This window comes from Mauremys mutica, chromosome 2 (genome assembly GCF_020497125.1).
Source record: "Mauremys mutica isolate MM-2020 ecotype Southern chromosome 2, ASM2049712v1, whole genome shotgun sequence".
NCBI lineage: Eukaryota > Metazoa > Chordata > Testudines > Geoemydidae > Mauremys > Mauremys mutica.
The window spans coordinates 16,721,449-16,793,537 of record NC_059073.1 but is presented as its reverse complement, the minus strand read 5'-3'; the positions used below and the strand labels follow the sequence as shown (position 1 = coordinate 16,793,537).

The window sequence follows — 72,089 nt, the reverse complement described above, 5'->3', positions numbered from 1 at the left end:
GATCAGGCAGCAGATTTTGGATGCCTCCATTTTCAGGTTTCCAATCTGGAACACCGTGAGCCTGATATTCAGAGGTGCTGAGCCCCAGCAGCTTGCACTGATCTAAGGTGACTGGATGTCCTGATTTTATAAGGACAGTCCCGATCTTCAGGGCTTTTTTTTAGATATAGAGGCCTGTTACTGCCTCCGCCTCTCCCAATTTTTCGCACTTGCTATCTGGTCACCCTACACTGACCTCATCTGGAGTGCTGCATGCTTGGGTCCAAAATGTGCCAAGGTGGGCACCGAAAAATTGAGCTACCCCAAATCAGTGGCTACTTTGGAAATGTTTTGCTCTAGTGACTGGGAGAGCCTGGCTATCCTCTAGGTACAAACCTGGTGGGCCAGGTTCTGATACCCTTACTCAGACTGAGTAGCACCTTCAAGTGGTCTCACTGACTTCACAGAGTGACCTACTATTCACCCTGAGTAAGGATAGCAGAATCTAGCCCTAACAGCATAAGCATTCCAGAAAAAAAAAAAGTGTCGGACATGCACTACTCTGCTACTTTCAATGAAGGTCTCAGCAAAAACAATCGCAGGAAGGCTCCTGATGAAAAGGTTTCCCCCTCTTTAAAATTCCAGGCATTGTTCATTAGTTAGCATGTTCACAGAGTCATCTGCACAAACTAATAGATATGTTGTGTTCCAGTCACGGAGAACAGCGCGGCAGAGAGCGAGCGAACAGAATCGCTCGCTTTTCCTTTCAGTGGGACTGAAAGCTGTACTTAGCAAAGCCAATTCTTTGGGTCCTTTTAATAAAATGACAGTAATTTGACAGTAATAAACATTACGCTGTCACTATAATGCAGCAGTTTGCAAATAACATTGACATTATCTTATGCTTGGTGTCAGACTGTGGGGCCCCTTTATCAGCTGATTAATGGGAAAATTGGATAAAATCCTTTCAATCTGACAAAAGCAGCTAAGATTGCATTAGGATGAGGCGTCTTTTTTCCCTCTGTTCCTTTTAAACAGTGGCACTTGTTTTGGTTGTTTGGCTGTCATCTTTATTTATTTATTTTAATTTAATTTGGGCTTTTATGCAAGGCTGCCACATGTTAAACATAAATGGTTACATCACTCAACATCCTGAAAGCCTCCAGAAGTGTCATTTTGAGTCAAAAGCAGAAGTTTTTCTTTGTTCCCTAGAAAGATAATTTCTGAAACAAATAAGGGGTTAAGGGACTCTCCAGCTTTAACTCCTGGCTTCTTCCCTTCCATAGACCCCCAGCCATTTCTACATGCTATAGAGATAGCTTTCCACCAATGAGCCATCTTCCCTGACTTATTCCAGGGAATTATTAAAGCAGAAATTCACTAGTGTTCATTTGCCGTATCAAGGACTTTCCCACAGCTGCTCATTACCATGAGCCAGTCAGTCTGTCATTAAAAAGTTCGAATCCCCATGTCCTCCTCAATTATCCATTTTCCCTCTCCTTCATTCACAATTTCCTTGGCCAGAGTGGGTTGGTTTTTTTTTTAAAGGTAAAAGCCCGGCTCCCCTAAAATTTTGCTTAGCAACATTTTGTAACAGTGCATTATGCGAAATCTTTTCATGCCATTTATTATGTTGATCATATGCTGCATAATGCATGTATCTGCAAATGGGAGATGGATTTGTAAAGTGGCTTGATTTCAAAAAGGAACCGGGATACAGAAGGCTAGATGGAGAGCAGGGGCGGCAGGTTTGTATAATTTGTAGTGGTGCCCAGAATGGATCCAAGTCCCTCCCCCGCCCCCACACCCGCCTAAGGCTCTGGGAGGGGGTTGGGGTGCAGGCTCTGGGAGGAGCTCTAGGCTCTGGGAGGGAGTTTGGGTGCAGGAGGGGTGAGGGGTCGGGTTCTGGGAGGGAATTTGGGTGCAGGGTGCAGGCTCTGGGCTGGGGCAGGGGGGCCGGCATGCAGGAGGGGGTGGGGGGTCATGCGCTGGGAGGGAGTTTGGGTGTGGGGTGCAGGCTCTAGGCTGTGGCAGGGCTTTGGGGTGCAGGAGGGGGTGAGGCGCTCACCTTGGGCGGCTCCCGAAAGCGACCCGCACACCCCTCTGGCAGCGGCTCCTAGGCAGGGGGGCTAGGGGTCTCTGTGCACCACTGCCCACAGGAACCGCCCCTGCAGCTCCCATTGGTCACAGTTCCAATGGCAGAGTCGGCGCTAGGGGCGGGGGCAGCATGTGGAGAAACCCCCTCCCCCAAGGGGCCACAGGGACATGCTGGCCACTTCCAGGAGTGACACGTCATGCAGAACAAGGGCCGGCAGGAAGACATTTTAGCCACACTTCGGTGCCAGTGGTGGTGGTGGGGGGTCTGCAGGCCCTTTTAAATCACCTGGGGGCGGCAGGCGGGGCCGGGAGATGCTCCAGGGGAGGCACGTGGGGGCGGCAGGCAGGGCTGAGGGGAAGAGACCTGGCCCCAAACATTGGTGGAGCTGGGGCCCTGTGCTCTGAATATTCCTGGAGCGTGGGCACCACGGGCCCATACTACTCGCCGCCCCTGATATAGAGTTTGCTCTCAGCCCGGGGAAGGGGCAGTGCATGTAGCTACATCACCCCAACAGGTGCTCCAGGAAGGACTTGTGACTCAGAGGCACCCCTGAGTCATCAATCCTCCCACTCGCCTGTGGAGATGGGGAATGAGGGCGTTCATTGTGTTGGCCCATTACCCCACGCACCATCCTCCTGCCATCTCAAGTCCTCCGCTCCCACTTACTTGCAGGAGAGGAATATCAGGCACCCACAACCTCTGCTCTCCCCTTCCCCCACCTTCATGCTCGGAATCAGCTTAAGGCTTCGTTATTCCTGCAGGAGAGCAGCATGGTGCCTCATGTCCGCTTCCTCTCAAGTGCGGCCAGCTAGGGCCCTAATTTAGCACCTCACACAGACTACAGCTGTGGCTACACTTAGCACTTCAAAGCGCTGCCGCGGTAGCGCTGCCACGGCAGCGCTTTGAAGCGCTAAGTGTAGTCAAAGCGCCAGCGCTGGGAGAGAGCTCTCCCAGCGCTGTCCGTACTCCACCTCCCTGTGGGGAATAACGTACAGCGCTGGGAGCCGCGCTCCCAGCGCTGGGGCTTTGACCACACTGGCACTTTGCAGCGCCGCAATTTGCAGCGCTGGAGAGGGTGTGTTTTCACGAGGCACCCAGCACCTCCTAAGATTGGGCCAGCAATGACTGTTGGAGTCAATGTTTTCATGGGGCTGGTTTTGCTGCAGCACTGCATATTTGTAAGTGTAGCCAAGCCCTTTGTGAGCTAACATTGAGCTACCTGCTTTCAAGGGGGCCATTCGGAATCCGTCCCATTCTGCCTATTTTGCTTGTGCTGTAATACGATTGGAATATTACTAGGACCCCTCCCCTCCCAATTCCCATATGAGTGAATCACGGATATTGTGCATCCACTGACTGACTAATTCAGGGCTCCATCTTGCGAGGACCAACTACCCCCAACACCACTGGCTTAGTCCTGCCTCCAGTCAGGCCCGCCGACTGGGGGGAGGGGCAAAGGGGGTAATTGCCATGGGGCTACTGCCATTGCAGTAGCAGAGGTGGCAGCCGGGCGCCCCGGGCCCTTTTAAATCACCCGGGTGGGCCACAGGGCTCCTAGGTGTGCGCGGGGTGGTACCGGTGGCGGCGGTGAAGGCAGGCGGGCAGGCATGTGGAAGCCCTGTCCGTGCTGGAAGAGTGCACCCAACAGCACAGCACCGCCCAAAGGTCAGGCGGACCGCGTCCGCATGGGCCCGGCTTGGGTGTGCGTGCACCAGCCGTTGCACGTGGTCCAGCTCTGTGCCCATGTGGTGACGCCATGCCGGGCCAGCAGCAGCGTGGGGCCCGGCTCCAGCCCGCCCTGCGTGATGCACGGTGGCAACGCATTGACTGTTCTGCCCTGGGGCCCAGAATTGCTGTCGGTGGGCCTGTCTCCAGTGATGGATAATGACACTTACAGAGCCTTTTCCAGGTATGCATCTCACAGCGCCTTGCAAAGGGAAACAAGTTTTACCCTGATTTTACAGCTGAGAGATCCAGAGATATTAAGTAACTTGGGCTCAGGCCATGCAGGAACTCAGTGGCAGAGCCAAAAATAGAACTCAGGTCTGTCGACTCCAGTCCACTGACATCAGCAGTGCAGGACAGAGACCACGATTTAATTGGGAGTTGATGGTGTTCAGTCTTCCAACGAGGCACCCAGCACCTCCTAAGATTGGGCCAGCAATGACTGTTGGAAGTCAATGTTTTCATGGGGCTGGTTTTGCCACGCAGTCTGTGATGAACTTCCCAAGCTAGAGTTAATTTAATGTACTACTTAATGCCACATCATAATGTCTTTCCTTATTTAGGTGGCTTGTGTAATTTAGTCTGTTTTCTCAGCCTACTACTGACCTTTATTCAGCTACAATTTAATGTGTCGAACTTGGTAATAGCTAACGGGGGATATATATCACCTCACTGCAGCTTCTCCCTCAAACAAGAGGTATGGGTGAGCCTGGAGCGCTAAGCGAGGGGCCATTTCAAGTATATTTTGTCCTTTCCCCAAGTAGAAAATAACATTAAATGTGCAACCAAGTTTTCTTTCATCTCCCCCAAAATGCTATGGTGGAGAAATGTGTTACACCTGGGGAGCAAGGGTGTACAATGGGCATCTCTCCAGAACTGGGCTGCATTTGAGGAGAACATTAGGGGATCAGAAGGATAGGGAACCAGCAGGATGTGTGTCGTGGGGTGGATAGCCACTCTAAGGGGAGTGAGGGCCCGGTGAGGGCTTCTTTAAGGAGAACAAGCTGGTCTTGTCCCACCCATAAGTAATTAATTGCCTAGGTAGCTGGTGGACAGCTAAGTGGCTACCAAAGCTATTAAAAGCTTACCAGAGCTCAGTTAGGGGAGAGTGCTCCTGGGGAGAGGAGGCTCCCAAGGGAAAGGGACTTCCCAGATAGCTACAGGAGGAGCTGCGTGCTACTGGGAGAAGAGCTGCAGTGATCTGGAAGGTCCTGCAGATACCCTGGCTCCAGGGAAGGACTCAAGGGCGAGAGTGCATTGTGGGTAAAGGGCTGGTTTGTGGAACAGACAACCACGGAGTCTGTTCCTCTGCTAAGAAGCCTGGGTGTCCATCCATCTGTGAATTTTCCGTTACTAACCAGAGCCTTGGAAGTGGGGGCTCAAGTTATCACAACACAACTCATGGTCCACACCCTGAGCACAGAGCCAGGAACAGAAGCATCTTCACATAAACATTTTGCCCAGTTTCTGGTGGGATGGGTCCTCCTATGATCCAGGTGCCCCTTGTGTATGAAGGTTTGGCAGCCACGGGAAGGAGGTTGAGCTGGTTGAAATTTTCTCATCCAAACAGTGGTTGGTTGGTTGGCTTTTTTGGCGGGGGGGGGGAATGGAATCGCTTTTTAACAGAATGAACATTTTTGTTTCTGTTCAGCTATTCTGATTTTTTGAAAACCCCCCAAAAAAACTGGAGGGGGGGACAACTACTTTTTGAAATCCAAAGGGTTCCTTTTTCCTTCCATTTCTTTTCCACTGGAAAAAAAAAAGCGGAGAATGGAAAAAAAAACTTTTAAACGAATTAATATTCAGCTTTTGTTCCATCATAAAACCAGACTTTTTTGAAACAAAATAAATGTCTGATTGCACTCAACTTTTGGGGGGAAAAATATATATCATTTTCCAATGGATGTAACTGGGACGGTATTCACCTGGGGCTTTTGTGCTTGTATACTTCAGAATCATCCTGTTTAGCCTGGTGAGTCAGATCAGCTTGGGAATAGCTTCCCTCAACTGCTTGCCTTCAAAATGTTATGCTTTTATTGCCTATGAATAAATCTCACAATGAATCAAAACAGCAATAACTGGTTCAAGGGCCCACAGCCAGGGTGCTGGTCCCTGTAACCTGCCTCACATCTGTGTCTGCATCTGCAACTAGAATAGTCAGACGATGGTTTGTTCTCCTGGGCAATACCATGTAGGAAGGACATTTCTGAGAGGCTTCCTAGCACATCTATATACTAGCACATTCCTTTATGATTTATATTTCACTCTGGCCCTGCTTGCATCTTTCCTTTCTTACCTTAGCCCCCTTCTTTGCAGGGGCGGCTCTATGTTTTTTGCCACCCCAAGCACGGCAGGCAAGCGGCTTTCGGTGGCATGCCTGCGGGCGGTCCACTGGTCAAGCGGATTCGGCGGCATGCCTGAGGGAGGTCCGCCGGTGCCGCGCCATTGGCGTCCCCGCCGCTGAAGCCGCGGGACCAGTGGACCTCCTGCAGGCGCGCCGCCGAAAGCCGCCTGCCTGCCGCCCTCACAGCGACCGGCAGGCCACCCCCTGCAGCTTGCTGCCCCAGGCACGCGCTTGCTGCTCTGGTGCCTGGAGCCGCCCCTGCGTCTTTGCTAATGAAAGCTGCTTCCCATTTGCTACCCTTATGCCTGATATGATCTTCCTAGGCCAATGTATCTTTCAGCTCTTTCCTTGAGACTCATCTTTTCTGCAAAGCCTGCAAATGCCAACATATGGTAATAAAAACACTGTCACTGAATTGCTAGCTCCGTCTGCCGTATTTAGCAAAGATGTATATTGCATCCAAAAAGAAAACTGCTTTAAAAGAATATCATTAAAGTTGCAAAGTTAAGCACTCAACTATTAGGAAATACCAGAATCAAGGGTGCCCGTGCAACCTTAATTCAACCTTCTGTGTCTTCATTAGGATACAGCCTTTAATTACATAATCACATACTGTTTTTCCTGCAGGGCCCCGTGCCATGTTCAGTGAACAAGATGAACCTGCTGTGTGAACAAATCAGGTTGTGGAGCGAAGGAGGCTGTTATCTGTAGGGGGCATCTTCTTTGTTGCACAAGTTGGAAGGTGTGTATTGAATGAGGCAGGGCCGGGGGGGTCTCCTGGTTTAGGCAGCTAATGCCTCAAGGACAAATGTATACCTTCCCCAGCGCAGCGTTTCTATGTGATGCTGGGCAAGTCACATAGGTGGATAGAGGTTAGAACCATTAGATCCACAGCATAGAGCTCTGCCACTTGAGCTAACAGAGCAAATACTAGCAGTAGTAGGTTGTTATCCTGTATGTGGGCCAGCCACTAGAGGGAAATCAGGCACACACTTTGCCAGAGGATTTATTGGATATTTGCTTACAGCAGAGGAATGCTGTGACTCAGGAACCCTGGGCTCCAGTCCAGGTTCTGAGGGGAGTGTAGTCTAGTGGTTATAAACCCTTCTGCCCCAGTCCCTTTCAGCCTAGCCTTGTTGAACTTCCAGACACAGTCTCACATCACTGACATCTGCTTCAGCTGCTCATCCTTGTCTTAGTCCCCATCGCCTCTCAGCTCTGCATCGCAGTTCCCCATCCCCTCTCCGCATTTCAGGCATGTCTTTTCCTCCACCCTGGACTCCTTGTCCTGTTCCCTCATTCTCCTGCTCTCTTGCCCCCTCATCCCAATTTCCCCCTCGGCTCCTCCCTGCACCCAGCTTTTTGTCTCAGTTATCTCCACCCCTTGTCTAACCCTCCCCCTCATGACATTTCCCAGGTCCAACTCCTCACCCTCTGCACTTCAGTAATGTTGTTTCAACCTTCTCCACCCTTCTCCTCCATGCTGCCAATACACCAGACTGAGGTCACAGGACAGATGGTCTCCCTGATCTCAGTTCTGATGCCACACAGTGGCCCCTGGAAGATGGGAAGAGCAATAGCAAGGAAACTCCTGCTTTATCTTGGAACTTTCGAAAGAAAGAAAGAAAGAAAGAAAGAAAGAAAGAAAGAAAGAAAGTCACTCTGAGGCAGAATCGCAGCATGGAAAATGTCAACCCAATCAGTTAAGTTTGGCCAACCTCAACAAAAGCTTTTGCTTCCTACACAGCCAATAAATAAAGTCATTAAAGGACTTACCCCATTATAACTTCAATAAATCGCACAGCTTTCATTGGCTTCATTGGACAGGGCCTAAGTTAGCATCATCTTCTAGTTCTTCTGGTAGGATGTGTTCTCCATCTGTTTAGATTGGAAGCTCTGCCAGTATGGATCACATCTTGTTTCATAGCTAGCCGAGACAGAGCCAAGCATGCAGTTGGCACTTAAGTAATAACCCTGGTTTCCAAATGGACAAAGTCAGTCCACTAATTGTTTTTGAGGTGACCCCATTTTCATCCCTGGATAGGAGATGCTTACAAAAAAACCCAACAACAACCCCGCTCCCCACACCCATTTGAATGCACCCACAAAACCCTGTATTTGTGGGCAATAATTCAGCAGCCATACACTTTGTGAGACAATTTATGGTCCAAGTAGAAAAGTTGGCTTATATTGGTCTTAGAATCAGAGAATCATAGAATATCATGGTTGGAAGGGACCTCAGGAGGTCATCTAGTCCAACCCTCTGCTCAAAGCAGGACCAATTCCCAACTAAATCATCCCAGCCAGGGCTTTGTCAAGTCTGACCTTAAAAACCTCTAAGGAAGGAGATTCCACCATCTCCCTAGGTAACCCATTCCAGTGCTTCACCACTCTCCTAGTGAAAAAGTTTTTCCTAATATCCAACCTAACCCCCCCCACTGCAACTTCAGATATAAAGAAGCATCGACTCTATTCAGACCTTGTTCTGTCATCTTCTACCACTGAGAACAGTCTCGATCCATCCTCTTTGGAACCCCCTTTCAGGTAGCTGAAAACAGCTATCAAATCCCCCCTCATTCTTCTCTTCTGCAGACTAAACAATCCCAGTTCCCTCAGCCTCTCCTCATAAGTCATGTGCTCCAGCCCCCTAATCATTTTTGTTGCCATCTGCTGGACTCTTTCCAATTTTTTTTTTATCTTGCATAGACATTATTCACCGCACTTGTGCAGATACGTCGAACTTGACTTCAACATTGAGAAAGTGCTGCAAATAACTAAATTTCACAGGCATAAGTAGTTTTTAATTAAAAATTATTTTGAGTAAGTGCTGGGTAGAGATTTCTGATCATATGATTAAAGATCAGCAAAATCTTAATGCCATTAAAAAGATAGCTAAAATCCTAGCTCAGCTAAAATGAGTGATAACTCCCATTGCCTTCAATGGGGTCAGAAATTCTTCTATAGTGACAGGGATGACAATGTATACCTTATTGAAGAGAATTACAAAATTTGCCCCTAGATCACAAGAAACCTATAATATAATGGCTTCATTTCAACTGTCTCTGCAAAGAAATGGCTGAGCATCACTTTTAATTTATTGTAGAGGTCAACTAATAGTATCTCTGATATTAAAATAACTTTCTGAGCCAGCTATATGCAACTAAATATCTCTAAAAATCAATAGCAAGGATAACAGTGTTATTGATTAATTTAATTAAACAGATTACATTCAAATATTCACTATACACATTCACTTGATACTAGTTATCAGATCACATGCAGAGGCCAGGTGAAGGTTCTGAAAGTGCCTAACGAACACATCAAACAAAGTAAACTGAATACCGAGAGTTCTGGGCATGACTTACACATTATAATAAAGTAAATATGTGGCTATTAGAGGCCCTATTGATCTGTAGTACCTAAATATTGCATCAGGATTAACAAGGGTAGTAAATCAAATATGGAAAATAATAGCACATTAATCTAAGCAACAGCAATGGACTGCTAAGCTTAGTGTATATTTCAAAGTCACTTAATAGAGCACTGTTTTATTCTGGCCACGAATTTGCTATAAAGAGGGAGAGAAACCTGCAGCAGTGGGTTTGGGGGATATGTGAAACTGCTGACGCGCTCCTGCTGATGCGTTCAGTATCCTGAGAAGATGTGGGCAAAATAAGGAAAACTAGTTTTGCAAAAAGTTCTGTAATTTCCAAGTTGTTTTCATTTCACAGGGTTACAAAGAAGCCAGTTTTCACATGGAAAAAAAAGTGGAACATTTTAATTGGATTTTGTTTTTCAAATTTATTTACAACATTTAGTGAAATAGATATTGATGAGTTTGGGGTACCAAAAACTGGATTGTGAGGTACAGCCCTGCACTGACTTTGACGAGCTTGCATTAGGAATACATGGTCCAATGGATAGACATCAGAAGTCCTAGATTCTGTTCCTGGCTTCGACGCTGATCTTCTCTGTGACCTTGGGCAACTCACATTACTTCTCTGTGCTTCTGTTCCCCCCACACCCTTTGGGAAAAAGCCGTCACTTACTATGTCTTTGTACACATCCTGGCACTCTGAGGTCCCATTTGTGGTTGTACCCACTAGGCTCCACTGCAGTACAACTAAACAGTAAAAATGACAGACTGTGATGGTTTGGGGGACTGTCTGTACAACTTAGGAATCGTGTTAGCTATTGTGGGTGCATTATATGTAGCTGTGTCAGACTGCAGATTTTGTTTTGGAAGTGGGGTTCTTTATCTTCTCTGTTTCCTCTTTACCTCCATGTTGGACTGAAATGCCTTCAGAGTAGTGGTATGGAGCTGACAATAGAAGGTCATTAAATTTGGATGGTCCTCTATTGAACTACAAACGTCCTGGACAATGGACTGCCGCCTATCTTAGAGAACTGGTTTAGCAGGGAGACGTTGCCTAGCAACAAAGCCCCCTGGAGGAACTCTGTTGTTGAGGCACCTAACTATGAAACTGGAAGGTTATGAAGGGCAGTAGCTGCTCTATTTTTCTCTCTTTTTGGCCATTTTTTTTGCCAGCTTAAGACAAGGGAAGCTGCTGTAGCAGTTGGCTGAGCTTGGGCGGGATGGGGTGGGGGGAAGGGCACTGCCTACCTCAATTGAGATGGTTCCCCAAGGACTCCCAAGGGAAAGGTGTGCTGGACAGGAGGAATATGTGTAGGGTTTGTTGCTTTCATATAGATCTGTGCATTTCTCAGGTGATTAAGTAAAGAGCAACAGTGCTGTGCAGTGTCCGTGTGTCATATGCTGTACCTACCGCATCTTCCTTGAGAGACTTAAATAGTCTGACATGAAAGCAGCTGAATTTTGCTGAGAAGGGATGTGAATGCACCGCACACTCCCTTACAAAAGGGAAGAAGATGGAAACCTGAATCCACCCTGAGCCCTGCAAAATTACTTTTGCTCATAATGTGGCAGCTTTGTCATCTTTTGCAGTGACTACACGGGTGATAACAAACACCTTCTACGCTCAACCCAGTCTAACTCTCCAATTGATTTTTCCCAGCCTTGTGTGCTTTTTTAATAAGAAAAATGGTGCTCAAAACTGAGTCTGATCTTCTTAAAGATGTTATTTACTTTTTGAAAGGTGAGCTGGATTATGATTAATACGGTGAATAGCTAAAATCTAATAGAGTCGATGCTTCTTCATATCTTACTGTGGCCAAGTACTTGTGGGGAGAAGAAAGAAACAATGAACTGAATTAAACACCTTTTGGGTTTCATGTTTGCATAAGGGCTTTTGAGTTAGTTAGTTAGTTAGTTACGCTGCCTTGCAGCTGTTCAACCAGAGTATCGGAAGCTGTGGTGTTGAACTTAGCCAAGTCAGATGGAGCTATCCAGTGCATGCTGCCCCTTTCCCCCTGACAATTCTCGCCTAGTGGGAGTTCTCTTTGATTCTTTGACCCCTGGCATGGGATTGGTCACCTGAGTCAGAGGACACTGTCTTCTTCTCTGACTCCATGAGTGAACCTTTACACAGAGGGAATTAGTGGGGGCTCAGTAGCAACCCCCCCTGCTTTTCCCTGAATCCTCTGAGTGAATCGAGATGGTTCAGGGGGCAGGGAGCTCATTTCAGCTGCAGAGGTTAGGGATGAAGAGATGCTGGCACAGGGACCAGATTGGCAAAGTTCATGACTCTCAAAATCCCCAACCTCCATGCCCCTTATCCCTTTTCACGCACCACTTGAGGCTACCCCAGTACCCTGCACTGCCTTCCCCCTTCCTAAGCATCCCTCTATGCCTCTTTCTGTCCCCACCCCTGGTTCATTGCAGCCAGTTTACAGATTCCTCCTCCTGCCCAGGTCCCTTCCATGCCACCCTAGCCCCCAAATTCCTTTCAAACAAGTTGTGATCATCTTTGGTATTTACCCATTTTCCCTCCTTTTCATATCTTTGAAACAAAGAGATGATTTTATACACCCCCCTTCCCTAGCCACTTGGGGAGAGAGACCAGCCTCTTGTTCTTATGATTAGCTACAGGCTAGGGGTTGATAGCCAAGCTCCGCCTTGCAGCAGCGCACTTGCATAATGCGATAGACCCCTTTTAAATACACCAATTGTCCCGTAGGCCCCTCTTCTCCCATGACCCACCATCCCTATGGGGGCATAAATGGGTGTAGCTCCATCGCAGTCAGCGGGTCAGACCCCCAGCTGGTTTAAATCCATGCAGCTCCATTGGAATCAATGGGGCATGTCACAGAGTGGCTGGGGAAAGGGCCTCCAGGGAGAAAGCCACGCTCAGCTAAAAAAGTGCACAAGAATCCTGCCATAGGTCCTGACGTCGGAGGGACTGAAAGGCAAAGGGGAAAATTCCCCAGCAGCTGTAGCCCAAGGTGGGCTGAAGAACTATCGTGTGTTTTTGCATATGTTAGGGACATAAAACTGCTTGGAAAGAGACTCTGGGAGCGGCCGCGAGTCCTTTGTCGGCTGGGGACAAGCCAGCACATTACAAGCCGGATCCCCAGCTGGAGTAAATCAGCACAGCTCCATTGGAGTTAATGGGCCAGATCCCCATTGACTCTGACGGAGTTAGGCTGATATACCCTAGCTGAGGCTCTGGCCCCAGGCTCTCTCTCTCTTTTTCAGATTGCGTAACATCCTTGTGGCTTCTGCAGCGATTGCTCTGAGGGCTGGATAACAGCAGGGAAGTGTTTAATGTGTTTTTAGTTGTCTTTTAATGCTACTTAGTGGCTGGAAATAAGGAGGGCACACTACGTGACCAACCTGTTCTTCACGTGCTCCAGGGATCTCCAATGGCCTATGAAGCACAGTGTAGGCACTTCTGGCTAGGAGTTAAATCTCTCTCCAGGGCTAGGGGCTTGAGGGAGTCTGTCCCTGGCAAGAGCAGCTGTACAATCAATTTGGTGTGGCTGTTCCTGTCAGATCAAATGAAGTTGTATACAAGGCCCACCTTTACTGGAATTAGTTTCCTTCCCAATTCTGCTGACTCTTAAAGAAACAATGCCCTTAATGAGCTTGTATCCCCCTCTGTGAAAGCACGGGGTGCATTTCTCATGGGGTTCAGAACTGGCACTCGTTAGCAAACCATGTTTTGCTTGGGTCCTTGTAATCATGCTCCGCACAGGTAACCCTCTGGGCTCAATCAGGGAGAGAGATGCTACCTTTGGTGTTCTTGAATGCCACTTAGTTTCAGTGTTATTATGTGGGGACATCTTACATTCCGAATACAACTCAAAGGGACCAAAATGGATAGAAAATTACTTCCAGTGAATAGTCATAATTTCCTGTTCAACCAAAAGAAAATAAAAGAGCTGTAGGTATTAGTGAGTCACAGGAGAACCTACCTACGGATTGGCTTGTTTTGTTGCATGGGTCTAAAATGACACTACTTTTGACAATAATTTTAATGAGAGCGTACACTCCGCACATTCAGAAGGGGAGCAGAATCAAATTCTACCATCCTAAAAGGCTGTTCAGATTTAATTTTTCACATTGACACCCTGAGGACGCCAGGGTCCTCACATCCAGGCTATGTCTAAATCTTGCAGATTCTTTCTACATAGCATCTCTAAGATCTGGCTTTTCCTGTCCATCCACACAGCTACAGCTCCCATCCAGGCTCATCATCTGACGTCTTGATTACTACAACATCCTCCTCTGACCTTGGCAAATGCAATCTCGCCCCACCTGTATCCAGGCAGAGTGCTGCTGGAAAGACCATTTTCCAAGCTTGTCACTTTTGACCATGTCAGCCCTCTCTTTGCATTGCTGCACTGGCTCACTCTTTATCGTATCAAACATAAACTGCAAGTCTTCCTGTTCAAGGCCCTTCCTGGCTTAGCTCATCCTACCTCTCATCCCTCATACACTATCAAGATGTCGACTCCAACAGCCGATCAGTCCAGAATGCCAACTTCCGCTGTTAAAGTTTCATGCTGACCAGTATTGTCTCATTGTTTCCTTGTACTTCCCTACCTTATATTTAGATTGTCAGTGCTTGAGACAGGGACAATCTTTGTTCAGTGTTTACACAGCACCTAGCGCCATGGAATTCAGGTCCAGGACTGGAGTCCTAGGGACTATATTAATACAAATAATAATGATAATAAAATATGATAGATACGAGTGCTAGAAGGATAATGAGTAATGCTATTGAAAGCAAACAAAAATATTCAGAACACAGCTCCTACCTCAAACTGGGCTCAAGGTCTTATTAATATAGTTAGGGCCAGAAGGAGCCATTAGAATCCTCTAGTCTGACCTGCCTAATAAAGACCTTAGACCGTCAACCAGTGATTTCTGCATTAAACTACAAGCCGCTAGGCTGACCTAGAGCATCTCTTTTAGAAGCCTCATCACCTGGATGATCTAAAATTGGTCAGAGATGAGCTAGAGCCACCAATTCTGGATTTGGAGCGGAAGATTCCAATAGTCTTGAGGTGTTTAGATCCATAATTTTAATTCAGGTCCACCTCTGTTTCAAACTGAATTGACTGGACAAAGCAATATACACCAGGGAACAATCCTAGGACATCAATGATGGAGCAAGTGACCTAATCTGCCTGTATGTTCAGCCTTTAAGCACCTTTGTGATTTCTCACACACTGCCTCCCATGTATGGGTAAAACTTCCTGTCAAAATCTGTAAAGGTTTTCTATTCAGCCTGGTTTGTTTTGTTAGCACATTCTTCCACTCACTCCCCTCCTATTTGTCTGACTTGTCCTGTTGGACGTGTAGATTCTGAACTGTCTGGGTAGAGATCGGTCTCTTCAATTTGTCTGTACAATACCTAGTTCTCTGGAGCCCTGATAGGGGTACCTGTTATACCAATAATAACTACTGGTTCTGTCTCATCTTTAACCCCTGTGGTGCTAAGAAAAACAATTCGGAAACTGCCTTAAAAAGCATTAAGCATGTAACAAAGTGACAAAGCCCAGGAGATTGCAAGTTAAGGCCAAAGCTCTGCTTTAAATGTAGGCTGTCTTGCTGAACAGTTCAAGTTAAGGACAAAGTGTCAGCCTATATTTGCCATCTTCGGTTAGCTTGTGTCACAATCTTCATGTTGTTTAGATACTGTTTACTTAGACATGCAATAAAAGTCACTTTTGTCTACCAAGGAGAAGCTTTGTTTATTTTTTTTAAAGTGACCTTATTCCTGGTGAAAAGTCTGACAGATAGCTCTGGAGACTGGGATAGTTTATGCACGTATGCCAGACACAACATGGGCAGCAGCAGACCAAGCTTCCCTCAGGTCTCACTCTTCATCTGGACCTTGATCTGGAATGCCCAGCTATAGAGGGAGAGGATGGTTCATTCTTCTAGCCCATTCAATCTTTGGCCTCTCAGCTGAGGTTTCTAATGAGGCAGGCATTATTGATCTGCTCCAAGTGGGATTTCCTAAGGAAACCATACTGACTTTTGCATTGCAGAGAGGTTCCTAGAAAACTGTCTGATACCAACCTGGTCTGGATGCGAACCAGTGATCAGAAGAGGAAAATTGCATATCATATCTCATCTACAATCCCATGAGACAATCTTAGCACTACCTGCAGGTAGTGCTAAATGTTCCTTAAGTGTAATCTTCAGGCCATTAGAGAACTTCTAGGCCTGGTGTTACACAACTGACTAGGGCACAGCTGTCAGCAAGAACTATTTGTCTTGCCTGGAACAGAGACTCTCGGCCATTCAGAGCAGATGCAGGGTCCCTGGAAACCACCTTTCCAATGCAGTATCTCCTTGAAGACCACATGAGCTGTGGTGCTGTCTGTTGACTTTATGGTGGCTGTCAAATGGGTCCTGCAAGAAAGAGGACATTGTCAGACAGAGCCTTTGGGACCAGCTGCTTTTCTGCTCTTGCTGCCTGGAGTTAACGGCATGCTCGCTGCATCGAGGAAAACAGGGTTGGGGAAATAAGAGTTGTCACTGCAAACAGCAGTGCAGCCTGGCAGAAAAACATTGCCTGCATGTATAGCAGCTCTTACAGGATGTGGGCTTGCAATAGGGGGCTCCAGGCTATAAAATTAGAGCAGGCTGAAAGGTTCTGAAGTTTGACATTGACAAAATTTTGAAATTTGAAGGAAAAAATGGGAAAAAATCATTTTTTTTGTTTTGTTTTTGCAAAAGATGTTCCCTGGTTTTGACCATCCTTAGAGCTGGGTGAAATTTACTGAATTTTTAAAATTTGACATTTTCATTGTTTCATAATAAAAGGGGCAAGAAAATTTCCAGAGGAATTTTGTGAGGTTCCCCCCTTGTTTTTGAAAAACTCTATTTAAAATGGAACCCAACACTGACAAAGCTATCTTCATCCCCCCACCCCAATATTTGTAAGTGTCTGAGCATTTAAAACGTGTATCACAATTCCCAAGCCCGTCTTGAAAACTAACAATAGGGATGGCTTTGATATCACATTGTGGTTGTGTTGGCTTGAGTGAGCATAACCTGTAAGCAGCAGCTCAGCACCTAAGGTGTCTAGTCAAGAAAAGACTCACAGCAAAAAACCATCTCCGACTTTGGTGGTGACAAAAATAACTTCACCGTCACTAAGACCAAGTCTTTCTCCAAGCTCTAGCTGCCTCACTACAGCGATCTTTTCATAGTGTTGTCTGATGACTGCCAGTACTATTATAGCTACATAGTCCCTTTACTGTTAAAGACTGAAAACTATAGCATTACTAAGAAATAGCAAGAGCCAAACCGAGAAATTCAGCCTTCCCACCACTTTTCCCACTTTATGGTGGGATATTGCCAGTGTAGCAGGCAGCGCTGGACTCTATCCCAAAAATGATTAATAAGACAGAGAACCTTTATTTTCCAAAAGGCAAGATTTACTACTGGAGGAAGAGGAAAAAAATCCTTTTGAAAATCCCTATGTTTGAATCAGGTGCATTGAAGGTTGAAAGTCAGCTTTGGAGGAGTTACGGTATGAGCCATACAGAAACGTGACATTCAAACTTCCCCCCACAACAGATAAGTATGCCAAGCTGTACAATGTGCTACAGCACAGAAGGTCTTGCACAGCTTCCTTGTAATATCCATGGCACTGCACCCAGTAGATTGATGAGTTAAACAAGCTATCTCGATTTCTGAGTAGGTGTGTAATCAGAACGGAAATGTGGTGGAAAGGCTTCTATTCATGCTACACTAGATTTCACGCGCCATAAAGACACTTTGCAGTGGCTTTTTTCTCCAGATCAGTGCTGAAACTTCATTCCTGCTAATGCCTGACATTAAAAAAAAAAAGCATATTATATGAAATGTGGGCTTGGTCTTCCTACCAGCTAAATGAACTGACTGAGATAGAGGGGGAAAAAAACACCACAAATAACACCAAAAATATAATTTCCCCTTGGAAATGTCAGTAGCAGCTTATTCCTGGGAGGTGGGAGAAATTGACATTGAAGCACTAAATAAAAAAAATAAAATAAAAAAAAAAAGATTCTTTTGCAACAGCAGTAGCTAAACACGGATATTGTATATATGTATTGCCCGCTCCCCTCTACATCTCTGCCCATAATGCATTTAGAAAATTGCCATCTGATAATGGCTAGCCAGGTGGTGAGTTGTGTTTGCTGCTACCGATTTGCTAAAAATGGCACACACAGCTGGTCAGTGCTAAAAACATCCTGCTCTTTTTGTTCCTTCGTCCTGCTAGTACCTGCCTCCTGCCTTAGGCATGCAGAAGGGACACTGGTTCAAGCTAAGACATGTTTATATATCGAGTTAGTTAAACTGGGGGAGGGCACTCTTATTTCAGTTTAAACCAGGGTTTGTTTCAGGCTAACTTACATCGGTTAGAAACAGGTTCAAGCTAAATCAAAAGAAATCATTCTTACACCAGAGTGTGTGTGTCCTTACAGGGGTTTGCACTCGCTTAACTAAATTGGTTTAAGTTAAACCAATGCAATTTCTCTTAGTACACAGAGGCTACGTTCCATCCACCTGTCATGTCTCACCTTTTAGGTTATAAGGTCTTCAAGGCAGGAGATGTCATTTCTTATGCTTGTGTAGTAGCCAGCTCAGTGGGCTCTGGTTGAAGCATCTAGGTGCTACTGTGATATAAATGTTAAACACCATTACTATTCATAATATACTTATTGAAATCAATGGGAGAAAAAAAACCCTATTGACTTGCATGGGAGCAAATTCAGGTTCATCTATAGTTTTCCCTTTTCTAATAATTTGTTTCACCGACACTAATGATTAAAATGTCTCTCAGAGTTTAGATTAACAGAAGGGAATGTAGACACGGGGGGTAAGAACCCACGTGTGTGGGTAAATTGGATTCACAAGAATACATTAGCAAGCTCCTGTCTGCTTTTGCAGATGAGAGCTAGACCACAAGGATGCTCCACAATCGCTGAGATACTCCCACAACTCCTGATTACTCAGGCCCCTTCCTGGATTTAATTCTTGGAATGAGATATGGAGTTTCATTGACAGCCAAGAAGATATTAACAGGGAAGGCAGAAGGCCATCAGGGATAGTACTGTGTAAGGTGATACATGCCTATTTAACTGGGTCAGTGGCCGGTCTAGTCAAGAGCCCCGTCTTGGACAAGGGCCTTTACCAGACGCTGCTGAAGAAGGTGCACAAGATCCCATAACACACAATTACATAGCAACTACTCTAACTGAGAAACTTTTTCCTCACCTGATGGAGTTAGTGGTAGGTTTATGCCCTCAAGCATAAGGCTTTATGTCCCTCATGAATTTCAATCCCCTGGCACCCATGTGGATGATCTTCTTATCCCTATAAATGTCTATTCTGTTTTGAGAAGGACTATCTGATAGACTTCTGCTCTCCTGCCCATGGAGATGTTCTAACTGCCCCCTCCCCACTTAGAGCGACATGGTGTTACTTTCACATCCTCCGTGGTACCCATCTGCTGGAAAATGGTTGCTAAGGAACCTCTTCTGCAAATAACACAGCACTCCTTCCCCACACTTGTTCCTCTTTCTTGTCTCTGTCTCTTACACAACAGCAAGGGCAGCACAATGCAGTTGTTTCTACAATCCTTCACCACTGAAGCACCTGCTGCCTGTCTAAATGGCAGCCCCCTAATGTGATCAGTCCCCGCTATCCTAACACTGATTGCTACAGTACAATTTCTCTGCGCTCATTTCACATGTTACTTTTACTTTATTCAGTGGCCATTGATTTTCAGGCCTTTAAATCCCAGCTATCTGTGCATGTATCTAGAGCCTAAGAGAGAGAAACAGACACACAACACCCCTCTCTCCCCCAAGTTTGCTTTCCTATAATAGTTGTGATTTGTGGCTCATGAATCAACACATCCCTGGAGGAAAACAGAGGAGCATGTGTCAGCTCCTCCTCTTACATTAATAATTATTGGTGCTGAATTAATTATACACCTTTCAGCATCTTTTGAAAAGTCAGAGGTTGAAGACAGGGAATTAAAAAATGTGTGAGGACGGCTGCCGGGCTTGTGACAATAAACTGATATGCAGCACTGCAGTTAGCAAAGATTCCTTATCTATACAGAGAACCAAAACATTCAGAGAGCACCCTGCTATGAATAATCTCCTGATACCGCTCAGCCATGCAGATGTAAGTGGAAATGAACTAAGAGAGGCTGAAATTACAGCTTAATTGAAATGGACTTAAACTCGGTGAGTCAAAATTTTTCATTGAGGTCTTTTTTTACAGTTACATTTCTACTGTAGCAGTTCCATTTCCCTCATCCAGTTAGTTGAGCTGTTGATGAGGTGATATGGGTTCTAATGTATCATGGAATCAAATTCTTTCAGGTGAAGTTATTGACTTGTGGAAAGGAGTGTGTAGCAGGCTGACCATCCTGAAGCATGTCTTTCTGGCTTTCTTCTGACAGTTTTGGGAGTTCAGAACTTGAGCCTCTGGCCAGATTCCTGTAAAGTCCTACTCCTAAAACAAACTGTCTTCTATCTCCTGAGCATGGTCCTTGCAGTGCCACTACCCTACTGCACCTGCTCATGGGCCAAAGGACTTCAGTCTCCAAGGCAATGAAGCGGGCACTGTTCACCAGCACTAAGCTGACACCCACACAAAAAAAGAAAGAAAAAAAGGCATCCAGGTGAGGTGGACATTAAGGGAGGTAATTTGCTTGTACCCTGGAAGGCATTTTCTGTAAGTGTCAATACCATGATCTGTTTCTGTGCCTGGACAAATACAATAATTACTGCATAATTCAAGAAGTGACTGACATCCCTAAGAATGTTTCACCCCTGCCAGCAATTGAACAAAAGGGCAGTCAGTAAGGGACTAAGCCAGGCTTCGAGTGGGACAGTCATTTATTTATTTATATTTATAAAAATTGAGGTGAGCTGTGCCCACTCCAAGCTTTGGGTGGCTCTGATCACGCTTACAATTCATAACAATACCCCCCCACACACACACACCCATCAAATCATATAAGTGTTCTGCTAGTGCCCCACAGTCACAAGTATCAGGGTGTAGCCATTTTAGTCTGTATCCACAAAAACAACAAGGAGTCCGGTGGCACCTTAAAGACTAACAGATTTATTTGGGCATAAGCTTTAGTGGGTAAAAACCTCACTTCTTCAGCTGCATGAAGTGAAAATTACAGATGCAGGCATTATATAATGTCACATGAAGAGAAGGGAGTTACCTCACAAGTGGAGAACCAGTGTTGACTGGGCCAATTCGATCAGGGTGGATGTAGTCCACTCCCAACAACAGATGAGGAGGTCTCAATTCCAGGAGAGGCAAAGCTGCTTTTGTAATGAGCCAGCCACTCCCAGTCCCTATTCAAGCCCAAGTTATGGTCTTAAATTTGCAAATGAATTTTAGTTTTGCTGTTTCTCTTTGAAGTCTGTTTCGGAAGTTTCTTTTTTCAAGAATAGTGACTTTAAAATCTGTTATAGAATGTCCAGGGAGATTGAAGTGTTCTCCTACTGGCTTTTGTATGTTACCATTCCTGAGGTCCGATTTGTGTCCATTTATTTCTTTTATGTAGGGACTGTCCGGTTTGGCCAATGCACATGGCAGACGGGCATTGCTGGCACATAACACATTAGTAGATGTGCAGGTGAATGAGCCCTGGATGGTGTGGCTGATGCGGGTGGGTCTCTGATGGTGTCGCTAGAGTAGATATGGGGACAGAGTAGGCAACGAGGTTTGCTGCAGGGATTGGATCCTGGGTTGGTGTTTCTGTGGTGTGGTGTGTAGATGCTGGTGAGTATTTGCTTCAGGTTGGGGGGCTGTCTGTAAGCAAGGATTGGCCTGCCCCCCAAGGTCTGTGCGAGTGAAGGATCATTTTCCAGGATAGGTTGGAGATTGTTGATAATACACTGGAGAGGTTTTAGCTGGGGGCTGTACATAATGGCCAGTGGCATTCTGTTATTTTCCTTGTTGGGCCTGTCCTGTAGTAGGTGATTTCTGGGTACCCATCTCGCCCTGTCAATCTGTTTCCTCACTTCCCCAGGTGGGTATTGTAGTTCTAAGATTGCTTGATAAAGATCTTGCAGGTGTTTGTCTCTGTCTGAGGGATTGGAGCAAATTCAGTTGTATCTTAGGGCCTGGCTGTAGACAATGGAAGTGACTCTGGTCCCCAAAACATCCTTCCTACCTGCTAATATGTAACTCGAACCTAACTTCATCTTGCCCCTCCTCAAATGCCGAGGGCCAATGATGAGCTTTGTAGTATGTCCTTAGACCTTAGTCCATTCCGTGCTTTGCTGCACATTGGGCTATCCACATTTGCCATCCTTGCCCATCAACCGCCCTTCCCTCCAAATCTTCCCATTTCATGTTGAGGTGCTTGTTGTCATTCAGAATGGTTCATTTCCATGTCATTCGCAGTCTTCCTCGCTTTCTTCTTGTGTTTTCTGGCTTCCATTCAAGGGCGGTATTTGGTAAGCACTCTTTTCCCATTCTCAGCACATGTCCCAGCCACTGATGTCTTCTTTTGTAGATTTGTGAGAGGGTGCCTTGTCCAGTAATTGTCCAGTATGTCCTAGAGGTGAGCAAATTTGGTGGACAAAGCAGGGAAACTGCTCCAGAGTCAAGTAGCCCTTACAGAGATGCACAGATAGCCAATCCTTGTCATTTATATCAGGGGAACTTCCACTTAGTGCCATTGCTGAGTGCAGCTGCAGAACAAGGTCGAGCAAGACAGATGGTCTCTCAAGTAACACATTTATTTTTAAGGCCAATACCAACAACTTGGATTCCCTGCAGAGGCTTACAAGTAACCAGTGCAGCTCCTGGAGCACCTTTTTTAAGAGCTCCCAACATAATGTTCTGCTTAATAAGCAGGATGCCATTGAGTAACTTTGGCATCTGAATGGCCCCAAGGTGTAGCCCCACTGCTTTCATCAAAACCATCTAATCCCAGTTTACCAAAAGTAGGTGTGGCAAGATCTACATCCAAAAGTGAAATGGTGTAGCAAGGTCTACATCTACATCATCCTTCTCATGATTTGAACATCCTGGCTGCATCTTGATTACTGTCATTTCAAAAGAAGAGTAGCCTGGTTTTCTTGGGCTGATTATATTTTTCCATTGCAGGCAAAAACCCTTCTTTGTGGTGTGTTCCTCATGAGGCAACACTATGAGAATAACAGGCTTCTGCAGAAGCAGCAGCAGTCCCTCATTCTTGAAGACAACATTAAATATCTTCAGCAATAACACTAACCAAGCTTTTTGTTTGAGATGCCTTTAGCCCATACTCACAATTGTTGACCTGTCTGAGCACAGATTCGCTCCATATTTTATATCAGAGGGGTAGCCATGTGTAACAGGGTGACCACCCACTCCAGCCTGGAAGGGGTTGTAGAGGGAGATGGGCCTGGCTGCAGGGAGTTAGAGACAAAGTACCTGAGTGGATCAGGGCTGGGGAAAGGCAGAGGACCTGGGGAGCTCTGGCCTAGGAAAGCCCCAGGCTGCGGCCTAGCATTGGGCTAAAAGGTACTAAGGGTTGCAGAGGGCAGCCCAGGGGTAGGCTAAGGCAGCAGGTCTAAACCTCTTTGCCTATGATGAGTGGCTGATACTGTTGCCGGCCCAGAGGGCCCGAGGGGGGCAACAGCGGGGTTTGTTGCCCGGTGTGCGTCGCACTAATTAACACACCAGGGTGGAGAAGCAAACCAAGTTTATTTGAGCCCAAATAAGGTGCAAGGGAGAAATAGCAATCTCAAATCCTGCACACCCGCACGCAGGCGGGGTTCCAGTATTTATACCCCCTTTGTTTTTCTTTATCTGTACTTTTGCACTGTGGGGGCTACTTTCTCATGCATATAACCTTAATTACAGCATCTGCTTTCCGCCTATCTTATCTAGTATTGGCTGCATTTAGTGCTAACCGGCCTTGCAGCTGCTAGCAGTCAGCACATAGCACAGGAGGTTACAAAAGTTGAGTAAAGCTAACAAAAGCGCTTAACATAAAGGTACTTTGGTTCACACAGGCCCAAAGCCATTCTCCCGAGTTACCTAAATTTATACCTAGTGACACCAACAATACTGCAGTGTGCCCCAGTGAACAGGGGCTAGATGGAGACTGGGCAGTAGCCAAAACTGAGGCAAGGTGGGGATAGTGGGTGGGGGTTCCCCAAGAGGGGAGACCCTGAGAGAAAGGGGTTACTACCAAGGGGGGTAGCACCCCAGATAAAGGGGCACCGGGTCCAGGGAGGGACACGGGGGCCAGAGGACAGGCGGATCACTGGCCTGCAGAAGGTGCTCCAGAGCTGGAACGAGCTAATTCCCAGGAGTCACCAGCAGGAGGCACCGCAGGGGTGAGTCTGCTTCATCTATACCATGTTAGTCTGGATCTGTAAAAAGCAACAAAGAGTCCTGTGGCACCTTAAAGACGAACAGATGTATTGGAGCATGAGCTTTCATGGGTGAATGCCCACTTCGTCAGACCCATGTATATGGGCATTCACCCACAAAAGCTTATGCTCCAATACATCTTTTAGTCTTTAAGGTGCCACAGGACTCTTTGTTGCTTTTTCCATATTTCATGTATATTGGAAACAACAGTTACATTTAGTGGCAGTGAAGGTTGCGGCAGGACACATCTCATCAACCCAAAGACTTTAGAATCATGGTAATAAGTTAAGATGAAAGACTTGTGCATTCCTTTCCACCTTCATTTTGCCCATGACACAGCCCCGAATGCAGTCCAACACCCCATGCAGCTTTCACATCCATCTCCAGCACAGATCAAAAAGCAGTACAAATCCCAGCGTCATCAAAATTGCCCTCTAATGTAAAATTTTCAGAACACCCTCATATGCTTTCTTATTGATTATATCAACAGAGCAGCTCTACTGCTATCACACATTCCATCCATTTGGGAAGTTATTCTGCTTTCACACAGCTCTCTCTTCTTCCCCTGGCCCCATTACTCAGTACACCCCTTCCAGATGAGGTTAGGAGTCCTACCAACAGCCTCCTTCATTAAACAACTCAGACTCATCTGCAGATAACAGTCTACACTGCACACTGAACGAGGCAAGGATCCTGTGAAAAAGTAGTATGTGATCATGTAGTTAAAAACTGCATAACCCCAACTTGGAGTTTGCCATCTTCTGGAATTCTGAACTAAGCCTCTGGGAGTCCTGCCCTATGAACTACAACAATAATGGCTACTAGAGCCCTCTGACACCATTTCCCAGCATGCTTGGAGTCAAAGATGGGGGCAGAATGGTCCAGAAACTCCCCCGAGGCCATCAAGGAGGCTTCAGCATGAGGTGAGATGGACAAACAGTTTTCTAAGCCAATGATGAGCAGAGCCCTAGAAATCTGTGGATATCTGCTTTATATCCACTGATGAGGTTTGTAGATTGTGGATGGATGCGGATCCAAATTTTATATCTAGAGCCCTGCAAATCTGTGGATATCCACAGACCATGTTTGTGGCTCATTGATCGGTTGCGGATATATATTTTGTATCTGGGCAATGCTCTAATGATGAGTCTGGGCTGCCCCGCCCCTCAGTGGGAGGGAACAGCCTGACTCCACGAAAATGAGACTAGTTTCAGTTTCAGCTGTGTGAGTTTGGGAGCTGAGAGAGAAGCAGAATAGCTCAGGGGGTTTCTGATTAATTCCCATCGAGGGAGTCTATAGAGGGAACTGCTGTGGGATCTAGAGAATGGATTAGGCAGTCTCAGCCAAGCAGAGAGCAGTGTCCAGAGTCGAAGAGACCCGACCGAGAAGCAGCTACTGAGCGCCAGCCGAGACGCCCACAGGACTCTGGACCAGCTAGCCAGGAGAGCATCCTGTCCCATTCAGGGGCATAGATGTTGTAAGAGGAACCTTGTTTTTGTTTAAGCCAGCCAGCATTCACAGCACTGAAACACTCATTAACAGATTTTAAAAGGGATTGAGCCAAAGCCCAGGGGCTACACAAATAAGATCAAATTGGCATTGATGTTAAAAAAAGAATGGAATACAAACAGGGCAAAAATGTAAGACTTTACACAGAGCAGCTTAGTAAAAAGGCCTGTGTGGGCAGATGAAGACAAAAAGTTTATACAACCATAAATAATGGCAGCTACCTCACATGAAGCCACGATAAATAATGCTAGAAGAGAGGATGGATAAAACAGATGCAATGTCTCTATATAGTCTGCACTTACACTTTGACGTAAAAATAGCTGAACTTGTTTGGCAACCCCCAACATTTCACTTTCTGGTAGAGAGAGCAAACCTCAGGAATTTTAATCATAAGTGAAAGATTCAGAGAATTGTGAGTGGCTGGAATCAATAATGAAAGAACTAGGCAACCTTAACTATAGTTAGCAGTTTCAGAAGAAAACACACAGCAATTTCCTTATTAAATCAGACCAAGGTCTATCTGGCCTAGTATCCTGTCTGAGTGCCAGACTCTTCAGAGGATGTGCAAGAACTCTGCAGTAGGCAGTTATGGGATAACTTATCTCCTGATAAAGTTTCCTCCAAATTTCCATTATTCAAAGGTTGGCTTATGGCATGATGAATGACCGTTAAAGAACATAAGAACTGCAATAGTAGTCGGACCAATAGTCCATCTAGCCTAGTATTCTGTCTTCCAACAGTGACCAGTGCCAGATGCTTCAGAAGGAATGAACAGAACAGGGCATGTAGCAAGTGATCCATCCCCTCTTACCCACACCCAGATTCTGGCAAACAGATGCTAGGGACACCCAGAGCATGGGGTTGCATCCCTGACCATCTTGGCTAATAGCCATGGATGGACCTATCCTCCATGAACTTAGCTAATTCATTTTTTTAATCTAGTTATATTTTTGCCTTCACAACATCTCCCACAATCTAGTTCCACAGGTTGACTGTGTGTTGTGTGAAGAAGTACTTCCTTATGTTTGTTTTAAATGTTCTGCCTATTAATTTCATAGTGTGACCCCTGGTCCTTGTGTTATGTGAAGGCATAAATAACACTTCCTTATTCACTTTCTCCACATCATTCATTATTTTATAGATCTGTCATATTCACCCTTAATCATTCCTTTTCTAAGATGAATAGTCCATCTTTTAATCTCTCCTTGAGTGGAAGTTGTTCCATACCCCCTAATAATTTCTGTTACCCTTCTCTGTACCTTTTCCAATTCTAATATATATTTTTTGCGATAGGGTGACAAGAACTGCATGTAGCCTTCAAGGTGTGGGCGTACCATGGATTTGTATAGTGGCATTATGATATTTTGTGTTGTATTATCTATCCCTTCCTAATTATTCTTAACATTCTGTTCGCTTTTTTGACTGCTACTGCACGACGAACAGATGTTTTCAGAGAACTATCCACAATGACTCCAAGATTGTTTTCTTGAGTGGTAATAGCTAATTTAGACCCCCTTTTAATATATAATCCCCCTCTTTAAAAATAATCCCAACTATTATATATATTGGGATTATTTTTCTTTCCCAATGTGAATTACTTTGCACTTGTCAACATTGAATTGTATTTGTTATTTGGTTGCCCAGTCATCCAGTTTTGTGAGATCCCTTTGTAACTCTTCACAGTCTGCTTTGGATTTAACTATTTTGAGTAATTTAGTATCATCTGAAAACTTTGCCATTTCAATATTTACCCTTTTCCAGATAATTTATGAATATGTTGAACAGTATAGGTACCATTACTGATCATTGGTGAACCCCACTATTTACTTCTCTCTGTTGTGAAAAGTAACCATTTATTCTTATCATTTGTTTCCTGTCTTTTAAGCAGTTACTGATCCATGAGAGGACCTTCCCTCTTATCCCCTGGCCGTTTACTTTTTCTTTAGTGTGGAACCTTGCCAAAAGCTTTCTGAAAGTCCAAGTACCTGGTAACCACTGAATCACCTTTGTCCACATGTTTGTTGACCCTCCTCTAAGAATTCTAGTAGATTGGTGAAGCATGACTTCCCTTTACAAAAGTTGTGTTGACTCTTCCCCAACAAATCATGTTTATCTGTGTGTCTGATCATTCTGTTCTTTACTATAGTTTCAACCGATTTGTCTGGTACTTAAGTTATGCCAGGATCTCCTCTAGAGCCTTTTTTTTTAATGGCATAATATTAGCTATCCTCCAGTCAGCTGTTACAGAAACTGATTTAAGTGATCAGTGAGTAGTTCTCCAATTTCATATTTGAGTTCTTCTAGAACTTTGGTGAATACCATCTGATCCTGGTGATTTATTACTGTTCAGTTTATCAATTTGTTCCACAACCTTCTTTACTGACACCTCTAGCTAGGACAGTTCCTCAGATTTTCACCTAAAAAGAATGGCTCAGATGTGCGAACTTTCTTCACATCCTCTGTAGTGAAGGCTGATGGAAAGAATTCATTTAGCTTCTCTGCTTGTCTTTCTTGAATTTTTCTTTAGCACTTTGATCATCCAGTGGCCCCACTGGTTGGTTGGCAGTTTTCCTTCTGATTTTTTTTTTGCTGTTAGTTTCTGTGTCTTTTGCTAGTTGCTCTTGAAATTCTTTTTTCAACTGCCTAATTATACTTTTACACTTGGCTTGCCAGAGTTTATGCACTTTTCTATTTTCCTCAGTAGGATTTGACTTCAAAAATTAAAGGATGCCTTTTGGCTCTAATTTCCTCTTTTACTCTCCTGTTTAGCCATGGTGGCATATTTTCTGGGGTTTTTTGTTTTGTTTTGGGGTAAACATTTTGTTTACATCTCCGTTATCGTGTTTTTAAATAGTTTCCATGCAGATTGCAGACATTTCATTTTTGTGACTATTCTTTTTAATATTAATTTAACTAGTTTCTACGTTTTTTAAAGTTCAGTGCTACTGTGGTGGGTTTCTTTGGCATGTAAATAAATTTACCTTATTGCTGATCAGAAAAATTTTGTTCCAACAGTTTTCCATCAGAAAATGCCATTTTGATTAAACCAATTTTTGTGAAATTGTATTGATTTTATGAAATTTTGTATTGAAAAAAAATTGCAAAAAATCCAATTCTGACATTTTCAGAAGACGTTTTAATTTCATTTCAAAATGACTTTTTTTACATTTACTTAATTTTATATTTAAAACATTAAAAGGAAAAGGCTAGAAAGCTAAACAAAACATTTCAATTAACCCAAAATGATTTTTCAGGCCTTTGTTTCACAAAAACAAAACAAAAAAGGATATTTTTTTCATCCCACTTTGGGATGAAAAAGATGTTGAAATCTTGAAATTTTTTTGCAGGATGGAAACTTCTTTTTCCAACCAGCGCTATAGTTTATATCCCTTCTAAAACTCATGTTTGAAAAAAAAAAACCCAAACCTATACTGTTATAACTCTTGTGACAAAGCTCTGTCCTTGTCCCCATGGGTCCTGCATTTCCTGATGGATTTCACTAGCCTCAGAGGCTCACTGTGACCCTCCCCTTAACTCTTCTCTCTCTAGAGACAAGGGTCACAGTCTATTGAGCCATTTTCATCATAAGCCAGTGAGGGAGGTGAGGAGAAGCAACCCTCCCTTGCAAGTCTCTGTTGTCTCCCAGTCTCAGTGATTAATCAGGGGGCACTGGTGGGTGGGTGGGAGAGCCCAGGCCCGCCCTCTACTCCAGGCTTCAGCCCAGGGACCCTAATAGTATTAGCTATGGTAGCTGACCTTTTAGGAACAAGACACGTACAATTCCCTGGGCTACTTCCCCACAGCAGCCCCCACTTCCTCAAGCTCCACTTCACCCTTACCTCAGGGTCTCCTTCCTTGTACCTAGTATGGTGTATACAGCTCAGTCTCTCCAACAGCACAACTTCTCACAGCTCCTGACATGCGCACTCACCTGACTGGGAGGCTTTTTAACTAGTTCCAGCCAGCCCTTGATTGGCTTCAAGTGTCCCAATCAACCTAGCAATCTCCACTGCCTTCTGGAAAGATCTTAATTGGCCCCAGGTGTCTTAATTGACCTGGGGCAACTGCCATTTACTTATCCTGGTACCAGGGATTTGTTTAACCTGGGGCTAATATATCTATCTCCCATTACTTTTCTATAGCCATCTGGCCTTGCCCCGTCACACTCTACATAATCATGTTGTCCTCATATATCTCTGATCCTTTTTTGAATCCTGCTAATCTCTTGGCCTCAATAATATATTGTGGCAATGAGTTCCACTGGCACATTCTTCATTACATAAAAACTGGTTCCAAGCAAATTACATTAATGGGCCCAGTCCTTCAAGTTGCCATCTTCAGTGAGGTTTGAAGGCGCTCAGCACCTCATGGGGATTTACAAATCAGAGACAGTTCTGCGTGCAATTGCTCATACAGTTGCCTTCATTGTGTGTTTCTGGCAGTCAGAGTTTCCTGGGTGATTAACTTTCCGATGTTTCACCTTTTTAGATTTCAACGCTGTGAGTTGTTGACTTAATAGGATAATCACAAGATGTCCCCAGACTGAATTCCACCAACTTATATGACTTTGTAACACTTCTTATTTGACTGCAGAACTTCCCCATATAACAAAGGGACCGACAACAATGAAAGGACTCAAACAATCACTCAAGAAGGAAAGTGAAAGTAGGGCATTAAAGTAGGGAATTGAAAAGGAAGTTGCAACTGACAAGAAAGTAGATTAAATTTGAAATGATTTTTTTAATGCATTTATACAAAAGGACATCAAAATACCCCACCTGAGATTAGCTGTATATTCATCCTCCTAAGTGACTTCAGGATCAGTAAATGAGAGAGACAGTATTTTTTGAAAACTAACACAACACACAAGAAACCTGTGCTTGCGCAGCCAAATGGGACTCAGACTGAAAGGAGAAGAGACAAGTATTTCTTGGCCTATCAAAACCAATTAAGGAGAACTTGCTAAGCAAAGTTCCTGCAATTTAGAAGTAAGGAATCATGAGATGGGTATTAAAAATGGATCAAAATGCCCCAGAACTACACAGGGCATATGGAAACAGATGGTTTATATGACATCGATCCAAGTTGCAGTCTCTCTCTCAACAGGCCATGTCACAGCATTGAACTATGTGGATTTATGAAACGTTGCTGGATTTTTTTCCCCTCTGAACTTGGGCACTATTCACCCTGAGTAGCAAAGGGAGTCGCCAATGGAGACACCACCATCTGCTGAACCACAGGTGGATTCGCTCCCCCTGGGACTCATGTCATGTTTCCATGCATTGAGGCTGAGAGTCAGTGTGACTTGGCCTCAGAGACCCGGGTGCCATTTCCAGCTATGCCCGTGAGGTGAGGTAAGTCACTTCATCTCTTAGATTGCATGAAGAAGAGACTGTCTCACACGGGGTGTTTGTTAGTGCCTAACAACAGGGGTCCTGATCTCAGTTGGGGTATCTAGGTGCTGCTGCAAAATAGGCGAAACAGAGCATCCCCCCAGATGCTCAGGCCCCCAGCCAGCAGTGCCCAGTTTTCAAAGCAGTCTGGTTGCCTCTGTGGTGGGGAGATTTCAGTCACCTTGCAGAGTCCCAACCTTCCTGTGGTGGATGCCCTTCAGCAGGGTCTGTGCCAGGGAGTGAATTTACAAATTAGCCAGTGGGCCAAATGGTTCCAAGGTTTTCATTTGCCTGTGTGTATATTGGGTGACTGGTCAACGTTCTCCTTTATGTGTCACTGTATTTTAGCCAGGGGACTTATCATGTGCAATGTAGGAACAGTTTTCAACCGTCAGATTTACTCCACGTCCGACTCATATTTGTCTTCCTACCAACAATCCTGACCCTTTGACATCCCACCTGACTTGCAGGAAGGGAATGCCTGTATTTTTCTGAAGCTCAATATCCCTTAATGGAATTCACTCTGCAGGGCAAGGAATCCCCTGTAAGACAGTCAGGCTTGTAAAGGCTTAGGACTGTACCTAGTCAAAACTAATTTTTATCAAGGAGCAATGTCTCATGCACATGGTGATAATACTGTGCTCATGATGTGTTCATCCACACCTGCCCAGCAGTTAAACACTACATAAGAACATAAGAATGACCATACTGGGTCAGACCAAAGGTCCATCTAGCCCAGCATCCTGTCTTCTGACAGTGGCAAATGCCAGGCGCCCCAGAGGGAATGAACGGAACAAGTAATCATCCCTTGTCACTCACTCCCAGCTTCTGGCAAAGCATGGGATTTTTGTGGAACTTTGAACATCTCAGCCTTAAAAATATTTTGTAAAAACCAGATAGCTCTAAGAATGCCCCTCTCTAACTTAGACAGCCATAAAACAAAGGAAAGAGATGAACAGTTAGTGAGAAAGGTCGATGAATAGATTTATCTCCCCTTATCCATTAAATTCTAGTTCTCAAAGAATGTGCTAACCCCTCGTTATTTAGGAAGCAGGCAACTGGAGGTCAGAAGCCCTGGGTTCTATTCACAACTCTACTGCTGTAGAAAAATCACTTTGATGCTCTTAAAAATCTCTCTTTAACCTTTCCATAACTTAGTTTTCCTATCTATAAAATAGGGATTATCACACAGTCCTTATCCAGTTGTCTAAAGTGCCTTAAGCTCCTTAGAGGAAAGGCATTATATATGCAAATTATTATTAATGTTTAGTATTTGTACATAGCTTTAACTTGCTTAGATCTTTTAATAAATGTGTCAGCACACCATGTGGTACACCAAAGATGGCTTTGAAGACTTATACCAATGATAGATTACTGCATCTCCACTGAATTGATCTGAGTTACTTCCGATTTCCAGGAAGTTGAAGAAAAGACACAGTCCCAGCAATTCCAAACCTGACCAAATTCACTTTTGAGTTGTTGTTTTTTTATTTGCACTCCAACTTTTTTTCCTGACAAAATTTCAGACACAATAAAATGACAATAAATACAGATCTTACATTAAATGGTACTTATACAGCCTAGAAAATTACAATCTGAAAGCAATTTTGGATTTTCGCCTCTCTTTATGATGATACAGTATATGCCAGTTTGTGCATATTCCGCTGTTTGAACCATCAAAAAAGCTTGTAAATCCAGATTACATTTTAAAAATATTCATCTAGTCCTGGAATTTAAACCAGAGTAAGGGCAAAATGCGCCACCTCCAAATTATCTTATCATCTTTACTGACATATACATTTTTTCCACTGACTTTTATTGACAACCAGTTTTGATGGGTTCTCTTTTTCACTGGCATCCAATACATTTAATGACAGCTGGCAACCCAGTGTTGACATAGTGATAGGATCTGATATGACCACCAGTACTTAAAAGTAAACTTTATTTTGGATGTGATAGCTGTTATCAGCTTAGGCAAATATCCAGTCCTGATGTATTGTGCCTACCAGACCTAGGAGCAGAATATCAAACTCCTGACGTCTGTACTGAGTTTTCATTCAGGGAAACTCTCAAAAGGAGGGATGTTCCCCTTCCTCACCCCACTTATCCGTCTAGGTACTTAGCTGGCACTCATTGCTGTAACATCCCCAGTTGATAAATGAAGCACTCAGACACAGGGCAGATTCCATAATTTGTCCAAGATCGCACAGGATATCTACGTCTGAGTCAAGAAATAAAACCAAGTTTCTCAAACCCCAGTTTGACCCCTATCGAGTAGACTGTTTTCTTTCTGAGCCACCTCCCCCAACATGCTATAAAAACTCCATGGCCCACTTGTGCCACAACTTTTTCTCTGCATATAAAAGCCAGGGCCAGTGTTAGGGGGTAGTAAGCAAGGCAATTGCCCAGGGGCATCATGCCACAGGAGGCCCCCTAAAGCTAAGTTTCTCAGGCTTCGGCTTCAGCCCCAGGTGGCAGGGCTTGGGGCCCCGGGCTTTGGCTTTCTGCCCTGGGCCCCAGTGAGTCCAATGCCAGCCCTGCTTGGTGGATCCCCTGAAACCTGCCTGTGCCCCCCCAAGAGGGGCCCAGACTCCTGGTTGAGAACAGCTACACTAGACCATCCTTCCTCCACACCTGCACCCGTGCAGCAGCATCTGATGACACAAATAGCTCATAAGGGTTAAGATGCCCCAGGAAAGGCACCACAATGGGCTGCGATAGGCAGTCTTATGTTGCCCCTACCTTGCAACCTTTTGTGTAGATGGCATGTTGGGGATGTGTCAGGAGCTGAATGAGGCATGGCTGTAGTACATGCTGCTACAGCTATTCTGGACTGTGCTGCAGCCCAGAAGCAGCCCTGAGGAGGCTGGCATAACTTAGAGCAGCCTTGCAGGCTGCTCAAGCTATGCCAGGCACTGTTTCAGCTCCCAGAGCAGCCCCAATATTGGGATGTCACAAAGGTGCCTTCAAGTTATATTTCCCCTGGTCTGTCCCTCTGTGCTACACCTCCTGGAGGCGGAGCACAGAATCTCAGCCCAGGAATTGAAGGACTGACTACTAATGTAGTGGGGACTGTAAAATTCGGTATTTTATTTATACAGAAAGCGCTTGTACAACTATATATAAAATGTCCTCTCTAATTCAAGACTACAGTCTGCTCTTTGTGGTACTTACATAGCCTGCCTGAATCACTCTAATATCTGATCACCTCATGATCTATTTATCCTCACAACTCCTCTGTGAGGCCAGGCCGAGGCATGTCCCTATTTTACAGATGGGGAACTGAGGCACAGAGAGACTAAAGTGACTTGCCCACAAGTCAAGTCTGTGGCAGAGCAGAGAACCGAAGCTGGATCCCAACCAGCAGACCATCCTTTTACCCTCTTCTGCATAGCCTGCCCCATTCCCTGGGACAGGCCCAGCAGAGCCCTCATAGCACTGACACACACGTGTATTTCTGCAGCAAGTTAATGCCTCTCCTTTTTTGCTAGGCACAGACTCCTAGCAACCAGACCAGGTGCTATTCCCATCGGGGGTGGGGGGAGGCGGAATTTGCCCCAGGCCCTGGGCCCCACAGGGGACCCCATGAGAATATAGTATGGAAAGGGCCCCTGAAATTGCTTTGCCCCAAGCCCCCTGAATCCTCTGGGGGGCCCTGATTCCCATTGTAGATAATGGCAGTTATTCTTTATATTGCTGTAACACTCCAAATGTGCTATCAGCTTTCTAAACATCGAGGAAGGCTAAACCCCTGCCCGGAGGAGCATACGCTCTAAAATGACAGACAGATGAAAGCTGGGAGGAAAAAGGATAAAACATACACATAAATGTCCCGGTCCAACAGAGCACTTAGGTATGTGTGTAACTTTAAGCACGTGTATTATCCTGTTGAGGGCAGAGAATTGGTAACATACTGGGGTAGAACTCAGAAGTCTGGTGGCGTAGGCCTGGGTCTGCCACGGATCTGTTGGGTGAATGTGGCCAAGTCATGGCTCTCTTTGTGCCTCAGTTTCCCCATCTTTAAAATAGGGCTAAAAACACTGACTTCCTTTGTACAGCACTTTGAAATCTATTGATGGGCAGCGCTATGTCATTTTCAATTACTTGTCAGTGCATCGTCAGTGGGAATTCCCATGTGCTTAAAGTTAAGCACATGCCTAAGTGCTTTGCTGGATTGGGGCCAAAGGAAGATGGATGAAGACAGGCACATGGCTTGCTAGTTACTTGTTTGGTGGAGTTTTTTTCATTGATTTAAAACTTAAACACACTAAGATCTCCTCCTCCATCCTCCTCCTTCCCTATTTCAGCCCTCTCCCCTTGCTCCCATGCCAATTCTCAGCTTCAGTTTAAGTACCCTTGTGCCCCAATCCTTCTTGGAGATGAGAAGTTTCTGATCTGAGCCTGGTTTGTACATATGGAGCCCAGTTCTGATTTGGTGACAGTGATGTACATCTGGTGTAATATCATGCAAATCAATTTACTTTAGATTTACATTGGGCCAGCTGCAGTGCCCAGTGAAGTCCACAGAAAGATTTGCAATGACCCCAGTGAATCTTGTCCTCTAATACCACAATTTGGCCGAATAACTCATGATTTTTTACTGACATTTGTACCAGGCCTGTGGCTAATTGGCCATTCTTAATAGCTTCTCACATATCATAAAGCAGAGGAACACGGCTAAAGTCCATCACTTCCATGAGTAGGCCACAGCCAAATCAAAGCTTCTGTGATGCTTTTACAATGGAAGATGATGGCTATCTAGTATGAAACACTCCTTCAAAGTCTCTTTGAGGAGAGTCAACCGGCCAGCATCCAGCCGTATTTAACTGGTGCCATAAAACACTAATAATAACAATAATGCTCTGTCCTTCACACTAGAGGAGATGACTTCCTTTCACTTTAAACCTATGCTGATTGCATGCTATTCGCACAGTCAGCAATTTCCAAGTCTAACCCTCTGTGTGTCTTGCGTGAGTACAAATGCATGACTGAGCTAGTTGGAAATGCTCATATCAATGGTTTTAGTAGGTGCTTGTGCCACACCAAATGGTGGGGGGAAACCACACTGATATGTATTACCAAATAGACAGATTCTTTTATTGCTGCTTCATCTCCCTTTGCAGTCTACACTTTATGTCTGAGTGGAACGCAGCTGCTTTGGGAGGTTGTCAGCCATATGAATTATTCCTTGACATTGGGCAGGAGGTTTAAGTACATAATGTGAATCACTTGATTGATGGCCTCTTTGATTAACTGTGCAGTCAGGGTCCCTGCTGTGCTGAAATCCTGTGGCTGCAGCAGCCCTGGCTGGCTGGAGGATTCAGGGTCAGTTAGACTGTAATCAAATTTGGCAGCCGGCTCAACTGCCACATTGCTTCTTCCTCTTCCAATGCCTCCCCTTGCCATTCCTTTAAGAGCTCAGTCATCCCTTCCTCTATACACACACTGCTTTACGTAGCAAGAAGGAACATTTTTGCCTTTTGTAAGCTGCCATATTTTGCTTTCTGTGACACTGGTGTAACTCTGGATTAAGGCAATGGAAGTCAATAGAGTTACTTTGCATTTAAAACAGCAAAATATAGCCCGGCACTTGAATGCTAGGGATGGTCAACAATTTTCCATCCAAACTGTTTTTCAATAGAAAATTGGGTTCAAGATTAAACAACACTTTTTGTAAAAGGTGTCTGCTTTTGGTGGAAAATTTCAACTTCTTGTTGAAAGACGAAACCTACGAAAAGTTAAATGTTTTGGCCAAAAATCAAAATTTTTAATTCAGAAATATCAAAATGTGTGAATACCATGAATCACCCCGACAACCCAGCCAGTGTCAGATCCTTGTGCAGAATGGGAGATGTAGTCTGGTCAGGGACCCCAGCCCAAATGATGAGAATAGGGGTGTGAAACAACCAAACTACAATGCCCATGAGGGAAGGCGGCAATGCTGGTGGATGCAATTTAACAAAATGTTTCATTTTGGCTCCACAAGCTGAACTCTTTGGATGCGGGTTGACCATCAAATATTGTGTTTCTGTTTTCCTAATGGAAACTTTTAGTTTTCAGATGAAAGTTTTGGTGTTTGTGATAAAAAATCAAAAATATCTGGAGGGCGGGAAAAAGCCATTTTCTGACCAGGTGTATTTAATACCTCTCTACGTCTGTGACACAGAGATGACTTATTGTTACTCATGGCTGAGTATGTCCCATGGCCCTGATACAGCAGAAGCAGCAAAGATCTGGGCCTTCCTCAATGATTAGCAGAAAAGAATAATCTGATGCAGGGAGAACTAAAGTCTTGGTCCTATTCCCTTTAAATTAGGTTTTTTACTTCAGTGGGAGCAGATTGAAGCCCAAAGTGTGCAGCTCGTGCTGCTTAGGAGGAGAGTTATAGCCTCTGCTGTGTTTTCTAAAAGAAGGACCCAGATACATATACCCTTTGGTGCCTCCATTATTGTATATCAGTAGCTATGTTGGAAGGGCATTATTCCACCAGCAGTAAAATAGTAACAGCAAGAAACGCCTTAGTTAATTGTTTCCCAGGCACAAACGCTGGAATAAAGAACAAGCTGCTTAACGAACATCAGTGGAAAGTTGGGAGCAGTCGTTGTGGCTCCACAAGAGCAAAACAATTTGCTGGGTAGACTGGCCTATATTTGTGGCTCTCTTGCTCAAACGAAAATGATGCTTGGAGTGGCTCAGGCAAGATCGCCCTGAAGGATGCCACATTTAGTAAAGAGAGAGCGGCATCTTTGCTAAGAGTACAGCAAGTGGCATATAAGCCTCGAGCCTCAGCTGGTTGAAATCAAGGGCACTGCATTGATTGACATTCCTTGCAAACATGGCTGTACATGTGTCATTGAACATATTTAGGACACGCTTCAAGGATGCCACCAACACAACTTCCATGGCGAGTAATAATATGGACACCAGTGGAAAGAGAAAAAGAGGGTGACCTAAGGAAACATTACGCAGAACAATAGAGAAAGTGGCCAAATCCATCAGCATGACACTCAGAAGCCTGAACAGAGCAGACAAGACCAAAATAAATAGCAGAAGGGTGCAGGAGGGTACAGGATGGGAAAGAAGAGGTATAATGATCTCCAACACTCTGATGAGCAAAGGGGAGTTAGATCAGGCAGATCTGGTTTGGGGGACCAGTAAAGGGATGCTGTCTCCACAGTTTTGTGCCCTTTCCCTGATCCTACAGATAGCCCACTGAGAGTGCACATTGGAGATCAGGCTCCATGCATGGAAAGAGATGCAATCAGGATCACGGGAACTCTCTGTGACAATGCTTTTTATGGAGACAGGGTGACTTGGTGGTTGGGAAGGGCAGAAAGCAATGACATCATGGTTATGAAAGGCGTAAAGAACATAAACAATGCAGAAGCACCAGGCTTCTGCATGGATAGCCTTGGCCTCCATGGACGATCCATTTTGCTCTTGGAGATTTACAGATTTAGGGAGGCCCAACCCCTCAAAGACGAGGATGCAGAGGTGGGACAAAGATGAAGAACTGAGACAATCCTGTCAGGTTTCAAGCCATTGTTCCCTGAGAATCAAGGTATTTCAGATATGCATTTAGATCACTTAGCCACGCCTTCCTTTAGTTACCCGGAAGATAATGCTAGTGATAACTTTGTAGCCAGCTCATTCAAGGAAGAAGGGGAATCTTGTGGCTAAAGTATGGGCCTGGGAACTGCGAAACGTGGATTCTACTCGTGCATCTGACATAAACATCTTTCTCCCTAGAGGAGTCATGCGAACACTCTGTGCCTCAGTTTCCTCCTCTGTAAAATACCTAACATGGGGGCTGTGAACTGATAACTGTCCGTAAGCACTTGGATGAAAGATGCTGCAAGGAGACAAAATATTATCTGTTTCCTTATTGAATTATATCAAACCTGACTGCAGTCGAGTGAATCTACCCTATGCATGCGGACAGAATGGGGGGCTCTGTGAGAGGTGCCTGTGGAGCACCAGGGGAGAATATCTGAGAAACAGCTGGAGAGGCTGCAATCCAAACCCACCCTGTAGCTGTCAAAACAGGAATAAGGGCAGGAGAGTCCAAATGGTGAAGCGGGGGTTGGAAAGAGCAGGATAAGCGACAGTCAGCCGCCCTTTCAAATAATATAAACAATCTGGCAAGGGGGCGGGGGAGTGGGAGTTGAGCAGAAGCAAATTAAAAGGATAATTAGAGGAGGACACAAATGTGGAGTTGCCGAGTATATTTCAGCCCATGGAGCTGGGAATTTCAGATGTATTCACAGCAGACGGATGGTGAAAAGAAAAAAAACCCAATCAGTCCTTTCGCATTGATATTGGGGTATTCGGGGTGGGGGGAATAATGAGAAGACAAGCTTAATAAACAATGTCTTGAGAGAAGGACAGAGAGTCAGAGTAAAAAGGAGGAAAGGCTGAAACTACAAACCCAGAGTGGTTGAGATAGCTCCAATGGCATTTGTAGTTTGGACTCTATTGTTGTTGGAAGGTGGACTGAAGGGAAATCCTAGAAAGAAAAGACAAGATTTTGTGGGACATTATATTTGCTTTCATACAAGTGGAGGACATTATTTGGAACTTGAAAGACATTATTGTCCTGGAGTCACAATTACACTCCCATTTTTTATGGGAAGGAATTAAGTTGCTTCCCATTTCATGGAGCATCTTACTCCCATCCCAGTGGTAGATATGCTGGAGCAGGGTTTCTCAAACAGGGGTCGCCACTTCTGTAGAAAAAACCCTGCCGGGCCGGGCCAGTGTGTTTACCTGCCCCGTCCACATGTCCAGCCAATTGCGGCTCCTACTGGCCACGGATCGCTGCTCTGGGCCAATGGGATCTGCTGGAAGTGGCGGCCAGTGGAGCACATGGCTTATGAGGAGAGGCTGAGGGAACTGGGATTGTTTAGTCTGCAGAAGAGAAGAATGAGGGGGGATTTGATAGCTGCTTTCAACTACCTGAAAGGAGATTCCAAAGAGGATGGAGCTAGACTGTTCTCAGTGGTAGCAGAGGACAGAACAAGGAGTAATGATCTGAAGTTGCAGTGGGGGAGGTTTAGGTTGGATATTAGGAAAAACTTTTTCACTAGGAGGGTAGTGAAGCACTGGAATGGGTTACCTAGGGAGGTGGTGGAATCTCCTTCCATAGAGGTTTTTAAGGTCAGGCTTGACAAAGCCCTGGCTGGGATGATTTAGTTGGGGATTGGTCCTGCTTTGAGCAGGGGGTTGGACTAGATGATCTCTTGAGATCCCTTCCAACCCTGATAGTCTATGATTCTATGATTCTCTACCTTACCAAATACTGTGACCAGCAAGTGGGAAGGGGAGAGGGAAGACTGAGCAAGTGTAATTTTCTCCAGGGCTGGACTCACTGTCTGAGGAAGGCAGTACCTTTGGCAGAGACGGCCCTAGATGGCGAATCGGGGCGATGGCTCCGGCCCTCATGGTTTGAGGGGCGCCATGGGCCAGTGCAATTGGCCGGTGCCATATGGGTGGTGGGTGAACGGCTGGCTGGGGGAGGCTACCCCTAACCCTGCCCCTTCCACCCAAGGGAGAGCGCGCTGGGAGGGAGAGTGCATGTCGTCGTCATTGCAGCCTACTCATCCCTGGAGCACCGGGAGGGAGAGTGTGTGATGCCACAGCCTCCCCAGCCCCGGGAAGGCGGGCGGCGTGACCCCGGCCCCCTGGAGCCCAGCAGCGTCACCAAATTGGGATCCTGGGGGATGGAGTGTGAGCAGGGCCACGCCTGGCTCTTTGGGGAGGCACCGTCCCCGGCATGGTCGGTCCCTGAAGTGACATCACTTCCAACCCAGGCCCAGCACTCCCCTAGAGACGGCCCTGCCTAATGGATTGAAGATTTTATTCCTCAGTATGATTTTGTGCATGGTTATATATTTTGATGTGAATTTTTTACCTCTGGACATGTCATGTGCATTTCAAAGTAAATGCGATTACTTGCTCAAGTAAGATTTTTCTCTTATAAAAGGATTCCTGTATGTACAGTGGCCACCATGGTACATAATCCTTAATGAACATGATGGGCAAATACACTCCAGGACTGTTCAATGCAATATGGTGACCCCTTTAGTCCTGGAATTCTTACAGTCCATTCTGGTAAGAAAATAAAATTATATGTAAGGATCTTGAGGATTACAGTAATTAGAATTCTTTTTTTTCCTGCTTGTGTATTAGTAAAGAGAATAGTTCATATAGAAATCTTTACTCAAGATATTATAAACGAATCAAGAGAATACAGTCATCTGCATAGCTTAACTTGGTATCTTTCCGTGTCTGAAAAATAAGGAAATACTAGTTAGTGTCTTTATTATCTACTAACACTTTGTAACTAGAAAAATATGACGGTCAATTAAAGTTTGAAAGAAAAGTTTTCTTTTCTAAATGGAAGGATCATATATCATGTGGGATCAACATTGGTGTTAGAGTAGCAGAAATTTACTGCGTCACGTCCCTGCAGTGAAAGTTTGTGGCTAGATTAATGTTCCTTTAGCTGGCACTAAATCAATTTCATACATATGCTCGTATTTTCACCAGACTGACACCCTGCAAAGGCTGATGTTTTGTAGGAGCAGTAGAAAAATCAGAGGATTTTGCTCAAGTCATATATATATATATTTATATATTAGTCCATGATATGCTTCATGCTTTGTTTTCTACAAAAAAAGTCTTGACATTTCAGTCAATGTTAGACAAGTCACTCCACATTATTCATGGCTTGAAATCCACTTGTTATCAGCATGCCTTCAATAAAGCTGAGGACCATCTATAGTTACCTATGTAATCTGAATGAAATTGGAGTTTGCTGATTCTTGATCCAGTAAGTTGAAATAGCTCTTTGTAGATACAAATGCATGCTAAAAAAGTTATCAGAAGGAAACCACATGGATAAGGCTGTCATGTCTATTATAAATACCTTCTATGTAACAGTGACCTGCATCACAGTTAAATACATCCATGGTAATCAGGGCCAGCTCCAGTGTTTTTGCCGCCCCAAGCGGCAAAAAAAAAAAAAAGCCACAATCGTCGGCACTTCGTCGGCAGGCCCTTCCCTCCGAGAGGGACCGAGGGACTCGCTGCCGAATTGCTGCCGAAGAGCCCGACCTGCCGCCCCTTTCCGTTGGCCGCCCCAAGCACCTGCTTGCTGCGCTGGTGCCGGGAGCTGGCCCTGATGGTAATTCCCACTACATCAGTGAGAGAAGGTCAGTCACCATTAAAAAAGGGACAATGGAGAAGAACATAAGAACAGCCGTACTGGGTCAGACCAATGGTCCATCTAGCCCAGTATCCTGTCTTCCATCAGTGCCGATGCCAGATGCCTGAGAGAGAATGAACAGAACAGGGCAATTACTGAGTGATCCATCTCCCATTGTCAAGTCCCAGCTTCTGGCACTCAGAGGCTTGGGATCATCCAGAACATGGTGTTGCATCGCTGATTGGATTTTCAAAAGCATAATGAAGTTAAGCACTCAAGTCCCACGGTAGGTCAGTGGGCACTGGGCACCTCACTCCCTTACGTGCTTTTGAAAATCTCAGCCATTGGGCCAGAACCTTAGCTGGTGTAAATCAGGGTAATTTAATTGAAGTCAATGGAGCTATATCTCAGTTGACATCAGCTCACAGAGAAAAGTGCTACTTTGCATGAGCAAGGCTGACAGAATCTGATCCTAAACAAAGGGCCTGATTTGCTTCCTGCTGGAATAAAGCAGGAGTAAGCCCTCTGAACTCAATGCAGTTACAATGGCAGAAAGCCAGGGTAAGCAAGAAGAGAATCAGACCTGGTATTCACCGATTGCTAGAAGTACGGAGATTAGGCATTATCAAGCCATTTCCAATAGTAAGTACAGGGCTGTTCAGTGGAACACTGCAGATACTGGGGTAACCATATAAATGTATCTCAGCTAAAATTATACATTTTCCAGTCTCACCAGTGTACAGGGAAGAAGATGGAGTAGTTTATATGTGTCTGTATGAAAATCAGTGGTCAATGCTGGCTTTTTAGGGATGACACATATTTGACATGATGTATTTATCTACAGGATCAAATGGCTGGAAGAAGAAGCTAGACAAATTCAGACTGGAAATAAGGTGAAAATTAACAGTGAGGGCAAATAACCACTGGAATAACTTGCCAAGGATTGTGGTGGACTCTCTGTCACGGGCAATTTTTAAATCAAGACTGGATTTTTTGCCCCCTAGAAGATGTGATCTAGTTCAAACAAGAATTTGTTCAGGGAAGTTCTACAGCCTGTGTTATACAGGAGCTCAGATGAGATGATCACAGTGGTCCCTTCTAATCTGAAAATCTGCTCATATGACTCTCATCACTGTAAGATTTGATCACCTCCCCGTCATCGCTGGAGTGTAGCCTCACGCTGTTCCTGTGAGGTAGGGGAGCATCATCCCAATGTTATAGATGACAGGTCGAGGTGCAGGGCAGGCGAAATGATTTGCACAAGTTCACATGCATACTCTGTGGATGAGTTAGCAATTGAACCCAGGTTTCCTGACTCCGTGGCCAGTGAGTTGTTCACTAGACCATCCTTCCCCTGATTAGTTCCTTTGAGCTGTACTGATTTACACCTGCTCACACACTGGCCATTATATTTTTAAGCTCCGTTCAGAAATCATAGAATCCTCCTATTTTGCTTTGGAGGAGGTATCTTGTTTAACAGCCTGCACGTCTTCATATGTCTTTTGTTACTCATTTTTTCAACTCTTTGTAATCGGTTTGTAGCAGGATAGTACACAATTAAAGAATAATTACCAGGAGGGGACTTTTTTTCTGACATTTGAAGCAGCAAAATTATAAAGTAAGAGTTGGGTCAAGAAGGAGTCTATCTATCCATTAAGCATTTATCCTCATAAATTGATTGAACGACTTGCTTTCAGCTATGGGTAGCAGCACTGAGTGGAAACAGGGGCCTTTTACATATGCATTCATTCTGGAAAAATCAAAGTGAAAACTAATCAGAGAATTACAAAATATGGTTCCGTTTTTAAACAATTTCTTTTTTTTTAACAATTGTTATTTAATTTCCAGTACAAGGCAAATTACCCAGGACCACAATCATAAATAAAAAGCTGACTTTACAGAAGGCCCGAAAGATTGTACAGCCCTGATAGACTGCTGATTTCTTTCCATCTATCCTTCTGTTAGCAATGTGCTTGCAACAACTAGTATTCTGCCTTACTTAGCTCCACATGCTTTATTGGTCTGAGGAAGGGTTTTCAAAATCACCCGGGGGGAAGGGAACCTCTAAACCTTGACAGCTACACAATACAGTGCTTTTGTTTTGTAGGTTTTTATTTTGCAATATGTGTTGTGTGTTGCATCCATTCATTCTTCAACTGTGCTGTGCTTTGATGTTTTATAATCTAACAATATAAGAAAATAAATGTTGAGCATTATATTAGTTTCAGCCTTCCTTCTTTGTTTTTAAAATGTTCAGTGTTTTATTTCCTGTTACTCCCTCTTTTTAAACTTTTGTTACCATCTCAGACCCTTTTCCCCTTGTTCCCCAGACTCTTTTCTTTTTGCTAATTTTCCTAAATTTCTGTCTGCTCTGTGTCACATTTAATTTAATGCAGTATTCATAACCATGGCAAAATGAACATCCATCCATTGTTTTCATGTGCATGGTTTGCAGCAGTTTTCATAAATAAGGATTTAATTAAAGTTGCTCATTTGTAATTAAAAATAAGAGAAAAATTTCAAAAAGCAATTATAATGGGCCAAATTCTGCTCTTAGGTTATGCACTGTAACTCCACTGAATTCACTGGATTTACTCCAAATTGACACCTGTGTGAGAGAGCAACATTTGGAGCAATAGATACAGTAGTAGTAATAATAATAATAAAGCAATGAGCTGGTAGCTAGATTACAGGCAATAATAAGTCACTCAATATTTTCATTTTAAAAAGCTCACATGCCCTCACCTTCTTTGTCAGTGTTTTTCAAAGGTTCATTATTCGATCTTTCCAGGATTTCTATTTTAGAATGCTAATGAACAATCAAACACACAGTCTCAGGACCCTACAGCAACCTTTCTAAATAGGCACATTCACACTGGAAAGGCAGCAATTCTGTGCAGCATCACTAGGGCTGGCAGGTACCCCATGTATATGAATGCCCTGTGAACTTTGGATCCACAGCTGGTGTATATCAACTTAGCTCCATTGGAATCAATGGGCAATGAACTCAGTGGAGTGACACTGAATTACAAGAGGCAAGAATTTGCTCCAGTTATCCCTACTAGGGATAAACTACGCCAAGTTGTCTGTAGAACGTGAACTATGGCTCCTGTTTGTAAGTCCAGCCCTGGATTACTCCTTTGTAAAGATGCTCTTGAAGGCAGCCCGGGAAGCAGCCTTTTTGCAGGTTTGGTAGCGCGGACAGCTCCTGCCCTGTGCACTCTCTGTTGGTCCCTGGGTCTTGGGTGGGCACTTTGTGACAAAGTGTGACTGTATGCACAGAAATAGCACTCTGGGAAATTGGACTGGGGACCTTCAGGGCCAAAAACATAAACCGGTATAAGCATAAAGGTATAAACATGAGCTGGTATGAGGATCTTAAAGGGATATTATAAGAGCTGAAGGGTACAAAATGTTTCTGGCGCCATCTAGCTGGGCCCATAGGACCTGATCCACAGCTCATTGAAGTCTATGGAGCCTCTCACTCATAAGTGGGCTTTGAATCAGGCCCATAACTAGCCTATACGATGTTGCAAATATATCATCATTTCCCTGTCCTCCCACCTCCCCTCCCTCCTATTTGTTACGCTTCCTTGTGTCATGCCCAGTTTGATTTGGGAGTGCTTTGTTCCAGCTGGGCCTGACTGTTATAAAAAGGCAGTCAGCTGCGAACCAGCTGAGCAGCGAACAGCAGAGAGGCAAACAGAAGGAGTTCGCCTGGAGAGAGCTCTCAGAAGGAAGAGACCATGGATGCTGAGCGATCTGCCGTTGTGACCTGCACAGGATGCGCCATGTTTGTCTTCCTTCCACAGGATAGAAGCGACTTTGTCTGTACAAAGTGCAAGCTGATCTCCATCTTGGAAGAGAAGATTCAAGGTCTGGAGAAACAGATATCAACCCTGCGTTCCATAAAAGAAAATGAGGATTTCCTGGATAGACGTCAGGATCAGCTTCAGTGGCCACAATGTTCTGAAGATTCAGAGCAGACTACACAGCGGGGACAGAAGGCCAGCGAGGATAATTGGCGGCATGTGACTTCCAGAAGAGGAAAGAGTACCAGAAATGTCCATGTACCAGTAACACAGATGCAGGTGAGCAACCGTTTTCATGTTCTCTCCTCAGGTACTAGTGCAGAGAGTGGAGTGGATGATACACCTGAGGGAACAGAGCAGAAGGAGACTCCACTGATTGGAAGGCATGAGATGCACCGTCCTAGGGATGGGGGTTCCACCACCACCACTCCCAAGAGGAGGAGGAGGAGGGTGGTAGTGGTCGGGGACTCTCTCCTCAGGGGGACTGAGTCATCTATCTGCCGCCCTGACCGGGAAAACCGAGAGATGTGCTGCTTGCCAGGGGCTAGGATTCACGATGTGACGGAGAGACTGCCGAGACTCATCAAGCCCTCGGATCGCTACCCCTTCCTGCTTCTCCACGTGGGCACCAATGATACTGCCAAGAATGACCTTGAGCGGATCACTGCAGACTACGTGGCTCTGGGAAGAAGGATAAAGGAGTTTGAGGCGCAAGTGGTGTTCTCGTCCATCCTCCCTGTGGCAGGAAAAGGCCTGGGTAGAGACCGTTGAATCGTGGAAATCAACGAATGGCTACGCAGATGGTGTCGGAGAGAAGGCTTTGGATTCTTTGACAATGGGATGGTCTTCCAAGAAGAAGGATTGCTAGGCAGAGACGGGCTCCACCTCACAAAGAGAGGGAAGAGCATCTTTGCAAGCAGGCTGGCTAACCTAGTGAGGAGGGCTTTAAACTAGGTTCACCGGGGGAAGGAGACCAAAGCCCCGAGGTAAGTGGGGAAGTGGGATACCGGGAGGAAGCACAAGCAGGAGACTGCAAGAGGGGAGGACTCCTGTCTCAGACTGAGAAAGTGGGACAATCAGCGAGTTATCTTAAGTGCCTATACACAAATGCAAGAAGCCTGGGGAACAAGCAGGGAGAACTAGAAGTCCTGGCACAGTCAAGGAATTATGATGTAATTGGAATAACAGAGACTTGGTGGGATAACTCACATGATTGGAGTACTGTCATGGATGGATATAAACTGTTCAGGAAGGACAGGCAGGGCAGAAAAGGTGGGGGGGTTGCGTTGTATGTAAGAGAGCAGTATGACTGCTCAGAGCTCCAGTATGAAACTGCAGAAAAACCTGAGTGTCTCTGGATTAAATTTAGAAATATGAACAACAAGGGTAATGCCATGGTGGGAGTCTGCTACAGACCACTGGACCAGGGGGATGAGGTGGACGAGGCTTTCTTCCAGCAACTAACAGAAGTTGCTAGATCACAGGCCCTGGTTCTCATGGGTGACTTTAATCACCCCGATATCTGCTGGGAGAGCAATACAGCAGTGCACAGACAATCTAGGAAGTTTCTGGAAAGTGTAGGGGACAATTTCCTGGTGCAAGTGCTGGAGGAACCAACTAGGGGAAAAGCTCTTCTTGACCTGCTGCTCACAAACAGGGAAGAAATAGTAGAGGAAGCAATAGTGGATGGGAACCTGGGAGGCAGTGACCATGAGATGGTCGAGTTCAGGATCCTGACACAAGGAAAAAAGGAAAGCAGTAGAACAGAGACCCTGGACTTCAGAAAAGCAGACTTCGACTCCCTCAGGGAACTGATGAGCAAGGTCCCCTGGGAGAATAACATGATGGGGAAAGCTGGCTGTATTTTAAAGAAACCTTATTGAGGTTGCAGGAACAAACCATCCCGATGTGTAGGAAGAAAAGTAAATATGGCAGGCGACCAGCTTGGCTTAACAGTGAAATCCTTGCTCATCTTAAACACAAAAAAACAGCTTACAAGAAGTGGAAGATTGGACAAATAACCAGGGAGGAGTATAAAAGTATTGATCAGGCATGCAGGTGTGAAATTAGGAAGGCCAAATCACACTTGGAGTTGCAGCTAGCCGGAGATGTTAGGAGTAACAAGAAGGGTTTCTTTAGGTATGTTAGCAACAGGAAGAAAGTCAAGGAAAGTGTGGGCCCCTTGCTGAATGAGGGAGGGAACCTAGTGACAGAGGATGTGGAGAAAGCTAGTGTACTCAATGCTTTTTTTGCCTCTGTCTTCACAGACAAGGTCAGCTCCCAGACAGCTGCACTCTGCAGCACGGTATGGGGAGGAGGTGACCAGCTCTCTGTGGAGAAAGAAGTAGTTTGGGGCTATTTAGGAAAGCTGGACGAGCACAAATCCATGGGGCCGGATGCGCTGCATCCGAGGGTGCTAAAGGAGTTGGCCGATGAGATTGCAGAGCCATTGGCCATTATCTTTGAAAAATCATGGCGATCGGGGGAGGTCCCAGATGACTGGAAAAAGGCTAATGTAGTGCCCATCTTTAAAAAAGGGAAGAAGGAAGATCCAGGGAACTACAGGCCAGTCAGTCTCACTTCAGTCCCTGGGAAAATCATGGAACAGGTCCTCAAGGAATCAATCCTGAACCACTTAAAGGAGGGGAAAGTGATCAGGAACAGTCAGCATGGATTCACCAAGGGCAAGTCATGCCTGACTAACCTAATTGCCTTCTATGATGAGATAACCGGCTCTGTGGATGAGGGGAAAGCAGTGGATGTGCTATTTCTGGACTTTAGCAAAGCTTTTGATACAGTCTCCCACAGTATTCTTGCCAGCAAGTTAAAGAAGTCTGGGCTGGATGAATGGACGGTAAGGTGGATAGAAAACTGGCTAGATGGTCGGGCTCAACGGGTAGTGATCAATGGTTCCATGTCTAGTTGGCAGCCGATATCAAGTGGAGTGCCCCAAGGGTCGGTGCTGGGGCCGGTTTTATTCAATATCTTCATTAACGATCTGGAGGATGGTGTGGACTGCACCCTTAGCAAGTTTGCAGATGACACTAAACTGGGAGGAGTGGTTGATACGCTGGAGGGTAGGGATAGGATACAGAGGGACCTAGACAAATTAGAGGATTGGGCCAAAAGAAATATGATGAGGTTCAACAAGGACAAGTGCAGAGTCCTGCACTTAGGACGGAAGAATCCATTGCACTGCTACAGACTAGGGACCGAATGGCTGGGCAGCAGTTCTGCAGAAAAGGACCTAGGGGTTACGGTGGACGAAAAGCTGAATATGAGTCAACAGTGTGCCCTTGTTGCCAAGAAGGCTAATGGCATTTTGGGTTGTATAAGTAGGGGCATTTCCAGCAGATCGAGGGATGTGATCATTCCCCTCTACTCAGCACTGCTGAGGCCTCATTTGGAGTACTGTGTCCAGTTTTGGGCCCCGCACTACAAGAAGGATGTGGACAAATTGGAGAGAGTCCGGCGGAGGGCAACAAAAATGATTAGGGGGCTGGAGCACATGACTTACGAGGAGAGGCTGAGGGAACTGGGATTGTTTAGTCTGCAGAAGAGAAGAATGAGGGGGGATTTGATAGCTGCTTTCAACTACCTGAAAGGGGGTTCCAAAGAGGATGGATCTAGACTGTTCTCAGTGGTAGAAGATGACAGAACAAGGAGTAATGGTCTCAAGTTGCAGAGGGGGAGGTTTAGGTTGGACATTAGGAAAAACTTTTTCACTAGTAGGGTGGTGAAGAACTGGAATGGGTTACCTAGGGAGGTAGTGGAATCTCCTTCCTTCGAGGTTTTTAAGGTCAGGCTTGACAAAGCCCTGGCTGGGATGATTTAGTTGGGTTTGGTCCTGCTTTGAGCAGGGGGTTGGACTAGATGACCTCCTGAGGTCCCTTCCAACCCTGAGATTCTATGATTCTATGATTAGCGTGTAAGATTTTGGGGGCAGGCACTGTGTTTTCCTATGTGCCTAGCTTAATGGGACTCAGATTTCTGACTGGGTCCTCTGAGTAATATCACATTATGGGGGAGGGGTAGCTCAGTGATTTGCGCATTGGTATGCTAAACCCAGGGTTGTGAGTTCAATCCTTGAAGGGGCCTTTTAGGGATCTGTCTGGGCATTGGTCCTGCTTTGACTTCCTGAAGTCCCTTCCAATCCTGATACTCTATTTTATAGCATAATATTTGAGCAAATAGTTGAGGCTTTACCCTACTCCCAGAAAGGCTGTGAGGTGGCAGATAACAGTGCAGTATCCTCAGCCCACAGGAATTGCTAGCTTCTTATACAGTATGGTGACGGGAAAATGATGGCTGGAACAATTGTTTATGATACGACTTTGCCTGGCTGAATGGAACAATACAGATTCCAGTAAGAAACTTCCAGCACTGCCTGTATGTGTGGATGCCTGTATATCCAGTCACAATGAGATGAAACAAAGGTAGGAAATGCCGGGCTTCTACTGTTAATTGAATTGTCTCATTAGATTGACCTCCCACTTGGTAAGGCAACTCCCATCTTTTCATGTGCTGTGTATTTATACCTGCTACTGTATGTTCCACTCCAGGCATCTGATGAAGTGGGTTCTAGCCCACAAAATCTTATGCCCAAATAAATGTGTTAGTCTCTAAAGTGGCACAAGGACTCCTCATTGTTTTTACTGGTACAGACTAACACAGCTACCACTCTGAAACCTAGGCTTCTAGTAGGGGACAGTTATCACTCCAGTGGTTCATAGAAGACCATGGTTGGAAGGGACTGCAGACAGTCATCTAGTCTAACTCCCAGACAGATTTTTACCCCAGTTCCCTAACTGGCCCCCCTTGAGGATTGAATTCACAACCCTGGGTTTAGCAGGTCAATGCTCAAACCACTGAGCTATACCTCCTGGCTCTCAGCCTTTTTTTTCCCCTATCATCCCTCCTCCATCTTAAGACCCCTCTCCCTTCTACCTAGGGACTCCCCTCTTATTTAACTATATGGTAAGGGAAGGCTGATTGCCTTCCCTTACCATATAGTCACAACACCCCTATTAAGAATTCCTGCACTACTCAGATTACCTACAGCATTAGGGAAGTCGTGCAGGCTGGCAGCCAAATCTTCACGACATCTGGGGCTCTGACACTTGCCAATATCCCAAAAATGATTAGTTAAGTTCTCCCCTGGTACACTGATATCACCACAGTTAAACTGGTGTTAGAGAGAGCAGGATCTAATTCAACATCTTGAAAGGCAGTGACCCATTTGGAGAGGAGTTTATTAAATAAAGTCCCACCTACCCGTCCTAGCAAAATCCAATAGCTCTAACTATAATACTTTGCTATTTAACTCCTCTGGTTAAGGAAGAAAGGATGGTCTTGTGACTAGCAGGTTTAGGAGCCAAGAGATGTAGATTCTAGTCCTAGCTCTGCCTCTAATTCAATATGGAGCCTACAGCAAGACCTGCTTTGTGCCTCAGTTTCCCCATGAGTACTATGAAGTAGAGTTGGGTGAAAATGGGTTTCTGGTCCTGTGACTATTTTTGAGTGATTAATTTCCGCCATCTCCCCCCTCCCCATCTTAAATTGGTTTGAAAATTCAAAATCTCAAAAATATTTGCAAACCCAAAAAAAAAAAAAAGGATTTTTTTTAAATTTTGTTTTGATAGTTTGGAGATATTTAGTTTCAGTTTCATCCTCTCTTCCTTTAACCCCTTCAGCCTAGTGAGCTTAAATTTTGAAACAAAAAGTCACTTCAAACTGGAAAACCAAAATATTTCATTTTTAAAATGTCAAATCATTTTGTCTGGACAACTTTGAAACTTTTGTTTTACTCCTTTTTTTTTTGTCGGGCAGTTTGTGGAACCTGACCCTGTTTTGCAGTTTTGGTTTAGAAGAATCAACATTTTTCAATGAAAAGAACAATTTGTAGAAAAATTCTCAACTGGCTCAACTACAGAGGTCGTAGTAATTATACAGCTCATAGGAGCGTTGTGAAACTTGCTTCATGCATTCAGGGCTGTACAGTGCTTCGAGATCCTTAGATGGTGAGTCTATGGAAGTGTCAAGTATTATTAATAATCTCAGAATCCATAACTCTTTTTTCCTGTAGAGAGTTAGCCCTTCCAAAATATTGATACATAAGATTTCTTGGTATCTTTTGAACCCAGTGACTGAAACAACCATAGGGACACCTCTTCAGCTGGTGTAAAATTTCATAGCTCCAGCAACAGCAGCAGATGTTCTGGCCCCAGCTGAGGATTTAATGGCTCATTTTTAGCTTTGTCTCCTATTCCTATTTAGTATTCCAGCAAAACCTCTCCTTTAAGGTTTATAGCTAATGAACTAAAACAACTTCATTTCCCATAGCCTGCAGTTTCATCAAATGGGGTGGAATCAAACCCAGCACAATGCTTAAAATCAAAGCTTAGAAGCATGCAGTGGTTGGATGGCTCAGGGGACAGCAAAGAGTCTAGAGAGTCCTTTGTGAGATAAAACCAGGTTGATCGTGCCTGTGATTGAATGTTCAATTTAAAATACATATATATAGTTCTGTTTTGAGCCCTGCAAAAAGGAAAGCATTACTGCCTAGTGAATAGAGCCCTGAGTTGTAGCACAGGAGATCTCAATTGCTGGCTCTACTGCTGGGTGATAGTTAGAAAGTCATATCATTCCCCATGCCTCTGTTTCCCCTTTTGTAAATACGCATTATGATACAGACCTCCATTGTACAGAGCCTTGAGAACTGATGAAAAGCACTACATAAGAAGTCAGTATTATTATTAATTTTTGGGGGGTGAAATTGTGTTCCTATTTCTCAGCCAGCTCCTGGGTTAAATCTTCGCCAGATGAAATTTAATGACAAGGTTCCCATTGACTTCAGTGGAACCAGGATTTCACCCCAGGTGTAACGTCCAGGAATCAGGCAGGTCAAAGGGCAGCCCCAATCCACGGTCAGAGTTCACATAAGGGGTGCGATTGGCAGGGGATCCAATGCTAGGGAAAATATGGTAAGGCAGCTGGTGTGGTCAGGTGAGGTGGCAGGGTCAATGCATCTAAGTACTAACTAGCAGGCGACTTGCTGCTCAGACAAGAGCAGCACTGAAGTAGAAAGTTTATATATAGTTACCAACCAATCCGGGTCAAGACCATGCTGCCAATCAGGAAACAGGTTGCAGAACCCTAGAAACTGGCCCTCCCAAGTCTGTGAATTCCCTGGTACTCTAACACATTGGTGTGGTAAGACAGCCAAAGCTGCTCCCCAAAAACCCAGCCCACCTGGGTTTGAGATGAGAGTTTGAGACTAGTGTCAAGACACCTTCTTTCTATTGAAGATTGAATCTGGAACCTGTAGATCTGAAAGTGTAACTCTTTACGGTTTGAGCTAAATGCCAAAGTTCTCCCATATAGCAACAGTAGCCAACTCAGCCTCTGAATGAAGCACAATAGGGGATATATAACACATGCTGAACAGTGGGATATACAGGCAGTCATGATCACAATCAGCACTTACCTTTACTGGCAGTCTGATGAGGGGGCATGGAGTCTGAACAGCTCTATAGTATTTTTGCTCAGTGTATATAAACCCTTAGTGGGGATCTGTGCACAGAGTTAGGAGACGGGAACTCCCGAGTTCCAGTACTAGCTCTTAAATTAAGTACTTTGTTCTATTACATACATTTAGTAATATTAATTTATGTAATAATAAAAAGATCATTATGAAAAAAGTCAACAAATCATAGTTATAACAGACAACACAAGGTTTCTGATAAATTTATGAGTAAAAATGAGTGGCATATATTTTAATGAGGTACACTGAAGCAGCATGTCTGAAGTCGTATGCATTTACACTCTTCCTACCTGCCTGTCATCTTAGTTTCAATTGGACAAGTTATTATTCCTAAAAAATTGTTGTTAATAATGATGAAAAGCACTGTCTTGCGGAATTATCCAGTCCTGCCCAGAGAGAGCTGCATTTTAGCAACTGCTGAACTGAAATAATCTTTTTATATATCCTCTAGGCTGAAATAACCCATGAATGTATATTTTATACTGCGATGAGCACTCTGGGATCCTTCAGAATAACAGGTGCTAATGTAAGTTACAGTATAATATTCATAGCGACAAAACAGTAGCAGTAACATTTACCCCAATTGTAAGTAGATTAGAGGTGATTAGAACTACACTGTAATAATGCTTTGAAACTTGCAATAGTGATAAGAAAAAATTCCCACCAAGCATTTGAAATTAAAGATATTAATCTAATCCTCTTTCCTATTGCCTCCTTATATTTTAAGTGCCAGATGTTCTGGTCTGCCAAATTCACTTTCTGCTGGTTACTCAGTGTAAACTGAACTTAAAATAACAGAGATCAGGACTGAGAATTCCTCCTGTGCAGGGGAATTTTCCACTAGCATAAAGCTAGCTGTGCCACAGCCTGTGCATATCTGCTGTATAAGGACTGGAGGAGGAGGAGGAGGCATGTTGGAGAGGGGGCATCGGCAGAGAAAGGCATTGCTCTGCATGATTCTTCACAACCTGCAAGTCCCGCTGGGATCTCACGCCAGTGATGTAAGTGAAACACTTTCACTTTTAGGTGTTGGCCACTTAAAGGTGAAAAAATGTGACTTCTAAAAAAGAAAAATAACTCTTTTATAAAGCAAAATATTCTTTCTCTCTTTTTAATTCCCCCCAGCCCCCCCCACTTTTCAAGGGGATAAAAGTAAAAAAGTGGAGGGCAGGTGGGTATTTTCCCACAATTTGAAATGAAATTGTTTTGAAAATCTTGAGAGAGTTTTCCCTAAAATTTTAGAATTTTTTTAACGTGGAAATCATTTTTGTGTGTGAAAAAAGCTGTTTTGATGAAATCCCATTTTTCAAAACAAAAACAAACAAACAAACACAGACACACACACACACACACAAAAAACACTTTCCCCTGAACATTTTTCTGAGAGTTCTATTTAGCACCATTCACCCCAAGATCTTGAATGGCTTAATGAATGTTATGTAAACCTTACAACACCCTGTGAAGTAGGCCGGTAGTAGTAAGTGTGAGCATTCTGATTGGCTGGATGAGGTGTTTGATGATATCATAGGGAAACACCACAGATGAGAATGTAATTGAAGGAGCACAAGGTGAACCAAGTAGAGTCTGGTCATCATGGAAAAAACCTGCAGCCACAATGGGTAAAATGTTCAAAAAGTGACGGCTGCAAAACTGACCTTGGCAAAGCGCCCCCTTTAGGAGCTCTGTGGGGAAGAGCAAGTGTGTGGGTCCAATTGCCCCCAACTCCACGAGCACTGCAGGATGTGTCAATCTAGTGGAGCTGGTGCTCAACCCTCTGACCACAGTCAGCAAATGAGGTTAAAGAAAAGCCCAAAGGAAAAGAATGAAGCTGCCTACAGGTTTTCTCTCAGGATAGTGGGCTCTGTTACATCAGAGGGTCTTGGAAGTATCAAAGTTCACTGGGTCTCCAGTTCAAGTCTCAGTCTCTTTCTCCTTCTTCCACTCGGGGGGAATCTCTCTGTGTCTTCCTTTTGCTAGGGCAGAGGCTCTGTGGGCTGTCAGACCTCTCTTTGGGAGCTGGGGAGCTCAACAGTCTGCTCCCTTCCCAGGATTGCCCCCACCTGATTCTGAGTGGAGTTCTCACCTTTTATCTTCTCCAACCCTGGCATGGTTTACAGGTGCAGAGAGGGGGCCCCACTCCAGGCCAAAGCATCACCTTAACCCCTCTATGCTGGAAAGGAGTTTATATGCCCTGTCACGGTGCCTAAATCCTCTTTCAAAAGGGACTTTGGAGTGTAGCTGCCTTGAAAGTCAATGAAAGTTAAACTCCTAAATCATTCTGGGGAAAAAAATGGGACTTAGGCTCCTAAATCACTTAGCCATATTTGAAAATGTTACCCAATGTATCTTTGTAGTCCTATTCCTGCCTGAAGTAATCCATGCAGGAACCAGAGCCACCCAGAATATGGATAAATTGGTCTTCCTATGTTAACATGAAACCATTGTGGGGAGGAAGGGGTACAGAAGCAAAGAATGGCAGGATTTGGCTCTCTAAAGTATGCATTTATTTGTGATTATCTATAGATTTCTACATATCCCTGTGTATAGAGATGCAGAGTTTAGTAGAATTTGTTTGCATCTATTTGACTTACTGCAGAGCTAGTCTCATCTCCTATCCAATATAAAACTGTCAGTTTGTCTGTTACGCGAGGACACCATTTATTTTTTCACTTGTGCATGGTTAAATCATGAATGATTTTCAAACAGCCTTTAAATCTCTCTTTCTCCAGTTCTTTGGATTCACAGATCCTGTGTTGGGAATGGCCCAGGAAAACCTTTTCATTCTGCAACAGTTTTCATCCATTGCCATTAAATGATCATTCCTTTCAGAGGTATGCAGACAAAGAGAAGTTAAGAGATAAAGTTTCTCATTTCCCAGAGCCCAAGTACAATACACCTAATGCTGACTCCAAAAAGGCTTTTAATAAAGCTTTGTGGGATTAGAAAAGGGGTAAAAAAGAAGTCTGATTATATCAGAATCGATTAAGTCTGCTGTAATACTCATTCTCCGTTGACTGACTTTTATCTTGGAATGAGTTTCCATAAAACAGGGTTTAAAACAAAGTCTAGGAGCTTTTAATAAGTGAAACCTCAAAATTGCAACTGTTCTTCCTTGATTTTTACAGAAAATGAAAAAAAAATATGGCAGGAGAAAAAAATGCCTTGTGGTCCCTTCTAGTAAAGCCATTATTTTGGCATTTTTATCACTGTATAAAGCACGGCTTGGGTTTCTTAATATTCCCTGATCTATATCCCCCCCGCCCCGCCCCGCCCCCGTTTGCATTCTCAGATGTAGGTCAGCCTTTCAAAGTGAGGTTGCTAATTCTGTTCAGAGGCTGAGTGCTATTTAACTCGCATTTTCACAGGAGGCAGGAGGTGTTTCATTGTTGTCCGGAACATGACAGTACAATGCACCTCTCATAAAAAATACATTTTCTCATATAATGAAACTCAAATTCCCAGGCGGTGGTGGCGGTGGGGAAACCAATCCTCCCCACCCCCCTAAGCAACAAAGAAGCCTCCCTTTCACCAAACCATTTGGCTTTGAATGATGGACAAATGAAGGGGATTTGTCAGTTGCATAAAAGCTGGTCCTCGTTCTCAATAGAGAATTCATTTAAAAACATGTACCAATGTGATTTACCATGTAGGACAACCTTCCTCCCCTCCCCCCGCTATTTATTGCAGGAACATAGGAAAGGCCAGACCGGTTCAGATCAGTGGCCCCTTTTGCCTGATATCCTGTCTCCAGTGACCACTACCAAATGCTTCAGGGTGCAAAGGCCTGCCTGTTGGGCAGTGAGGAGAGGGCTTGCCGATAGGCAGAAATTTCTTTCTACCTGCCATCAGTGAGATAATTGACTGACACCCTGATGCATGATGGACAGGTCCTATTGTTTAAAAAGGTAAATACCACGCGTCTGATTCAAAGCCTATTGAAGTGAATGGGAATCTTTCCATTGACTCCAATAGTCACTGGATAGAGCCCTAAGTTAAATGAGTTGCTGTGTGCTCTCTCTTTCTCTTGCATTTTTCTTCTCTCTCTCTTCCTCCTTCCCCCTTGCTGCTGGGCCCCATGGTATCTAGGTACCAGTTCTACATTTGCTGGAGCAGTAGAAGCAGCATCAGCAGAGGGCTTTGGGACCCTCTTTGTGGTAATTGCAGCATGAGTGTCTTCCTTGAAGAAGCCCTAGTGGTGTTTACTTCCTTTCCATTCTGTCCTTCCTGGAAGCTCTCAGAATCATTGGAGATGGAAAGCATAGCCCTGTTTTCCTCCTACAGTGTTTATAGCATTTGGAAGTTGGCAGATGTGGTTTTAATCATTCTAAAGCAGGGATGGCCAAAGTGCTTGTGGGGAACATGGCCAAATGTGCCCCCCCGAGTTTTGTAATGTGGCTGCCCTCATCTAGATGACCCTGATAAAGCCCATAGGGAATAACCTGAGGGCACTTGGATCACAATGGAGCAGCACATACTGCTGTGTGTAGTATCTTTCGGATGCACCTTCATAATAAGGATGCAAGTGTCTGCAATCTGCTCCATTTACATAATGTATGTGCAGTCCTGGCAAGTTACCAATCAGTTTGGTTCTAATTAGGGCAAAGGTCTAGACCCCCCCACTTCGTGGCATGGTTGCCAAGTCCTAGTTAAAAAATAAAAATTGGTCGGAGTGCCTATTTCCTTCACATGCTCTAATGTAACTCTCTGCAATGCAGGTCCATGGATCATTTCGTAGGATGATGCCCCATAATTGAAAGAACTTAAAAGGATGCTATCTACCAACCTCAAATGCAATCAGTTGGTCCTTAGATGATGTATCCTTAACTATGTGTGTACATATTTCCCATTAACTTTAATAGGGACTAAGCATTAAAAACAGAGGTTATTTAAGCTTCTAGTGTCTCCTTCTAGAATAATCAAGTGGTTAAAACATTGGCCTTAAACCCCAATAGGTGTGAGCCTCTGCAGGTTTGAATCCCATTTCTGGTAGAGGTGTACTGCTTTTCCTTGACCAACCGGCACAAAAATTCAGGTTGCTGCTTCTCTTTTCTGTCTTAGATGGTTTAGACACTACAAATCCTGCATCTTGGCTGGGGATTAGACTAGCTGACCCTTGTGGTCCCTTCTAACCCTATGATTTACACTGATTTTCTCTTCCCAGTCCATGTAAGCTTTGGCTTTTTATAGTGAACCATTTAGGAGATGCTCATTGCCCCTAAACACTATGGTGACTAGAGACACTGGAGTAACTAGGGCAACTTTCTCTGCTGGTGTAATTCCACTGATGTCAACAAAACAATTTGGTCCATTGAGAGAGAGGATGAAACAAAAATCAGCCCTGGTATCAGGACATGCATCTCCATAAACATCAGAGAAGTTGTGCCTGCTTATGTGAGGGTTGATTTTTGATAATAGTGTATAACATGGTAGAGCTGGGGAGGGGGAGAATAATGTGACCTGTTTCCTCCTGAGGCAACAGTGCAATTCAGTGTGAGGTGGTTTCTCATGGCTGTGCCATTAGCAGTCAGTTGGTGTCCTGACGTACAGCAAAGCTCACTTTTCATCTAGGGTCACCCAGGGCAATGGGCTAGAAAAACCTCTGTGACAATTCCAGGAAAAGTAATGGGAAAACACTCCATGCCATAAAAAAGAGAAAGGGGGAGGAAAACCAATAAGAAAATACTTACTGTACCAAAGTGGCAGCATGGGGAGGTGAAGTGAGTCAGAGGGAAGGTGAGGATTTTCTTACCACAGACATTTTTCATCTGTCCCTCTCTCTACACACAAATAGGCTTGTGTGTCTCTGTAACGCAGGAGTTCATGGCTCACACTGTACAGCAACCACAGTCACTGGGACCTCGTGGCAACCCAAGGGGTAGACCTCAAGTCCACCTACTCTGAAAGCCCAGGCCCCTACTACTTGCACTAATGGATGATATTCAGCTGTGAGAGACACAAGGAGGTGGATTTATAGACTACTCAGCTCCCACTGAAGTTACTGGTTAAACCCTATTTGCCACAGGCGGTATCAGAATGTAACCCCCTAATCCCAGCTGAATTTAGCCCAGGATACATAATGTCCTCTCCCCATCGCCCGTGAGAACTGTATTGATTGTAGTTTCTCTGCTAGATATTCAGCAGGTTGTGATGAGCTCAAAGAATTCAGAGAGGAAAATCATCTTTGCTGGATGTTTTTCCCTTCCAGGAAATGCACATTGAAACATACCATCCCCTCTATTTCCACGAGAGAAATTGATATTTGGGGGAGGGATCATTCACCTGTAGTAATAGAATTGATTGTTTGTATTTTGTATAATTTAGAATAAAAAATAAAGAATAATGGATAATAATGCAGCATGTGTTCAGTAATAGACCTTTGAGGTCACCAATTTGCTGTAGGTTTAGCATTTTAAAATAAGTAAAAGAATGCCCTGATTGTTTTCTTTTGCATTGCAATTTGATCTTCCTGTTCAAAATGTTTTGTGTAAATTAATTCTGTTTTGTGTGTGAATGAGGAATGTGTGTGTTAAGAGATAAGCGTGAAGGCCGCCGCTGAACCAGATGTGCAAGGGAGGAACTGGAGACAGACACAAGGGCACCAGGAGGCTGCAACACACCCCTATTAAAATGTCAAAAAAGAGCAAATTAATGACTCTAAAAATAAGACAGGCCCCTGTCAATGGGAACAAAATAGCTTTGATCAACCCCAGCATGGGATAACTCCCTAAAAAAGTAATTAAAAAACCAAAATAAAAAATAAGAAAAACAATTAAAAAAAACCCCAAGCACTCGTCAAACAACAATTGATCACAGCATGACGGTGCAGAACTCATTGGTCCCAATGAAGGAAAATCACTGTATAAACAGGGTGCCTTGCCATGAAACTTTGGGTTCATCCTGCCAAGACTTCCCCAGAGCATCGTGTCGCGACTGATGGAACCCGGCTCCTCCCTACCGGTGATCAACCTAGCTGGCCACTAGATGGAGCCGGACTCTGAACTGGTAACTATAACATCGATGGTTGGGACAGCGTGTGTGTGTGTGTGATGTGATTGGATGCATATGCTAATTGTTGTGTCTTCAATAAATACGGCGTATTGCCTTTTCCCCTGAAAAAGATCCCATGTGCTTCTTATAAGCATAACATTTTTGGTGGAGAATTGCCAAACCTGTCCTGGACATTGAACTCTAATGGCCGTATTTTCACCATTTTGTAATGAAGTTGCATCCACAACAACGTAAATGCATTGCCACAACAGTCGTTGCACAACTGTACATGCAAAGTGTGCACTCGTGAACACAGTCAGGTACTATTTGCCAGGCTGCTTAGAAGAGTAGTTGTGCTGTGGTTGCCACAGCAAGAAAGGGCTGGCAACTCTGTGTAACAGGGCACTGGCTGTGCCTCCACAAGGCACATTTATTTAAGTGGCACCAATTTGCAAAAATTCCTGTTTGCATGTGCACTTCCCCATTTTGTAGATGAAAATGTGTGATTTGCTCAAGCCTGTGCATTCTTAAGTAGCAAACTTGGAGAATCGGGGATGACTTTTTTTCATAATATATTTGACTTTTCCAACCTGATTTAGCATAAGTTGGAGGGGAAAGGAATGGAGTAACAGAAAGGAATGGAATGGAGAAACAGAAAATAATGGAGTAACAGAAAGAACCAGCTAAGTAGCTTGACCTTCAGGCAAGCAAGTAAAAGTTGTCTTGCAATTTCAATTTGACATATCCACTACAGGTGTCTATTAAAGAGTTGACTAATCCTCCAGAGGGCAAGGAGTGATGAAAAGAGAGAGCATGCTGGAGATCAAGAACTGTTGGATTCACAAAAGCCTCTGTCTGCTTTTCTAATACAAACACAGACTGCAACAGATGGCACTTGAGGTCTGTTGCATGACCTCTTGTTCTGTCAGTGAGATTGGAAATCCCAACTGTGATTAGCACATCTCGTAGTCCTCATCTCTAATGAACATTGGCTCCCTAGGGAGAATATAATACCTGAGAAACTGACATTGTGGAGCTGACCTATCAGGACAGGTCCAAATTATTATCCTTCATCTTCTCCCCCAATTATTTCACGTTGCATGTATCTTCTTTCCTGGTCCTACCCTGACCCTTAGCCGTTAGCACAATAATGATGTACTTAAAGGCCTAAAGACTACAGCACAGAGAAAAGTCAATTATAACTGAAGAAAAGTTGCAAGGAGAAGGGGAAGGCGTGGATATTTCTGCTTTACCGTTAACCCATCAGAAAAATCCACTGAGCAAAGAATGCTGCAAGCAATGGAATCACACCAAAAACACTTCGGTGGTGCACACTGATCTAAGGCTGAGTGGTTCTATCTCCATTTCTGTAATTTCAGACTTCATTTCAGCTACGTTATTCCTCCTCCGCCTGACTATGTTTTTGTATATTTCCCCTGTCTCTTCTCTGAAGAGGTGATTGTTGTGAATAGTGGAGAAGGTTGAGTGCCTAACTGAAATAAAGGAAAATTAGTTTTTAAGGAGAGTAAATTGGATGGAATAGGACCCTTAAGGATAACAAGCTGGCAATAATTCAGTGTACTCTTCCTGTGCTGCTCTTGTTTATTAAATATTCTTATTGACTTCTGCTTCTTAGAACTCTATGTTCTGTAGTGTACTAAATTACAGTAACTGAATATTCTGTCTGCATATGCTGACTGGTCATTTGAGAGATGAGTGTACTTAAGAAAGAAATATTTTCCTTTAGTCCTTATATCTTTGAAATGCCTATTATAAAGTGCACTTCTGTGTAGAGGCTTTAGTTTTTTTCCAAATGAGCTTTTATGATATATTTGGCACTGTAGCTTTTCTGTATTTCCTAAGGAGGACCCTCTGAATTCTCTCAATTTACTCTTCCCCCCTCCCCGGTCAGGGGTAGAATTAGGGGGGGGAAGTTCTTGGTACTCTTCCAAGCTCCACCCACAAAATAAACTCCACCCACATAAGAGTTCCGCCAACTTGAGCTTGGCTCTAGCTCACTGGGGCCTGAGTTTGCTCATGGGCCTTGCTAGGGTTCTTGGGATCAGCTCTTTCTTGTGTGAGGGAAACATTTAAGTGGCGGTATTTCAGGGCACTCACCTATCATCGGTGCCACCTGTTGGCTGGGTGCAGTGCTGCAATCTTTACTGCTCCTGGCACCCCCTGTAGGTTATTGACCTTGCTTGGTAGGTCATCAGTGGCTCGGCCCTCCAACCAGGTGACACAGTCTACAAAGGACAAACCCCTTCCGGGATAACAAAAGTCCAGCTGAAAGTCTAGACAAACATCCAAACAAATGATTCTTCTCTTCCTCTTGGCTTACTCTTCAGTGTGCTTTCTAGGCTCGGTTCTCAGCCCCTTCTGAGCTATCTTTAAGTCCCTGACTGCCCTTTAAGAGAGAACTTACTCCCAGGCTGCCTTCCCTGGAGTGCCTCTTGCAGTCCCTCTTGCAGTGTATCATGATACACTGAAGTTCCCAGCTCTTTACCCCGCCCCTGGGCCCTGCAGAGTTCTTTGCTCCTTTAGCTGAGCACTGCCCCCAAGGCTTTCTCCCTGGAGACTCTTTATCTTCACAAGTTCGCACTGCCCCAGCTCTTCAGCCAGGTCACCTCTCGAGTTCAGTCCCCTTCCAAGGTTGCAAAGCGTTCAATAAAACTGTCTGCCCTGACTAGGGTCTTCAGTCCTGTGTCCGGGCCCCTTAAACTCCAGGCCTTTACTTTGGCTTTTAAACTAGCCAAGCCCCCCTTTCTTCAGGGCTCAGGCCACTCCAGCACTCCTTAGCTCACTACTCCAGGTCCCAAACCAGAGACCCTCTAAACTGCTGCTTTCCCTGAGTGTCTTCATCTCTTTCCATTGCCTTAGGGCTGGAGCTCTCAGCTCCTCTGGTTCCTGGGTTTAGCTAATGCAGCCCATCGGGCTCCCTTTGGCTAGTGCAGAGCACCCTTCCTTGTCTTTCTAGCCCCAGCCAGGAACTGACCTGCTTAGGCCCTGCAACTCCTTTTATCTGAGCCTGCTGGGCTCTGATTTGCTGCTTCCTGGAGGCCCGAACTCTGCTGCTTATTCCTGAGGTGGGGTGTCGTAGGACCCTGGGGCTTCCAGCAGAGGTCCTCAAAGTGCCTGGTACACCCCATCACAGGTGTCATCTCTCAAACACCACCCACCTTTGACACCGAAAGGAGACGTCATTCACAGTAAGCGGTGCAGAGCTGTGAGCCTCCCTTTTCTTTCTGATAGGTAGGATGAAATAGTTGACAGTGCTGACATTTAACTGATAATTACTAGGCACCTGAGTTAATGCCTCCCTGAGATGAATGAGGCAAGCCAGAGCTATTGTTCCAGGCTCTTTGCAGACTCCCATAGGCATTAGTTACACTTGGTTAACATTTTTGAGGTTTTCTTCACAGTCATAACAGCTACAGACTTCCTTTTAAAAAAATGAAAGCTGAGATTGTGGAGAACAAGACAGCAGCTTTGGAAAGACAATGGTGCATTGTGTTGCCATGTACTGCCTTAATCTGGGCTGTGCACCCAGCACCTAGTTGTTCTTAATAGCTTTAAATGGGAGACCTAGGGGAATTTATCCATGCAGGGCTTGATCCCTCACCACTCAGGTGGGGACTGTCACATGCTTTAGTGCTGGGTGAAAAATGATCAGAAGGAGAGTTTCTCTTCACCTGTTCTAGGTGTTTGCCTGTTTGAGAACCACTTGTATTGTTGCATGGAATAAAAAGCTGCATGTCAAGTGGGCTCTCCCCTAACCCTTCATTGTTTAATCTGCCCTTATCAAATCCTCTCTTCTCCTTTCCAAACTATTGACATCATCCTAAAAGATGTAGGTGCATGGAACTATTCACATAAAGAGAGATTTTCCTTCTCAAGTCCTAAGGAGCTCCAGAGTCAAATCCTGGCATCATTGAAATGGTAGTTTTGCCACTAACTTCACTGGGGCTAGGATTTCACCCTTAGCGCGCACACACACACACACACACACACACACACACACACACACACACACACACACACACACACACACACACACACAGAACTATCCATCTAAGCACTTGTACAGCTCCCACTGTTGGACTTTGTACCACCAGGGCCCATGAGAATAAATGAGGGCCTATAAGTACATTGCTCCACTTCCACACTTGTGGATGAGTTTGTATTGCTTGCTATATTGATAAAACAGGCTTGGGATTTTCTTCGGCCTTCTCAACCAATGGAGACCCTCAGCTGCAATTTACAGTATTCACAGAAACATTGGATTTTAGCATCAGAGTTTCCATGAGAAATATAATTGTGAATTGTGAACCTAGACTGTTCCAGAGTGAGATTATTTAATGCATTTAGGTGCCTATGGATGCAGATAGGACCTAGTATGATTTTCAGTTGCATCTAGGTGTCTAAGGGTTTCTCTACACAGGGACACTTAGGAAAGCTGATCTATATTAACTAAAGGTGTGAATAAAGTGAATTAGTCAAACTGCATTAACCTCCTGTGTGGAAATGCTCCTTCAGAAGTAAAATGGCTTAATTTGGTTCAGTTTAAGTCACTTTGCAAGTGAATTAAACTGAACCAAATTAAGGTGACTTTAATTCTGAAGGAGAGTGTCCACATAGGGGGTTAATACAGTTTAACTAATCCACTTTAAATTCACACTTTTTGGTTTGTTTGAATTAATTTTCCTGAGGGTATATCTTCACTACCTGCTGGATTGGCAGGCAGCGATCGATCCAGCGGGGATCGATTTATCGTGTCTAGTTTAGACGCGATAAATCAAATCCCAGAGTGCTCTCCCGTCGACTTCTCTACTTCAGCACCGCGAGAGGCACAAGCAGAATTGACGGGGGAGCAGCAGCAGTCGACTCACCACAGTGAAGACACTGTTAAGTCGATCTAAGTATGTCGACTTCAGCTACATTATTCACGTAGCTGAAATTGTATAACTTAGATTGATCCCGCCCCTCCACAAGTGTAGACCAGGGCTGAGTGTCTTTGTGTGGACAAACTAACTCCTGTTCACTTAATTAGTTAGGTGTCTAGGTGCTTTCTAAATACACATGCATAGCGACAGTACTGAATTCATTCCATTAGGATGACTCTCCAGGCCACTATGACCCCTGCAGAGCAAAGCAACATTCTCATGATAAATGCTCTTTGCTAAATACCCCAAAGGATGTCATTTTGCTGTATCACATGAGGAACAAACATTTCCTTGGGGAGGTTCAGTTTCTTGCATTTATGCCCCAGAATTATTCAAAGCAGAAGCTCCGCAGTGATGCCAACAGTTGGAACATAAAAAGCCAGAGAGTTATAAAAATCTGTTCACTGGGGCGGGGGAAACCAATTTACTTCACTTGTTAGCACTACAGATTGTTTTCCTCCCTTTGTGTTAATTGTTAAAAACTGAGATTGCCAGAGGGCCTGGGAACAGCCCGTGGGAAAAAATGGAAAAATTCCCATGGACTTCAGCGGGTTTCATATCAGGACAACAGAAAGGAAACCTTGGTCTAGACTCTAGATGTGTTCCATCTGACACTGGTTTGCTGTGTGTGCAGCCTGGGGCAAGTCACCTAACTGCTCTGCCTCAGGGGCTCTATCTGTTAAGAAGGAAGATCTACTGGACCAAACACTGCACACATGGAGAGAAAATGGGCCTAACACTACTTCTCTGTTGCAAATAGGGCTTGAAAGGGCTTCATTCAGTCATGTGGTGAAAGAACATAAGAACGGTCATACTGGGTCAAACCAAAGGACCATTTAGCTCAGCATCCTATCTTCTGACTATGGTCAATGCCAGGTGCTTCAGAGGGTAGGACAAGAACAGGCAATCATCAAGGGATCCATCCCCTGTCGCTTATTCCCAGCTTCTGGCAAAACAGAGGCTAGGGACACCATCCCTGCCCGTCCTGGCTAATAGCCATTGATTAACCTATCCTCCATGAACTTATCTAGTTCTTTTTTGAATCCTTTTATAGTCTTAGCCTTCACAACATCCTCTGGCAAGGAGTTCTACAGGTTGACTGTACGTTGTGTGACGAAATATTTCCTTTTTTTTGTTTTAAACCTGCTGCCTATTAATTTCATTTGGTGACCCCCTAGTTCTTGTGTTATGAGAAGGAGTAAATAACACTTCCATATTTACTTTCTTCATAGCTGTCATGATGCTATAGACCTCTGTCATATCCACCCTTAATTGTTTCTTTTCCAAACTGAAAAGTCCCAGTCTAATTAATCTCTCCTCATATGGAAAGGATGGAAGTGCTGCAGGAGTGCAAGCTACTGCTAATAATGCCTATGGCAATAGCATTACAAACCAGGGCTCTAGAAGCCTCTGCTTCTTCACCAATGCCACTTATCCACTGGGATCTTAGTGAGGAAGGCAGACTGCTCTTACTGTTAGCATTTGGGGCTCAGTGTTGAGCCATTTTACATGCTCACACCAGGAATCAAGGTGGTGTAAGGTACCACTCACTCCCTGATTCAGGCTACCCACACTGGCACTCTGCACCGGGGAGAGTACAGCCTCCCTGGGGTCTCTACTCTCCCTCCTGAAGACTGGGAACTGGCCACGTTGGGTTCTGGTTCCAGGGCTGCTCTTGAGCAGCATGGCTATGCACTGCCCTGTGCTCAGTCAGGGTGTGTGGTGAAGCCACGGTCTTGCCCTTATTTCTTGTGAATTACTCATAGTTTGTCACTAGTGTGCAGGGTGCTTCTACAAACCTTCCATGTCTTGTCAGTACGAGCCTGGCTTTGATGCGTTACCAGTTTGAACAGAGTCATGAACGAAATGGGGAAGCCAGAGGATGGACCAATCACACAATTTGTCAAGAGTGAAGATCTTTCTTTAGGTAAGGTCCTAAGACAGGGACAGCAAATGCACTGTGAGTCAGGACTGCTGGGGAAGTAGGCATTAACTGGTAAATCTGCTTGTATGTCCCTGACTCCAGCCAGTGCAGTTTGTTCTGGATCAGGGGGCAGTGACCAGAGGTTTGGGGGCCAGTGAAAAAGATGGTGTCTTGATCTTCTTCTGCTTTAATGTGTCTGTTGTGCGAGGACATACAATCCGAATCAATATAATTTGTACGTTTCTGTATGGGGAGACTTTGGCAAACCAGTAAAGTGCTTGAAACCACTATGGCTTATGGTTAAAGGCGACCTAGTCAGCAAGCTGTAAATTGGCCATTCAGCAGTCTCAGCTTGACCAAGGCAGGAGGGGAGGGGGTTTTGGGTGCCACAGAAAGGGCAGCTTGACCCCACATCCTTCCTGATAAGAATTGTGTTGAGGTTGCTGATACATTTTAGAAGAGCAGGTTGTGCCCCAGGAATGTCTCTTGGGGTGTCAATGCTGCAGGCTCTGGAAAAACCCACACCTGGTTAATCAACAATCAGAAGGAGCCTCTTGCTCGATCATTGAAATACTTACTTAACAAGGTTTCTTTAAAGGGACATGTCATTCTATTACTAATGTATAAATAAGGGGACTCATCTGGGGACTCTTTGGGACTGGTCTCTTCCTCTGGATGCATCTTCTGTTCCCCAGCAGCAGACGAGCTGCCTCTGTGTCACTCAAAAGCCACACTCGGCTTTGGTAATTATCAAGGGTTGGGGGTGTTTTACTCACTTGTTGCGGACGTGTGTAAGTGCTTGAGACTAGTAAAGGTTAGCTTTAAGTGAAAGCACTCTTGTGTTGTCCTGTTTGTGCCAGCCATCTGTCGGTCAGACGGCCATGTCTCCCCTGATTTATTTTCTGACACCTCCTCGCACAGAGTAAAAGTTACCAAGAGCTTTGAGTTGAAAGAAACCTGGATAATATTTTCTGATCATTATTAGCCTAGTGATGTCAATGTACAGTACACTGTGCCTGAGGGTAACTATGCTAAACCAATACCTCCCTATCCATTGTATTTCTCATATGACCCTCACCTGGGTATCTGGGCATCGATAAATAACAGGGCCGTTGCCTTGCAATTCAGCATAAAGAATAAAGGCACATATAGGTTCAGATGGATGCAATATATTAATAGATCAGACACTTGTGAGGTCTTTCTGGCTGAGTAGTTCATGGACCAGATGGACTTTGAGGAGTGGTTTGTAGTGAGGGCTTAGGATGTGACTCCTTGGGTGGGATGGGAGGTGGGAAAGCCCACCTTTTGAAGGAGATTTAGCACAAATGTGACACTGCCTGAAACAGAGAATCTGTTGCTTGGGCAGCACCAGGCTAGAGATCTGATATTTGGTGGATTGTGGGAAGCCAAGAAAAGTATAATGAATCAAAATAATAATAATAATAATAATTAATAAAGGTTTCAAACCCACAGCTGACATATGCGTTTCAGAGAGTCAGTTGCATACAGGTCAAGGCTATCTCTGGAGTGGGACTCCTGGTGCCAGCTGAAGATTCCAAGAGAGGGTGTTATTCACAAGGGGGTGGATCTGTCCTTTATCAATATCTCCAGCACACTCAGTGCAAACAAGCTTCTCTGCCATCTGTATAGGCATCTTGTTGCCTGAACAAACATTAAAAGAAAATCCTGCTTCCCACTGATTTCCTGCTCTTGGCACACAAAGGTTCAAAACAATGAAAGTGCCACATGGTCAAAAAGAAAGTGGGAGTGAGATACTGGACAATGCCCAGTGCCACCCCACTGTTTGCTAACTCCACGAGTGAGGACAACAAGTACTAAGGGAAGATGAGGTCTTTTGAACCTCAGGTCATGGGGATGCAGAACTGGAATGGAGCTCCTGGGACATCAAGTCCCGTCTTCTCCTGTAACAGGCAGCCCTATCATTTAATCCCATTCATAAATGTTATCATGTGCCAGCTTCATGCTAGTTCAGATGTTTGCTCCTATTGGGAGTTTGTTCCAGAATCTCCCTCCTCTGATGGTTAGAACCCAACTTCCAACCTAAATGTACTCATGGCCAGTGTATACCAATTCATTCTTGTGCTAGCATTGTCCTCTAGCTTAAATAGCTCATTGCCCTTCCTGGTGTTCAACTCCCCCCCCCGATGTATTTACAGTGAGCAATCATATTCCCTCTTAACCTTCATTGTGCTAGGCTAAACCAGCCCAGCTCATTAATCTCATCTCTCTGGCAGAGGGGAGCAATCGTGGGTGGCTCCTTTCACCCCGTGATCCCAAAGCACATTGAAGAGATAGGTAAGCATTGTCCCCATTGAACAAATGGGGAAACTGAGGCACAGAGTGAGCATGTGACTTGCCAAAGGGCATACAGCAAGCCAGTGGCAGGGTGGGAAAAAGAGCTTAGGAATGCTAACTTCTATTCAGTGCTGTCACCTCTCGAGCACAGACCCTGTCATGACACAATGGTCTCCATACTAGAGTTCTTCTGGTGGCTCCATTTGGTCCTGCACTTGCAAATGATCGGCCCTCGGGCAGATAGAGTTACGTTTCCCCTCCCCCCCACACACATTTTTGCTCTTCAATACAGAACTCACCATGTGTGGAGCCAAGTATCCTCAGATCCCAAAGGGACCTGAGGGGACTCAGCCCCTTGTGTGATCAGTCCCACCTGCATAAGGGGAGCAGTGAGGCTTGGCAATGGAGAATAATCTCCCTGGGTTAAAGGCAGTAAATGGGGTAGCTTGCAGGGCTTTTGTCTTCCTGGGCTTGGTGATAGGTGAACAGTTCACTGTACTGCTAATCAGCAGCATCAGCCTACATACACTCTGTTGGTCAGTTCTTCCCCACCCTCCCCAGAAGCACCTGAGTGACTCGAGCCGATGACGGTAGAAAGTTTGGGCTGCTGATGCTTCGGCATCACCACCTGGATTCTAGGCTGGGTTTCCACTGGGGAGCCCTGCAAAGCGAGAGCCTGCAGGAGTTACTGTGCAGTGGAGCCTGAGTGGCCACGGATTGGCTCCTGCCAGTATGTAAACCAGGGAGACATTACAGGGAGCTGTCTGAGCAATGATGCAGGCTATCTGCTTGCTTCTGCTCCATACCTTGCCTTACTGTGAACATTAGACTCCAGTACTTGCATCCTGTCTGTAACCTGCTGCCTCACCCTAACTTCTTGATATCCTGATGTGGCTCGACCCTGACTCTGCGACTCTTCTCCTGCCTGCAACACAGTGCCTGACCCCAACTTCCTGGTATCCTGACCCAGCTCGACCCCAACTCCACTACACACACCCCTGCAACTTGGTAACTGGTATGGTGTCCTCTGAGAGTTGGCTTCCTTTTAATACTGTGTAGCGTGCATAGCTAGGGGGTCATAAAAACTCAGTTTCCCTCTGTGAATGAGAAGCAACCCCCATTTGACGAACGCCGGGTCTCATACAAATGAGAGTGGGCAGCCTGAAATTTAGTAGGTTAGATCTCAGCTGCTGTCAATTAAAGTCGACTCTGATGTTAATGGAGACACGCTGTTGAACACCGGTGGAGGATCTGGCCTGGATCTGCTCATTCTTGTGTGTGCTGAATTTTGTGCAGTCGAGTTTGGTGCTTTCATCTTCCTGTGCTGAAGGAAGATTGCCAGGACCCGTGCTGCGCACAAGGGTTGAAGGCCAGATGCAAAGCCCTTAGCTGACAAAACATGGAGGCACTATCTACACTGCAGCTGGCAGGTGTCATTCCCAGCTGGGGTAGACCTACCTGGTGTAGCTCTGCTTGAACAAGGGCTCTAAAAATAGCAGTGTGATGGCAGCAGTACAGGTGGAGGATTGGGCTAGCCACCTGGGTACAATCCCATCCCACTGATCCCAGGTCCTAGGTATGCACTTGGGTGGCTACCCTAAGCCACTGAGCCACGCTGATATTCTTAGGGTGATACCTCGAGCACAGCTAGCACAGATAAGCTACCCGAGTTGTCAATTACTCTTCTCACCTGCATTGGAGACCTACCCTTGGAAAAAAATGAGCTTGTTTAAAACGTGTCCGCTAAGACATTTTCATTGACACACTTTCAAACACCACTTGGCAGCCAAGTATAGGAAGGGTTTTTTTAACACCTTTAAAAGCATGTTAATTGGTCATGGTCAACCCCAGGGGAGAGTCTTGAGATTCACCACAACCAGCAGTTAACTCCCACGATGGCTGCCAACTTGTCCAGTTCCCGTGATTGAGCCAGGGACCTTAAAGCAAGAGTCTCTACAGCTAGTGCTCAGAACCTAGGCTGTGCAGTGCTGACACAGCCATATTCTGTGTGGGTAAAGCATGGAGGGGGACACACAATGACTGGGGAATTACAGCTACACTGGGCAGTACCACACTTACGAGCAACACTCATTCAAAACAAGTTAGCTAACACCTTCTAAATAAACACCTTGTTCCCTAGACGAGGCAGCGCCTGAGGGACAACAAGCAGGCCATGTAGAAACACACCAGCAATTCAGGCCTGTTTTCCAGGAATAAATTAAAATGTGAAATCTTTAAAAGCTTATAAGAAATGGCTTTGAAGACCACAAATTGCACAATGCCTCAGCCAAGCCCCTGCTCATCCCCTGCAGAGGATAATACTGTATCTCTATCAGCAGTTTATTTATTTTTTTAATCAAAATTGCCTGGTCTTCCAGCTAAAAAAAAGGCCAGGACTCTCGGCATTTATGGGAATTCTGCTTGCACAGGAATTCAGGACTGGGCTCTGTATGTACTCCTCATTGTTATGGTGCAATTATCGTACTTATCTAGCTTAACTAAAATACAGAATCCAGGCAGAGAATTTTCAAATA

The 72,089-nt window shown here is 44.8% G+C and overlaps 1 long non-coding RNA gene across 1 annotated transcript; it reads right to left on the bottom strand.

Moving 5' to 3' along the window:
* Positions 1–15,298: 15,298 nt before the first annotated feature.
* Positions 15,299–29,340, bottom strand: LOC123362771. Its single transcript, XR_006576556.1, has 3 exons — positions 29,271–29,340; positions 18,093–18,188; positions 15,299–15,933 (listed from the first exon to the last, which is right to left on the bottom strand). It is a non-coding gene; the product is annotated as an uncharacterized LOC123362771 (long non-coding RNA).
* Positions 29,341–72,089: the final 42,749 nt, after the last annotated feature.